We start from the raw sequence: 72,089 nt of genomic DNA, 5'->3' as shown, positions 1-72,089 counted from the left end.
ATGCCCTCATCATTGTTCATCTCGAACAGCTCGTACAGTCTCATCTGCTGGTTCACCTTGGACTCTTTTACTTTATTGGTTCCTTCGTAGGTGACCTCCAGCTTCTTCCAGATCTCTTGCACCGACTCACAACCTGAAATTTTATTATATTATGCAGCATCGAGCGCACAGTGAAGCATATTAATAGCCGAAGCGTGATTTTGAAGCTTCTTGAGATCATCCTCTGTCCATTTGGCCTCAGCTTTTACAACTGTTTGGCCAGCCACAACTTCGACAGGTACAAATGGGCCTTGCACTATAGATAGCCAGGCACTCATATTTGTAGCCTGAATGAAATTTTTCATCCTATTCTTCCAGAAGGTATAGTTAGACCCGAAGAATAGGGGAGGCCGAATGATGGACAGCCCCTCAGGCACTATCTGAGTTGTTTGGTTTCCTGGGAGAAACCGAGTACTGTTTTCGCCCATAGTGGGGATCAGCTCAAGGTTGTTAAACCTTTTACAGTGAGCTTTTAGGCTCTGATACCACTTGTTGATCCCTTATAACGTTACAAGTATAGTTCCAAGGGGGGGGGGGGGGTTAGGAACTATTTAAACTTTTTCAATTTAGGGCAGACTTCTTTTCTTAAGAGAAAAGGTTTTTAACAGCGGCGCTGAGTAAATAGCAAGATACTGGCTTAGTCAACTGGTGACTAGGTCAGTTTCTTAACTTGAGTCAGGATATAGCACTTAGAGTCTATTCCTGAGCTCAGATGTTCGATGCGCACAACTCAGCTTGACCTCTTTACTTGGTCAATTTTTGGTTATTTAAGCAAGCAATATATATAAGGAGTTTAAGGTAAGAAATACGTTACTCAGCAGATTTATCCAGGTTCGGCTTCTAAGCCTACGTCCTGTCCCCGGAACACGTTCCGAGCTTTCGAATCCTCTATTGAGCTCTTTAAAGGTAGAGCCTCAAACCTTTTACAATCTTAGCAACTGAGTATAACAAGAGTACCTTCCTCTATACCTCTACTCAATCCTAATCTCTCACTGAGTACTATAACCGAGTACTCAGCCTCTCCTTTCTAATCTCTAGAAATGATAAGTGTTTGTCCTAAACAATGATTGCTAAGACACCTTAGATGATTGAATAATCACTCTAGACTTTTACACAAAAGATATGAAATTTAGTGTAAGATTGCTTTGCTTTTTGCTTGCAGAACTTGCGTAGAAATTTGGTCAGCGTACTGGTTGATCAAGTTCTGTGTTGAATGAAGCTTCTGATGACACTATTTATAGAGACGTCTTGAGGCATCGGTCATTTCGAATTTCGAAATAACCGTTGGAGGGAAACGGCTTCCTGTCGTTGTCATCCTGACTTGCTCAGAACTCTCGGCCAATCAGATTTGAGTATCTTCTGTCCTCGGTCAGCTTTTGGCCAGCTCGGCAGAATGTCTCTCCTTTTATGGTAAAGTCAACTGGACAGCATACTGTGTCGTCTGAACTTTACCCAAAGTGGAAACACTTTGTCTGGAAGTTTTCCTTAGCCAGCTGCTGTCTTGTACGCTTTGTCGAATCAACTCAGCAGCTTCGTTCCGAAGATGTTCCCTGAAGGTCTTCTAGATCCTTCTTCCGCTGAGTTGCGTTTTGTCCATAACGACAACGTTTTGACATACGCGGGCCGAGTTGTCTTGAACCGTTTGACTTGAGCTTTGACTCTTGTTTTGGGCTTGGGCCTTTTAATCCTTATGTCTTATAAGCAATTTAACTCAACATTGAACAAACACATTAGTAGAATAAATCAAAGCATTTAAACTTAGTGTGTTTAGAATATGTTTTTAATTATACTTAAACAATTTTGTGGAAAGGTGTTTCAACAGTATGCAATCCAAACTCGACGGAAAAATTAAATAAAGATCTGATCCATCATAAAGTCAATTATTAATAGCTCAATATGAAAAAATAATTAATAAGAAATTTGATCCTTAAACCCAGTAAAGTTCAGGAGCTTAGACTTTTGGCCTAAAATAAACTTCAATTATAGTCTATGGCATATGCATTTTACCTTAGCACGTGTATATGATATTTATTTCAATAGAAGAAAAAAAATTAATGAAAACTAATTAAGTGATAGTATCCAATATGTTCCGGAAAGTTAACTTTGGAATTGTCTTTTTTTTTTAATCATCTTTATAATTGTCTAATTTAGTAAGAGGTGTTGTAATATGTCTAAATATGCAAACGAATCTCTCAATTCGGTTAGTTTTGTAATTTATCCATTAAAATATAAGCTGACTATCCAATATTATCCTGATAACTAAAAATAAATATTTTTTATTTATACAATTCATCCCTGTATTATTTTTCAATCTTATTTTTACTTAATTCATCATTTCGAGTTCGAGTTTTTGTCGCCTCCTTCTTCATCTTCTTTCACTCTCCAATCCATAATCCACACAAAAACAATGAACACGCATTTCTCTCTCCGTCATTAATTCTTCAACTCACTATTGACATGTCGTCCCATTCACAAAAAAAAAAATAAATAGAATTTTTTATTATATTTATTTTTAATTACTAATGGTTAGAAACCGAATAAATGGTTAACCGATTAGTGGCTAATCGAATTTAGTGGACTAATATGGTTAGTGTTTTAGAAAAAACTGATAAAATGGTTAATCAACTGAATTAACCTTAATGGATTGGTTAACCAATCACGTACACCCCTAATTTAAAATTGTTAACACACTCAAATTAACCCTAATCCTAATTGGCAATTTTAATATCCTTTATGAAATAAAGGCAAAAAGCATAACTGAGCTCCTAAACTTTACATGTTTTAAGGATAAAAAAAACATAATTGACCCATTGAATTTTACCTATTTTAAGGATCAAGCCCCCTAATCAATTATTTTTTCACATTGAGTCCTTGATAATTGATTTTGTTATGGATTCAACCCTAATTTAACTTTTCCATTGAGTTTGAACGACAAACATCGTTAAGGGATTCAACATGTTGATGTGTACATTTTTACTTCCATGAGAATAAATAAAAAAAAAAAGTTTCTTGACTAGGGAAAAGAGGGTAAAAAAGTAAAAAGAAATTACAAAAATCGATTTCCAATAGGTTTTCTAAGTTGGAAATCGAGCTTGGAAGAACCTGCTGAAAATGGATTTTGGTGTTACGGGAGAAGATCGATTTGGCGATTCTGATACTGGAAATCGCAGAATGGAAGAGTAGAAGATCGAGATTAGAAGAATCTACTAGAAATTAATTTCTATAATTTCTTTTTACTTTTTACTTTTTTTATCTCTTGAGAAACTCTTATTTTTATTTGTCCATGTCAATATGTCGAATAGCTCTAACGATGTATGCAATTCAATCTCGACAGAAAAATTAAATAAAGATCTGATCCATCATAAATTCAATTATAAATAGTTTAATATGAAAAAATAATTAATAAGAAATTTGATCCTTAAACTCAGTAAAGTTCAGGAGCTTAGACTTTTGGCCTAAAATAAACTTCAATTATAGTGTATGAGGGTGTTTGTTTCAGCTTTTCGGATGAGCGTTTAGCGTTTCACTCCAAACTGTAGGAAATATAGCGTTTGGTTAGGTTTATATAACCGCAGCGTTTAGTATTTTCTCTGGAAACTGCAACATTCTGAAGCGTTTCACGAAAAGCTCATATTTGGAGCTTTTCATAAACAATTGTTTGTAGTTATATGTTATTGACAAAATTATCCTTTTTATTTCCACAAAATATGTTTATTTTTTAACATTATTTATATTTCTACAACATAATTACCGGGGAAACAAGGTTTTATTGCGTCCAATAATTTTTTTTTATTTTTTATATATATTATTTTTATTAATTTGTGTAACACATTTTTTATTTTATAATAGGATAAGGTATAAAAATACTTCCAACATTTGTAGCTAGGAGCAATCTTATCCTTAACGTCTAAAATTGTGCAATTATACCCCTATTATACCCCTTAATATTGGACAAATTTTTTATTTTAATGAAATTCGATCCTTAAACCCATTAAAATTCAGGAAGCTTAGACTTTTGGCCTAAAATAAACTTCAATTATAGTCTCTGGCATATGCATTTTACTTAGCACATGTATAAGATATTTATTTCAATAGAAGAAAAAAAATTAATGAAAAAAAATTATTAGATAAATGAATTTATTACTATATTTTTAATTAGTTACTCCAATTTATAATTTTTAAATAAAAAAAACTGATTGTATAACTAAAAGCAGAACATTTAATTAATAATTAAAGAAAAAGAACGGACGACTCAGTTTTCAACATCCTCATAAACCCAAGGATACTCCCGGCGATTCTCGGCCTCCTCCTCCGGCGAGATATCATTATCGATTCCGAAGAAAGATCTTAGTCTCTCCAGTTCTTAATTCTGTCTTCCACCGCATCACACAGCATATCAAAAAAGCTTCTGATTTCCAGAAAATGAACCGCCTGTAAAATCTCTATCAGTTCTTCGTCGCCGAAAACTTCCACAAATTTCGCGTCGTATTTCAACTTCTCTTCCTGCCGTGCTGAATCTGCTCGGAACTTCAGCTGCTCTTCGATGTACTGGATGATCAGATACATATGTTTAGCAGAAACGTTGGGCACCGGAAAAGCAGTTCTGGATTCGGCACCATCGTCCGAAAGAAATGTTCTCACCGTCACCATTTCCATTGCGATCGATTCCTCCACGAGGAAGTAGGTGCCATCGCCAGTCTTGAGAGTGATCTTCTTGGCCCGAGGAACCGAGACGGTTGATGACATTATCAATTGGAAGAGATTTTGCTGTGAAATTGAAGGGGAAGGGTTTTGATTTTTTTTTTGAAGAATAGTAGCTATTTATATATGTCATATTAAAACCTTATCAATTTGAAATAAAACTGTTCAAAATAAAAATAAAAACCTCGAAAAAAATTCTATTTCAGTTTGGAAAACGCTAAAGGTGTTATGGAGGTTTTAAAAAGGTTATTAATTTATCGAGTATTAATTTATGAAGTTTTTTCTTGTCAAAAAAATTACGAAGGTTTTACTGTATCAAAAAAAATTCATTTAGCTCCTGATCTATTATTCAGTCACATTTGGTCCTTGAACTATCTGAATTTATGAAATTTCATCCAATTTATATGGAGACTTGACAAAACCGTTATCACCCTTTATGTAGTGATATTTTGACACATCACATGTCTTGAAGTTTATTTCACACATAAAAATAAAACCAAATCCCTGAACAAATTTATCAAATTTAAATGTCAAAATATTGTCACGTGTCAATAGAATAACAATTATATTAAGTCTCCATTTAAATTGGGTGAAATTGCACCAATTGAGATAAGTCATGGGCCAAATGTGACCAAATAATAGGTTAGGGGCCAAATAACAAAATTTTGGATATGTCGAGGGCCAAATAATGATTTAAGCCTTTGAAAAATCATGGTATTTTTATGGGATAATGTGCTAAAATATCACTAACATTTACAGTTAATTTTATTCCTAACGTTTAAATCGTAATTGTAATTGTAACTACTTAGTCTAAAAAAAACGTTTAAAATTAATATTTGAAATTAATTCTATTAATTAGAGTCATTAAACTCAACATTTTCAAAAATTGAAGAGATTCAAATAATTAGACTCATTTAATGGGATTGCTCACCGTGAGTTCTTTGTGTGATTTCAATGGCAAAAGTCAAAAAGAAAGTAAGTTCCTAATATTATTTATGAATTATGTGTGGATTTTTGTTTAGGGTTTAGGGTGTTTGAGTCTTGTGCGTGAGTTTAGGGTTATTTACGATCTATTTGCGATTTCTGTGCATATAATGTTGCAATTTTGTTATAGGGTTTAGGATCTTGTTTTGTTTGCATTTAGTTTTTTCTTTTTGCGATTTTGATTTAGGGTGTTTGTTGCGTTTTTTGGTATCATTTTTTGCTGGAATGTTATTTCTGATGTATATTTACGTATTGAAACTGAAAAATGACCTTATTTCACTAGAATGACACCTTCATAGTCATGAATTTGTTCCGCATTGGATGTAAACTGCGAAGCAAAATCATAGCAGTTGCGTCTAATGTGGAACAAATTCAAAACTGTGAAGGTAATTTATGCTTTCGCAATTGCACAAACTGCGAAAATATTGGATGCGGGGTCATACTTTTAACTCTTGTGTCGCAGTTACGCTCAACTACGAACTATAATACATAGATTTTAGTTCGTAGTGTGAAGTATTTGTTTGATACTCTGAAGTAGTTTTCTTTAATTGAAGTAGTAATTGTTTGATACTGCGAAGTAATTCTAAGAAGGATTCCAAGAAGAGGAAGAGAGTAGTTCTTGATGATAGCGTTAAGGTATCAAATTCAAGTATCCATTCAGCTTGAATACAAAGACATCAATTACAGCGGAGTCTGACATCGAGCAAATTGTCAAAAGACCAAATGTTGATGTTTAGGAATTCTTCTTTCGAACATTTGGCGAATATAGAGGTGTGCACTTTATCCACTCCTTTATGCCATGACATAATTATTAGAGAGATTATTCCATAGAAACCAAAACATAAAGAAATATGGTTCAACTTTAAAGGAGTTGAACTCGAATTCAATGACCGAGAGTTCGGACTGATCATTGGGTTGAGATTTGGTGATACGGCACCAATTTTGCTGAAGGTGGGTAAGTTAAAGAAGACGAACAGATTAAGAGATACGTATTTTGGAGGAAGTCAGAGCTTAACACACAAGCAAATATACGAAGCTTTCGAGAACACAAATTGGTACGAAGAAGAAGACAGAGATGCAGTCTTTATGGCGATGTTATATGTTACACATAGGCTGTTCTTCACTATGTATACATAACCTCTTCTTCACTACGCATTCATATCATTCGGTGGATAATAACATCATCAACCTCACTAACTTTCTGAAACTTTTTATTAAGTTTCCATGGGGCGTAATTGAGTGGGAGCAGACTTATAAGACCATGCAAAGGGCTATAGCTGGTTCGATCAGAAAGGAAAATTTTGAGAAATTTAGTAAAAGCAAATCCCTAACGTTATTTATAAAATTGAGTAAATATATCCTGAGACCACAAAGTATAATCACTAACTGAAACAATAAAAAAAATATCTGAAATTGAGTGAACCTAATTGTTAGCGATATTTTGCGAATATGCTAATTTCAACCTTGTCACGTGTGGTTAGGGTGCGGGCGTGCCAGAGAAATTATTTCTCAAAATATTAAAGACGGTTAAGTTTATGGAATTGCGTGCCAAAACTTGAAATCTTAAACGAAGCGATTGGCGAGAGACGCAAGGATTGAAAAAGTCCATCTTGGGTCTCTAGCGCCGTTATAGAAACTTTGCTAGATAAATTGTTTTATTTAAGCTAATGCGGGTAAATTGAAGACGAGAAAATAAAGGAATTTAAAGTGCGAAATTGACACAAGATTTAGTGAAAAATTGGTATTTTATTGATTGAATAAGCGTTTGAAACATGAAATTGGAAATGAATTACAATTGAAGAACTTCTATACTAAACATATAGCTAATTCAATTGAATTGGAAAAACAAATCAAATACGAGGAATTGAAATGCAATTAAAATAAAAATTGGAATTCAACAACAAACTCGGAGCCACAATAGCTATCTCGGATTGATGTTGAATTTTGGCATCGGCGTGAGGTCCTTGGAGAGCTGTAATCGGTCGGGCCCGTACGGTATGTGCTTGGTGCAATGGCAAAACGTTGGTAGGCAAATGGGGCAGATTTAGACCTTAATTTCGGGAGGTTCGTTTGGATGCTTAAGAATGTGGAATTGGGCTTGTAAGTAGTGTAAATTGAACTTCAGAATGTCAGGAACAGCTTTGTATAAGGGATCAAAGGCTAAAACGGACTTTAAATAGACGTAATTGAGGATTGAAAATGACTGGACGAATCTGGAAAAATCTGGACAGAATAGCTAAAAGAATTTGGTGTGCAAAGATTAATTTGTAAATAGAGTTTCTGGACTCGGAATTGGGAAAATAAATATACTAGATCGAACTTCAGGACGTCAGGAACAACTTTGTTGAAGAGATTGAAAGCAAAAAATGATTTAAAATGGACGGAATTTGGCTTTGAAAAAGGTTGGACGAATCTGGAAAATTGATTTGGAAATGAAATTCTAATTGAAAATTGAGCAGAGTAACAGCTTAGGAATGCTAAATTGAATTGAGAAACTTGAAAGAAAGACTATTGGAACTTGAATTGGAGCTAAAAAGGGCTTAAAAAGGGATCAAAGCTAAAAAAAAGCGAAGAACGAAAAGGAAAAACTTGAAGAACTTGAAGAACTTGAAGAACTAGAAGCTAAGAACTTAAAACTTAGAACTAGAAAAGAGAGAGCATTGAAAGGGACCTTTAGAGAGGGGTTTGTGTTTGTGTTGAGTGTGAAAAATAAGGAAGGGGAGGGGTCTATTTATAGTTTTTTAGAGTGGCATTTTGGTAAATAATCAGTGGTATTTTGGTAAATAGTCAGTGGTATTTTGGTAAATAGTCACCAACTAACTTAACCAAACCCAACTAACTCTAATTAACTAACTTAACCTCCTCAAACTGCCGTTAACTGCTTCTGGACGAGACGACACGCCCCGTGTATGCTCTATTACGCCCTGCGTGTTGGCGGACATTAGGCCTAGTGCGTTTCATTGATGGTTTTCACGCGTGGCGTCTCTGGTGTCGCGTCCTGCGTGAAGGATTACGCCCCGCGTCTTGTAGATACGCCCCGCGTATTCAAGCCTCTGATCTTGGAATGCTCTGCGAATGCGTCTTACGCACGGCGTATTGACAGATACATCCCGCGTGAAAAATTACGCCCCGCGTAAGGTGAAGGACGCGCTGCGTGTTTGCGTTTTGACGTTGATTTCTCCGGACGCCTTGTTTACGCGCTGCGTATTGAGGACACGCCCCGCGTGGTGCCGGACTCTCTCATGGGTTGAAGGTTAGCTTACACGTGTATTTTTCATTATTTTCTAGACAAAAATAGAAACTATACCCTAAACTAAACATAAGCTTTCTATATACATAAAAATAAAATTTATTTTATTTTGGGCCAACACTAATAAAAAGAAAGGGAAGGAGTTTCTACACCCTTAATGGTATATAAAATATCAAAATTTCCTTTTTTCATTGAATCAATATCTAAAAGTAATACTATTAAAAAAATAAAAGATTAACTCACTATAATTGGAATTATTTTTCTTTACACATGCATACTATTATTTTTGAAATAACCATTTGCTTCAACTATTATATATCTATAATGTTTTTTTAAATATTTTGGCTATCATATCTAAATATAGAGTTTACTATGGAAAAAAACGAAAAGGATGGGAAGATGAACAGATTTTGAGGTTCAAATTAAGGCCATTAATAGATGAAATTCTACGGAAGAAGCGAAAAAAGTAGGAAGATGAAGGGATTATGAGGTTTAAAGAATATTAATAGACGAAATTTAAATTGGAAGAAAAAAAATGTAACATGACACCTCATTAAACTGATGATGATGTGAAAGTTTGAGAAAATAACTAGAGATTATAAAAAATTAAAAAGAAACATAGAAGTTAGAGAAAGGGTCTAGAATGTTCAACTTATATGGATATGTAGATATATTTTATCTGACCTTTTGGTTTGAGATTCAAATTAAAATCTCTAAATTAAGCAATTATAAAATCTTATCGAAAAAGAATTTTGCGTTTCTCCAAACTAGACACTTTTAAAGTTAACTTTCCAAAAATACCATTAGTATATATATTATCACTTAATATATGTTGTGCATAACATAATCTGTGTAGATTGTGGAGCAATTTTGTGCGACTTTGGTGCGATTTTAAGGGGTTTCTAGTGATTTAAGACCTTATTAGGGTTAGAGTTATGTTAGAAACTTATTTGGGGATGTATTTGCGTGTTTGAATGTTAGAAATCCTCTTAGCAGTCATGAAAACCTTCCGCAGTGGAAACAACTGTGAAATAAATTTATATAAGTCATTTGAATTTTCCATGCAGTTGCTTCGATGGCAAAGGGATTGCAGTAACTGCGAAGACAATTGTCTCCATAGTTTTATCACATGTTTCGCAGTTGTTTCAACCATGAAGTATTTTAAGCTTTATTTTGTTTCGTAGTGCAAAGGAGTTTATAACTGCAAAGTAGTTTTGTTTTCATGTTTCTCTTATACATTCTTTGCGACGTTTGTCATTGAATCGCACCAAAATCGCAGAAAAAATGCAGTAACAATCACACTAGAATTGCTCCGTAGTTGTCTCCGAACAAAATATCTTCCACATATACAATATGTTAACTGATAGTATATATATATATATATATATATATATATATATATATATATAGTAAGGTATTTTTGGAAAGTTAACTTTGAAAATGTCTAATTTAAAAAGAGATATTGTAATACGTCTAAATATGTAACGAGTCTCTCAATTGGACCAATTTTATAATTTATCCATTAAAATATAAGTTGAGTATCCAATATTATGCTAAAAAATAAAAATAAATATTTTTTTATTTTTACAATCCATAATTATTTTTTAATTTCTTGAATCTTATTTTTACTTAGTTCATCATTTACAGTTTTTGCCGTTCCATTCTTCATCTCCTCTCACTCTCCAATCCATAATCCACACAAACACATCGGACACATATTTCCCTTTCCGCTGTTAATTTCTTCAACTCACTGTTGACTCCTCATCCCACTCAAAATAAAAATTAGAATTCATTTATTAATTTTACTTTATTTTTTCAATGGTTAGAAACCGAAATAAAAGACTAACCACTTAGTGGTTAATGGAATTTAGTGCACTAGTGTATAGTTAGTATTTTTAAAAAAATTGATCAAATGGTTAACTTCTATAAAGAGTTATTCAATGAACTGATTAACCAACCACATGCACTCCTAATTTATAGTTTGTACAATTTAATAATATCCATATATGCAGCACATACAACAATTGCAACATCAATTCAATTATAGAGACTCTGCAAGTTTAAACTTCTTGAATTGAATATAAAAATATAGGTAGAAAATATAGAGTTATAGAGACTCTTAAACTTCTTGAATATAAAAATAAGTCTTTTATCATATTAATAATCGTTGTGGTTTTGAATTTGAAGAGGTAACTGAACAGCTGTCCATTCAAAAATTAAAAGTTTAAACCTAATTAAATAATTAATACAGTAGATAATTGTTAACTAATATTTAATAAATTTAATTAATACCTATTTCGGTTCGGTTATTTCGGTTATTTTGTTAAAAAAACCGAACCAACCGATATTACCGATATGTTTCAATATTACAAACCGAAACCGAACCTATTAGACTAAAAACCGAGCTAAAAAACCGAAATTCATCGGTTCGGTCGGTTATTTCGGTTCGATTCGGTTTTTGAACACCCCTAAAAAAATCACGTTTCAATTTTAAATATGGATGGCAACGGATAGAGTATTCGTAGATAATGTTAATTCCAAACTCTTACCCATTTATTTTTTAATTACAATACCTGTCACATTATTCTAATGGATATATTTTTTACATCTCATCCGTCCCATTTAATTTATCCATAGATATCCTGTCCGTTAAAAATCAATAAATAAAATAAAAAAATTACATTTTTAACAAATTACAAATTTAATAAATTATTCATCTAAAATTAAACAAATTAAATTTTAATCAATAAAAATAAAGTAGTTTAAGATATCACTCGAATAAAAGATTGAGTTTCTTTTTTTCTGAGAAAAATGCTTGTAATTTCATTAGATAAAAAATGAAGGAGTACAACAAGCAAAATGTAAGGAATAAAACCTCACATAAAGCAAATACAATATCCACGAATGGATGAAAATGACTACAAAGAGCAAAAAGAATTCATAAAAGGTACAAAAAAACACAAAACAACAATATATTCTTCATTAATCCAAATCTGCAGAAAGACATCTGCAATCCAAACTTCATCTTTTAGACCATTCCGAATATTCGGATCTGAGTCCTTTTTTTTGTTGCAACCACGTAGATTTATTGATCTATGGATAAGATAAATCATTTCCGCTCTTGCTAAATCCGAAAAAACATAAATGACAGAATAATAGAGAGCAGATACAATCAGACGGATAAGAAGTTTCGCAGAAATATATGAACATAGACTTAAAAAAGCAATAAAAAGTTACAGAAATTTAACCCGGTGTAAGGAGGAAGAAGGAAGATCCTTCGTCCTCCTCGAAGTAGATCAACAAAATAGAAAGATTGATAGAAAAATGGGAATGAGAAAGGAAGAAGAAAGGAGTTTTTTTTTTTTTGGTTTTTGGAGAGGATTTGATCAGTTCATTATAATAAAAGATTGAGTTTCAAATATCAATTCTTACATCTAACAAACAACAATAATTTTTAATATATAAAAAGTTATGACAGACAATGAACACCAAAACAGTTTGAGAAATCCTCATATCTGTCCCACAAAAAGATACGAAATAATTCCAGTAGAATCGGATAGTGTCATGTAGGGTATAGTAAATGTTGCTATCCCTAATTTTCCAACATCTAGTGAAGCTTGGCCTCCTCCTCCTCCGGCGTGAACTCGTTATCCATTCCCAAGAAATCTCTTAATCTCTCCACAGTCCAGTTCTTAATTCTGTCAGCCACCGCCTGATGCAGCATATCCAGAAAGCTTTCGATTTCTAGATTATGAACCGCCAGTAAAATCTTTCTCAGTTCTTCGTCGCTCAAACCTTCAACAAATTTCGCATCGTATTTTTTCTTCTCCTCCTGCCGTGCTGAATCTGCGCGGAATTTCAGCTGCTCTTCGATGTACTGGATGATCAGAGACATATATTTAGCAGAGACGTTCGGCACCGGAAAAGCAGTTCCGGATTCGGCACCATCGTCTGAAATAAAGGTTCTCACTATCGCGATTTCCATTGCGATTGATTCCTCCACGTGGAAGTAGGTTCCATCGCCAGTCCTGAGAGTGATCTTCTTGGCCGGGGGAACCGAGACGGCGCCGTTGGTAGTATTTCCGGTTGATGACATTGTCAATTGGAAGAGATTTTGTTGTGAAATTGAAGCGTAAGGGTTTTGATTTTTTTTTTTTTTTTGAAGAAGAAGATTGAACTTAAAAGGGTTTTGATGAATTGGGGGAGATTAGTAGGCATATATATATATATATATACATTTTACGTTGACGGTTGAAAACAATTTTACCTCTAATTTTAGTGGTTTCGGGATAGAGTTATAATGGAAGTAAACGAAAGTAATGGAAAATTAAATATCATATTAAACCTTGTTTGTGAGTTGACTGTTGGGAACAATTTTACCTCTAATTTTGGTGGTTTCGGGAGGAAGTTAATAGAAGTAAACAAGAGTAATGGAAAATTAAATAGGCTTAAAGCATTATTTGGCCCCTAATCTATCCAAAATTTTATCATTTGGCCTCTAACATATTATTTGGTCATATTTGGCATCTGATCTATCCCAATTGGTGACATTTCACCTAATTTGTATTCAAACTTAACCGAATTGTTATCTCATTGATTAATCTAATTAATTATTTCCACATAATGTGGTAAAAAAAACTTTAAGAAATATCACGTTTCAAGTTCAAGTGTCAAAATATCATTACTTGTCAATTAGATAACGATTCCATTAAGCATTCATACAAATTGGATGCAATTTTACCAGATGAGATAGATCAGAGGCTAAATGTGAACAAATAATACATCAGAGATCAAATGACAAATTTTTGGATAGGCCAGGGACCAAATAATGCTTTTAGTTAATTAAATATCACATTAACATTGTTTGTGAGTTGTTTATGGAGGGCTTAATACATCATTTGCCCATTGAACTTGTCCAAAAAGTTTGATTGGCCATCTGAACTTTCAAGGTGTCCTAATAGCCCCTCGCATAAAATGCTCAGTTAATCCATGAACTTCTATAAAATGTAATCAATTGATCATTCGGTTGCAAAAAAACTAAGTTAAATGCGGAAGATGTATTCTGCACATCTTAGAATATTATTAAATAATTCAAAAATTGATTAAAAATGAAGTTATTACTTGCTCAACTATTTGTTTTCCCTAATATTAGAACCGCATACTCCGATCTTGCTCGTTTTACTTTTTTTTAAGATACGTGCAATAATTCTTTCACATTTAACCTATTTTTTTTGCAACTAAGTGGTCAATTGATTACATTTTATATTGGTTAACGGCTCGACAATCAACACACATTCTCCAACTTCCGTCTTTTTTGGGAACAAGAAGCACATGTACGGCACATGGGCTCATCGACTCCCTCACGTACCCTTTAGCAAGTAACTCCTCCACTTGACGTTGTAACTCCTTCGTTTCCTTAGGATTACACCGATATGCTGGACGGTTAGGAATGACTGCCCCAGGTACTAGGTCGATCTGATGTTCAATGCCCCGAATAGGTGGTAATCCTTCAGGCAATTCCTCGGGCATGACATCTTGATATTCCTGCAAAAGAGAAATACAAGAACTAGGCAGGACATTATCAGCTTGACTTACATATGCTTCTCTATAAACAAGTAATAAGACAGGTTTATTTACAGAAAGAGCATACTTAACCTCGTTGGACCTCGCAAAGAAATTAGCCTTACCCCGCCCCACACTGTCATTCTCTCTTGACTCTCCTTTTGCATGTGGCCCCTCTCCTTTTGCAATTTCAGAATTACTTTTACCTCGGCTCTCTCGCTCTTTGGCCACATCATTATCGATTCTCTCATTTTTTTTTTTGAATTTTGCTTTTCTCTCACCAAATCCTTAATTTCATCATTCTTCTCACCATGCTTTTCTCTCAACTCTTGGTTATCATTAGATGATACATGAGTTTTATTAGAAATAGACCCACTATGATTTCTAAGCTTGATTTGGTCTTCATAGACCTCTGTAGGCGTTAAGGGAGCTAAAACAATTTTTTTACCAACATGTTCAAAACTGTAATGGTTCTTTCTCCCTAAATGTATAGCATCTCTATCAAACTGCCATGGTCTACCCAACAAAATATGACCAGCTTGCATGGGTACTACATCACACAGTATTTCATCTTTGTATTGCCCAATTTTGAGGGACACTAAGACTTGTCTATTTACTTTAATCTCCCCGCAATCATTTAACCATTGCAATTTATAAGGGCGCGGGTGCTTTGTGACTGGTAACCCTAGCTTCTCTACTAAGGTGGTACTAGCTACATTAGCACAACTACCACTATCAATAATCACACTACATACCTTGCCTTGCACGAGACATCGAGTGTGGAAGATGTTTTCCCGTTGTATTTTGTCCTCGGCAATCTTCATTTGAGAATTCAATAGACGTAGGACGACTAACGACTCCCCTCGTTGAGCTCTAGTGAAGCATTCCGCCTCCTCAGATTCTTCGTCTTCTTCTTCGGCCTCATCACAATCACTTTCAGTATCAGTGACTACTTCTCCGGCCCTCATGATCATGACTCGTCTATTTGTGCATTCGGATGCTATGTGACCAAATCCCAAACATTTGAAACACTGAAGTTTGCTTGGTCTCGGTTTCTCTTCTCCCTTCTGCTTATTTTTGTCAACTAAGTCTGACTTGTGTTTGGCATTGTCAAACTTTGAAGGAAATCTGCTTCCTCTCTCTTGGTTACCCACCGGTTCTTCCAATTAGAGTTAGAAGATGATGAACCTCCCACGTAGGATTTGTCATACTTTCTCTCCTTGAGTTGTCGTTCTACTATCTTTGCTGCATGTACCATGTCTTCCACGTCTACACAGTGTTGCAACTCGACAATATTAGCTATATCCCGATTAAGACCTGCTAAAAACCGAGACTTAGTAGCTCTTCGATCTTCAACGACATCGGCTCTCAACATCGCTATCTCCATCTCCTTGAAATATGCATCTACACTCTTTGAACCTTGTTGAAGGACTTGCAATTTTCTATATAAACCTTCATAGTAATCATTAGGGACAAACCGCTTTCTCATAACAGTCTTCATTTCATCCCACGTGTCAACTTGCGGCTCTCTACATCTGGTTCTTGTGGTGACAAGTTGATCCCACCAGACTAATGCATAATCCGTGAACTCAATTACTGCTGCTCTCACCTTCTTCTCCTCAGAATAATTGTGACAATCGAATATGAGTTCAATTTTTTTCTCCCATTCTAGGTAAGCTTCAGGATCGCTTTTACCATTGAACGAGGGAATTATCAGTTTTACATTTCCAAGACCCCTGTCGTCTCTAGCATTATCATCCCGTTGTCTATTCCGTCTTTCTTCATTATCACGCCGATTTTCTCCACCAACTCGATTTGCTTCTAGAGCAACTCGATAATTTTCCTCCATGACGTCCATACGTTCCATCAATCGGTTTAGCATCGTTAACACTTGATCGTCTGCCATATTATTGTGCAAAAGAAATTCAAATAGATCAAGTAAAATATAATAATAATAAAAAAACCTCACGATTCACTCTGTGTTTCACTCTTTTTTTTTCTTTTTTTTTTGGCTATTCTCTCTAATATACTCACCACTCTGTGCCTTTTACCGCTCGATTTCTCTTATAGTGTTCTTTAAAGAACTCAGTCGAACAAATTCAGTTTTATAACCCCAATAGTCAAAAACCAAAATCTAATCGTACAACCTAAGAAGCAAGACGCTAAATAATGAACGGAACACGGATAAGCAACTCGAAGACCAAAATATAGTGTTGACGTTATAAATAATAAATAGGAAAAAAATTTATCATTGAGTAAAAAAAAAAATTGAACTTAATTTTGTAATTCCTCAAATTACTATCTATATTAATTGTGTAAGACTTTTTTTTTTATTATTTATTTATGAGAAAGAGAACATAAAATAAGAAAGGAGTACTACACCTTCTTTTTCACACTTGCTGTGATTTGGGAAGTTGTATTTTTTTTTTCTTTTCTTGTTAGTGCATACTTTGTTTTTTTTGTTTTGTTTTTTTAATGCACTTCGATTTTTTTTTTGATATTTTTTTTTAAATTACAAATAAAACAAATTAAAATACTAAATTCAGAAATAGAACTTAAAAAAAACTGATTGAACCTTTTTTTTTTTTATTTAATGAATTTGAATTAGAACAAGAACTAAACCCAATGATTCAAAACTACAGATTAGAATATAAATTCAAATTGTAATGTTTGACGAAAAAAAATAAGAAAGGAAAAAAAAACACAGATAGATAAAACCTGAAAAGTTAGAGCTCGGCTCTGATACCAAACTGATGCGAACCCACGAGGAACAATGCCTCGAAAACTCGACAACTAGATTTGATCCCTAGGAAAGCTAACGAATCAGGGTCGGACAGAAAAGAACCCTTACAAAACTAGGTTGTAAAGACCCAATCCCAGTCTCCAACAATTAAGGATTTAATCCCGAATTGTTCAAAGTAGTGCCCCAAAGAACACAAGAGAACCCACTCACAACTCTTTAAGAGTAATATTTTTATTAAGATGAAACTTGTGTCTTACATATGAAAAAGCTCACCTTTAAATAGGTAAAGCAAATACAAACAATGACTTGAATTGCCCTTACATATCTTTGATGACAATAATAATACAAGGGCATTTAAGTACTTTATTTAGTCAAACCATTAAGACAAAGAAAATCAATACACATAATTTGACAATAATGCAAATGAGAAAACAAGACTCAATTCTCATGGAATTGATTAGGTTCACATTGTTTTGAAATTGTGATTTTGACCATTGAAATAATTAAATCAATTCATATTGAATTGATTTTATTTTCCCAATAAATCCAAATGGTTAAAATTCACATGGTGGTTTTTTTTGACTCAATTTCACCGCTTGTTTTGTCTAGTCCATGTTCGGTTTCTTTGATGTGTCCGCTTTCCGAATAACCCGAGAGGTATGAAAAAGTTATAGCTTCTTGAATTCCACCTGTGTCAATTTGGTCCGACATATCTAACATTTGCACCACATACGTTTGGAGCTCCTCTTCAAACTACTTAGCACGTGCTCGAGTAACAGGTCCATCTGGTAGACGTATTCGCTCCATATGAGAATCCGGATTTTCAACCCGGGTTATATCAATTACCATATTTTCCTCAATTCCTAGTAAACTCATATCACTCTCGATCACCCTCCTCCAAGTTTGCTTAGGTCTTCCCCTACCCCTCACCACTACATCCCTTTGCCACTCTTCGGTTCTCCTAACCGGCGCATCAAGCGCTCTACGTCTCACATGGCCAATCATTTTATTCTCAATAGATGTGACCCCTACTTTTGTCCTAATTATTTTATTAATCACCCGATCCTTTCTCGTATGACCACACATCCATCTCAACATACGCATCTCCGCCACCGACATCTTATGGATGTGGCAGTGTTTCACTGCCCAACACTCCGTACCATATAACAATGCTGGTCCAATTGTCGTACGGTAGAATTTTCCCTTCAATCTATTAGGCATGCCGGGGTCATAAAGGAAACCCGTATCACTCTTCCACTTCGACCAACCAGCTTTAATCCTATGAGCAACATCTCCATCCACTTCTCCATTCGTTTGGATAATAGATCCTAAATACCGGAAGCAATCCGAGGCCTGAACAACTCTCCCATCTAGGGTGATTGTCCCTGCCTCCCTACTCCTATGGCCGCTAAACTTACACTCCAAATATTCTGTCTTACTTTGGCTCAACTTAAAGCCTCTGGATTCTAGAGTTTGTCTCCATAGTTCCAACTTCCTCTCCACTCCTTCTTTCGTCTCATCAACCAACACAATATCATCTACAAACAGCATGCACCATGGTATACCATCTTGAAGTGAACTTGTTAGTTCATCCATAACGATGGCAAAAAGAAATGGGCTTAGTGCGGAACCTTGATGCACTCCAATCATAATAGGAAACTCTTCAGTCTTCCCAACACTAGTACGTACACTCGTGCATGCTCTCTCATGCATGTCCTTTATGATGTCAATATATTTCCGCGAAATGTCTTTCCTTATCAAGGCCCACCAAAGTACTTCCCTTGGTACCTTATCATATGCTTTCTCCAAGTCAATGAAAACCATATGCAAGTCTTTCTTCTTATTTCGATAGTGCTCCATTAATTGTCTCATTAGATGGATGGCTTCCATAGTTGATCTTCCCGACATAGAGCCAAACTGGTTTTCTGAGATCTTCACCGTCCTCCTTAGCCTTTGTTCGATCACTCGCTCCCAAAGTTTCATAGTGTGACTCATTAATTTGATTCCCCGATAGTTGGCACAATCTTGGACATCGCCTTTGTTCTTATACAAAGGGATTAAGATACTTTTCCTCCATTCTGATGGCATCTTATTGTTTCTCCAAATTTTGTTGAAGAACATCATCAACCATTCGATTCCTCTTTCTCCCAAACATCTCCAAATCTCTATAGGGATGCCATCATGTCCTATTGCTTTCTTCAACTTCATCTTTCTTAATGCCATTTTGACTTCACCCTTTTGAATTCTCCGCAGGCATTCATGATTTATCATATCATGATGGATACTTATATCTCCAACATCTTGTCTGCGATCTCCATTAAATAAGTCATCAAAATAGGACCTCCATCGTTCCTTGATATCCTTATCTCCAACTAGGACTTTCTGGTCCACATCTTTCACACATTTAACTTTTCCGAGATCTCGCGTCTTCCTATCTCTCATCCGAGCAATTCTATATATGTCTCTTTCCCCTTCTTTCGTATCCAATCTTGTATACAGATCCTGATTCACCTTTGCTCTAGCATCTCGTATGACCTTCTTTACTTCCCTTTTAGCCTCTTTCTATTTTTCGTAGTTCTCATCACTCCTACATTTCCCCAATATTTTATAGGATTCTCGCTTACTCTTTACTGCTTGTCGTACTTCTTCTGTCCACCAAGATGTGTCCTTACTCGGTGGCATGCTACATTTAGATTCCCCTAGAACTTCCTTCGCCACTTCCCTTATACTATGCTCCATCTTAGTCCATATCGAATCTATATCTAAATCTATATTACAAGTCCAAATATCTTTTTTGGTCATCTCATCCACAAGTTTTTGTTGGTTCTCCCCTTGCAATTTCCACCACTTAATCTTAGTCTCTACTTGTGGTGTTTGTTTTCTTATACATTTCCTACTTCGAAAATCAAGCACCACTACTCTATGTTGGGTGGTCGTACTCTCACTAGGGATCACCTTACAATCAATATAACTCTTTCTCCAAGCACTCCTTACTAAGAATAAGTCAATTTGGCTCGCATTACCACCACTCCGATAAGTCACTAAGTGGGATGTTCTCTTCATAAACCATGTGTTCATGATACTCAAGTCATAGGCTGATGCGAATTCCAAAATATCATTTCCTGCTTCATTCTTATCTCCAAAACCATACCCTCCATGAACACTCTCAAACCCTTAGTATATATACTATCACTTAATATATGTTGTGCATAGCATAATCTGTGAAGATTGTGGAGCAATTTTGTGCGACTTTGGTGCGATTTTAAGGGGTTTCTAGTGATTTAGGACCTTATTAGGGTTAGAGTTATGTTAGAAACTTATTTGGGATGTATTTGCGTGTTTGAATGTTAGAAATCCTCTTAGCAGTCATGAAAACCTTCTGCAGTGGAAGCAACTATGAAATAAATTTATATAAGTCATTTGAATTTCCCATGCGGTTGCTTCGATTGCAAAGGGATTGCAGTAATTGCGAAGACAATTGTCTTCATAGTTTTATCACATGTTTCACAGTTGTTTCAACCATGAAGTATTTTAAGCTTTATTTTGTTTCGTAGTGCAAAGGAGTTTATAACTGCGAAGTAGTTTTGTTTTCATGTTTCTCTTATACATTCTTTGCGACGTTTGTTATTGAATCGCACCAAATCGCAGAAAAAATACAGTAACGATCACACTAGAATTTCTCCGTAGTTGTCTCCGCACAAAATATCTTCCATATAAAATATGTTAACTGATAGTATATATATAGTAAGGTATTTTCGGAAAGTTAACTTTGAAAATGTCTAATTTAAAAAGAGATATTGTAATACGTCTAAATATGTAAACGAGTCTCTCAATTGGACCAATTTTATAATTTATCCATTAAAATATAAGTTGAGTATCCAATATTATGCTAAAAAATAAAAATAAATATTTTTTATTTTTACAATCCATAATTATTTTTTAATTTCTTGAATCTTATTTTTACTTAGTTCATCATTTACAGTTTCTGTCGTTCCATTCTTCATCTCCTCTCACTCTCCAATCCATAATCCACACAAACACATCAGACACGTATTTCCTTTTCCGCTGTTAATTTCATCAACTCACTATTGACTCATCATCCCACTCAAAATAAATATTAGAATTCATTTATTATTTTTACTTTATTTTTTCAATGGTTAGAAACCGAAATAAAAGACTAACCATTTAGTGGTTAATGGAATTTAGTGCACTAGTGTATAGTTAGTATTTTAAAAAAATTGATCAAATGGTTAACCAATCGAATTAATATTATAATGAACTGATTAACCAACCACATGCACTCCTAATTTAAAGTTGTTAACCGCTCAAATTAACCTTAATCCTAATGGTAATTTTAATAATCTTTATAAAATAAACTTCAATTAGGGATGTTTGGCTACACTTTTTCATTCTCATGTTTCACTTTAAAAGAAAAGTTTTAAATGTTCGGTTAGTGAACTTTTATTGTCTTTTACACCTGAAAAATAGCATTTTATCAAAATAGGAAATCTCTGCTTTTTGAAAAAAACAATTTTTTCTAACAAACTGCAAACTGTAAACAATAAGTAAAACAAATGGGTCTATATTCTATGGCATATGAATTTTACCTTAGCACATATATGAGATATTTATTTTAATAGAAAAAAATTTAATGAAAACTAATTATTAGATTAATGAATTTATTACTATCTTTTCAATTAGTCACTCCAATTTATAATTTTTTTTAAAAAAAAAAACTGATCATATAACTAAAAGCAGAACATTTAATTAATTAAAAAAACCACGTTTCAATTTTCAATATGGATGGCAACAGATAGATAGAGTATTCGTACATAATATTAATTCCAAACTCTTACCCATTTATTTTTTAATTACACATACCTGTCACATTATTTTAATGGATATATTTTTTACATCTCATATCTGTCCCATTTAATTTATTCATAGATATCCTTATCCGTTAAAAATCAATAAATAAAATAAAAAAAATTACATTTTTAACAAATTATAAATTTAATAAATTATTCATCTAAAATTAACCAAATTAAATTTTAATCAATAAAAATAAAGTAGTTTAAGATATCACTCGAATAAAAGATTGAGTTTTTTTTTTTTTTTTGAGAAAAATGCTTGTAATTTCATTAGATAAAAAATGAAGGAGTACAACAAGCAAAATGTAAGAAATAAAACCTCACATAATTACAGACTAAAGCAAATACAATATCCACGAATGGATGAAAATGACTACAAAGAGCAAAAAGAACCCATAAAAGGTACAAAAAACACAAAACAACAATATATTCTTCATTAATTCAAATCTGTAGAAAGACGTCTGCAATCCAAACTTCATCTTTTAGACCATTCCGAATATTCGGATCTGAGTCCTTTTTTTGTTGTAACCACATAGATTTATTGATCCACGGATAAGATAAACCATTTCCGCTCTTGTTAAATCCGAAAAAAGCATAAACGACTGAATAATAGAGAGCAGATACAATCAGACGAATAAAGAGTTTCAAAGAAATATATAAACACAGACTAAAAAAGCAATAAAAAATTACGTGTGAGGACGAAGAAGAAAGATCATTCGTCCTCCTCGAAGTAGATCAACAAAATAGGAAGATTGCTAAAAAAATGGGAATGAGAAAGGAAGAAGAAAGGAGTTTTTTTTTCGGTTTCTGGAGAGGATTTGATCAGTTCATTATAATAAAAGATTAAGTTTCAAATATCAATTCTTACATCTAAAAAAACAACAATATTTTTTAATATAAAAAGTTACGACGGACAATGAACACCAAAACAATTTGAGAAATCCTCATATCCGTCCCACAAAAGGATACGAATAATTCCATTAGAATCGGGTAGTGTCATGTAGGGTATAGTAAATGTTGCTATCTTAATTTTCCAACATCTAGTGAAGCTTGGCCTCCTCCTCCTCCGGCGTGAACTCGTTATCCATTCCGAAGAAATCTCTTAATCTCTCCACAGTCCAGTTCTTAATTCTATCAGCCACCGCCTGATGCAGCATATCCAGAAAGCTTTCGATTTCTAGATTATGAACCGCCAGTAAAATCTTTCTCAGTTCTTCGTCGCTCAAACCTTCAACAAATTTCGTGGAATTTCATCTTCTCCTCCTGCCGTGCTGAATCTGCGTGGAATTTCAGCTGCTCTTCGATGTACTGGATGATCAGAGACATATATTTAGCAGAGACGTTCGGCACCGGAAAAGCAGTTCCGGATTCGGCACCATCGTCTGAAATAAAGGTTCTCACTGTCGCGATTTCCATTGCGATTGATTCCTCCACGTGGAAGTAGGTTCCATCGCCAGTCCTGAGAGTGATCTTCTTGGCCGGGGGAACCGAGACGGCGCCGTTGGTAGTATTTCCGGTTGATGACATTGTCAATTGGAAGAGATTTTGTTGTGAAATTGAAGCGTAAGGGTTTTGATTTTTTTTTTTTTTTTTGAAGAAGAAGATTGAACTTAAAAGGGTTTTGATGAATTGGGGGAGATTAGTAGGCATATATATATACATATTTTACGTTGACGGTTGAAAACAATTTTACCTCTAATTTTGGTGGTTTCGTGATAGAGTTATAATGGAAGTAAACGAAAGTAATGGAAAATTAAATATCATATTAAACCTTGTTTGTGAGTTGACCGTTGGGAACAATTTTACCTCTAATTTTGGTAGTTTCGGGAGGGAGTTAATGGAAGTAAACAAGAGTAATGGAAAATTAAATAGGCTTAAAGCATTATTTGGCCCATAATCTATCTAAAATTTTATCATTTGACCTCTAACCTATTATTTGGTCATATTTGGCATCTGATCTATCCCAATTGGTGACATTTCACCTAATTTGTATTCAAACTTAACCGAATTGTTATCTCATTTTTTTTTTTGGTAAGAAGGGAAGAAAAAAAAAAAAAACAAACAAAAACCTAACCCGGGATCAGTCTAGGAAGACTGACCCCAATCCTATCCTCAAGAAGAGAAGGTAACAGAAAAGAAGGAGGAACGGAAAGGGTAGAAACACCTAACATCCCCCCATGCCCAGCAGCTGCCAAGCGATCCGCCACGCGGTTTTGCTCCCTATAAATATGGGAGAAGGTAAGAGAATCGAAGGCAGGACGAAGCCTCAAGATGGCTTTAATGAGATTCTGACTCTTAAGACAAACAGCCTGTCTATCCGAAATCCTGTTGATAGCCTCCAAATTGTCAGACTCCACCGAAAGTCTTTTAACACCCATGCGAATGGCGAGTTTAATGCCAGACAAGATCCCCCAGAGCTCTGCAGTAAAGGAGGAGCCCGTACCTAAGTTATGGGTAAACCCAGCCAGCCAGGCGCCACCAGCATCCCGAAGAACTCCACCAGCAGCAATTCTGCCATTACTAAGGCAGGAGCCATCCGTATTCAACTTGACAACCCCTTCCCTGGGCTTCCTCCAACCAACTAACTGGACCTCTTTAACCGGGGAGGGGTGAACCAGGGGCTCTCCTTCAAAACTCTTTGTAATAACAGAGAGTTTTTTCGAGAAGTAAAACTGGAGGTCAGGAATAAAGACAGTCTTCTCAGCAAATAACTCTTCATTCCTCCATTTCCACATTTGGTGACAAATAATAGCGAAGAGAATAGCCCCGTGCTCCATACTGGCCAACAAATTCCCATTAACGCCTTCAGAGAACCAGTCAATATCAGAGAACCCCATAAAGGAAGGAAGGATGTGGTGAGGAAGGACCCCTTCCCAAACCTTTCTACTATTCGGGCAATCCCTCAAAGCATGGCACAATGTTTCCACATGGTCGTTGCATCTGCTACAGGCACCAGATACAGCCAAGTGCCTTCTGTGTCTATCTGCATTCGTGAGGAGCCTGTCTTTGACTCCCAGCCATAGGAAACTCCTAATGCGGTAGGGGACTTTGAGGGCCCAAATGGAATTCCAAATTTCCAAAGGAGGATCAGCCCTATTAGGGGTAAAAGCTTCATAGGCCGATTTGCAAGAATAAGAACCATTATTAGTCAAGGCCCAGCAGTGTCTGTCCTTATCCTCCTCCTGATTACTAATCTTCACACTTCTAATATTAAGGAGGGTCTCCAGGCTAAGAAAGGAGTCGAACTTAGACCAGATCCAGTCTCCCTCCGAGTCCACCACATCAGCAATTCTCCAGGAGAGGAGATCATTCGGCGGAGGGGCGATGCACACCTCAATCAACGGTTTGTCACCAATCCAGGTGTCATACCAGAAACTAATGGATCTCCCATTACCCACCTCCAAGCCAATCCCCATACAGAACTCAGCAAAAACAGCACTAAGCCCTTTCCAGAGGAAGGAACAGCTGACAACCCTCTCCTTCGGGCCACCAAAGATTCTATCTTTCCTATACTTGCCGCACAGAAGACGAACCCAAAGGGAGGAGGGGGATTGCCACATTCTCCAAAGAAGCTTCATTAACAGGACTTTATTATTGTCCTTAGCTTGCCTTATACCAAGACCCCCCCTGCTCTTAGGCTGGCAGGCTTCCTTCCAAGGGACCAGGTGAATCTTCCTCCCATCCCCAGACTCTCCCCACAGAAAACGCCGATTAATTTTATCAAGGTCGTTGAGGACCGGCTCAGGGAGCTTACAGGCTTGCATGATGTGATTTGGAGCAGCGCAGTTGATAGACTGGATTAAAGTAAGGCGACCTGCAAGGGAAAGAGAATTAGCTTTCCAGCTAGCACACAAACCGTTAGATTTGTCCAAAATATCTTTAAAAGAGGCTTTGGACACCCTGTCACTATGAAGAGGGACCCCAAGGTATTTCCCAAACGATTGAGTCAGGGGAATGCCAGACATCTCACTCAGTCTTCTACACAAGCTATTATCCATATTCTTGGAACAAAGCATACGGGATTTATGGATGTTAATCTTCTGGCCAGAAGCCTCACAAAAGCAATCGAGGATATCCATCACAGCCTTAATTTGTTCCTCATTACCCTCCACAAAAAGCATGACATCATCAGCAAAGAGTAAATGGGTAACAGGGGGGCAATGTCTGTTGATGGAAACAGGGTGGAGAGTCCCTTTGCTCACCGCCTCTTGGATCAGGTGAGACAATCTTTCCATGGCAATAACAAAAAGGAAGGGGCTCATAGGATCCCCTTGACGAATACCCCTGGATGGAGAGAACTCATCCGACATATCCCCATTGATCATAACCTGGAAAACAGGAGAGGAGATACACTTTCCAATCAAATTCCTCCAGTTCAACCTATCATAGGCTTTCTCCAGATCCAGCTTGAGAAATATCACGTTTCAAGTTCAAGTGTCAAAATATCATTACTTGTCAATTAGATAACGATTTCATTAAGCATTCATACAAATTGGATGCAATTTTACCAGATGAGATAGATCAGAGGCTAAATGTGAACAAATAATACATCAGAGATCAAATGACAAATTTTTGGATAGGCCAGGGACCAAATAATGCTTTTAGCTAATTAAATATCACATTAACATTGTTTGTGAGTTGTTTGTGGAGGGCTTAATACATCGTTTGCCCCTTGAACTTGTCCAAAAAGTTTGATTGGCCATCTGAACTTTCAAGGTGTCCTAATAGCCCCTCGCATAAAATGCTCAGTTAATCTATGAACTTGTATAAAATGTAATCAATTGATCATTCGGTTGCAAAAAACTAAGTTAAATGCGGAAGATGTATTCTGTACATCTTAGAATATTATTAAATAATTCAAAAATTGATTAAAAATGAAGTTATTACTTGCTCAACTATTTGTTTTCTCTAATATTAGAACCGCATACCCCGATCTTGGTCGTTTTACTTTTTTTTAAGATACGTGCAATAATTATTTCACATTTAACCTTTTTTTTTTGCAACTAAGTGGTCAATTGATTACATTTTATGCAAGTTCATGGAGCTAACTGGACATTTTATGCAAGTTGAGGGGGCTATTGAGACTTTTTGAAAGTTCAGAGGGTCAATCAAGCTTTTGAGATAAGTCCAAAGGGCAAATGATGTATTAGACCTTTTTGTAGGGTAAATGAAGGTTAATGAAAGTTATTTTTACCTCTTTTAACTTCCAAACTCTAACCACCAAAATAACCATCAAATTGGCGGTTAATGAAAGTAACAGAAAGTTCATTAATTTTTTTTTATAGAGTATATTTAACTTTTCTTCCACTACATATTTAAACTCTCAAACAAAGTTCAACTTTTAACTTCATTTACATCCTACAAACTCTCAAACAATGTTAAAGTTTAACTTTCATTTCCATCACTACACTTTCCTTTTCATTATCTCATTTAGCTCTCACCACAATAACCTCCAAACTCTGACATTGGCAATTTGAACTAATTTCATATATTATCTAAACAACACAGATATTTTGTACCCGTATTCTGAATTAATTCATATTGTTGGTGCTAAAAAAAGATTTTACGATGGATAAGGTCTGATCTATCTTTCCACCTTACTAAGTCCGAAAAGGGTAAAAATGAAAAGATTATAAAGAACATGTACAGTTCAAATGGATTAAGAGATCCCGTAAAATATGTGAACTCCAACAAAAATAAAATTAACAAACAAATCAATAAAATAAGGAAACAAAATTGGAGAAAGGAGAAAAAAAGAAAGAAAGTAAATTTAATTTTTCCTTCTCAAATAGATAGTAGCAACCTGAAAATTGATGTTGACGTGGAAAAACAAGGAAGATGAAAAAATAAGGATTAACTTAAGACCAATGATGTAAACGAGGCGGGGATTGGAGTTCTCATCCCTATTCCCCGACTAAACGGGAAATACCCATACCCGCCCTGCAAAATAAACGGTGACAAAATTCATCCCAGTCCCCGTTCCTGCAGGTATCCCCGTTTACCAATTGAAAGTTTAAAAGAATATATAAAAAAAGAAATAAATGAAAAGAATAGAGGAAAAAAAAAGAAAAAAAGAGAATATGATGAACAAATAGATATAGAGTGGAGGTAAAACATTTGGATCGGATTAATAATAGGTTCAAGTTTTTCTATGCGTATTTTTTATTCTCTGTGATTAATAATATGTTATCGGGGATTAAACGGGTAATCAGTCAGGAATCCCTACGGGGCACAATACGGGACGGGTTCAGGGATCCCCACGGGACGGAGATACCCTTTCCATCCCCGCTAACGGGGTACATATTAGTCCCCATCCCTGCCCATAATAAAACGACAACAATGACTATTCCCTTTCGCAGATGGTTTGCATCTTTATGGGTGGGACTGCTGGCCACAGAAATTCTTTCCATTCCCAAAAGTGAGGATCGAACCCTAGACTTTTGGTTAAGCAAGAGGAGCCTTTTTCACTCCACCACAACCTCGTGGTTAAAATATAAAAATTTATTGAACGCAAAATTTTTTTGTCCCTTTCGATAATTATGTTGTAAAAATAGAAATAATGTTAAAGAAGAAACATATTTTATAGAAATAAGAATGATAATTTTGTCAATAACAAATAACTACAAATAACTTTTCAGGATAAATTACATATGTGTGTAAAATATTTACCCTATTTCACAATTTGGTGTACAATCTTCAATTTTGCACACTAAAATATAGGACCTTAGGGTGACCTCCTACTAAAGTGTACAATCGGTAGTTATGACCGGTCAACTCTGGTCAATGCAAGTCAAACTGTCAAATCATCAATTTTCAACTCATCTATTAAAAAAATGGGACCCACTAAATATATAATTACCCTCTTACCCTTAAATAATTATCCTCATATTCATGTCTCTTCTCCATTTTTGCACTTCTTTCTCTCTTTTTTATATATCACCCTCTCTCTCAAAATATAGAATTTAGTATGATAGGTTGTAAACTCTACAAATATAGAATTTACTATGAAAAATTCTGTAAAAATATAGAATTTTTCATAGCCATCACTTGATTCTGTAAAAAATTCACCATTTTTTATAGCCATATGTCTTCTTCCTTCCTTCGTGGTGATTAACTCTTACCTCTATTCCCCTACTATTAATTTGGACTTCAACTACTTCACCGTCTATTATCTCGATTTCTTCTTTAATTCTCACGTCGATTGCTTTCCTACAGGCTTGCATTAGTGCTTCAATTTTGGACATCTCCAGAGAGAAGATTTCGCTAACGGCGATCATGGCGAAAGGAGTTTCAAGTCTGAGATATTTCTCCAAATCGCCGCATAATCGAAAGTGTAGATCTTAACAAATATGCTTTTAAAAATTACAGATCTGTTCTTAACCTGTAAAACAATCCCAAAATCCCAAACTGTTGCATAATCGATGAACTGTACATGAATCTTCCTTCCAGTCCTTATTTAAAACTATAAATATTTGATTTTTATTGCCTGTAATTAAACCAGTTTTGTTCTTGAAGATCAATTAAAAATTAAGAGAGAATTACGTGAGAGAATAGATTACGGGGTGAGAGGATTAGGAGAGAGAGGGGTTACAGAGAGAAATAAATAAATTTGAACTATGGAGAGAAGAAGATGAAGAGAGTGAGTAATAGATATACATAAAAAGAGAAGGATAAAATTAATTTTTTTTTTTTATAATTTATGGATCCCACTCTTTTATAAAATCTTGGTAAAAAATGATGATGTGTCAGTTTGACAAAGTTTGACAGGTCATAATTACTGGTTGTACACTTTAGTGGGAGATCACTGTAAGATCGTATATTTTAGTGTTCAAAATGGAAAGTTGTACAGCAAAATGTGAAACAAGCTAAAAGTTGTACACCACATATGTAATTTACCCCAACTTTTCCTGAAAAGCTCTAAAATACTTCCGTTTCTAGAGAAAATGCTAAATGATGCAGTTATATAAATCTAACAAATCGCTATATTTCTTCCGGTTTGGAGTGAAACGCTAAACACCCTTCCGAAAAGCTGAAACAAACACTCCTTTATTGATCTTTCTCTTGATCTAGCCCATAAAAGAAGAGGAATTTTGAGTCTTCTTATTTTAGTTTATATCAACTATTTTAAATATCTTTAGAGTTGTAATTTGTAAATATAATTGGTTATATTTTTATTGGATATATAAATATGATTTTCCTTTTAATTTTTAGCTTAGCAATTTACAACCTTTTACTTTGGTATAATTTAAAGCAATAAAATATACTAATATTAAAAGATAATAAATTTTACTTTATTAATTCCCAATTCTGAATTTAAATTAAGTGGAGATTTTTGTTCGGTTACAAAAGGAAGGCTAAGAAATAGTCCAACAAAACGAGATTAAAACAAAAGGGAGAAGATTAGACAAGAATGAGCCTGTCAAAGCCAACTCCCTGAATATCATCAGAAGGAAAACCATGAATGTCTGCAGGAAGCATATTACACGCGGTGATGAACCAAATGGAAATTCTCTGCAAAGTTCACTATTCAATTCGCTACACACTTACCTTTTTTATATGTGTGAATAAACTTGATCTTCCAAGGGCTATCCCGCAGCCCATGACACTTCCTAATAAGACAGGAGAATAGGTGAGAGGCAGTGACCAATCCAGACTTAAACCTTAAGACCGATGTCGAGTCAAGCTCCACTACCACCCGCCGATGATCCTTATCCCATGCAAGTTCTAGACAAAAGAACATGTCCCATATTTCAGCAAGGAAGGCAGAACAAACACCCAAGTTCATTGCAAAACCATCTAATCGTCAGCCCTTCCAATTCAAAATCAAACCACCTGCAGAATCCAAACTCGACCCTCTTTTACTTGCACTATTAGAATTAACTTTTACCCATCCCCAGTCCGGTGGGTGCCATTTAATCTATGTAGTCACACGCTCATGGCCCTGGTCAAGAGAGTGAGACGAGAAAGCTCTAGATTAAGTGGAAATTTTAAATGTATTAATTTTAAATATTGATTAGACTATAACATTATAATCCGCGTATGGCACGGGAATACGTCTAGTACTAATTAGTAATTAGTTACCTACTTAGTTATATTTATCTAATTAAGTAGTTATCTAAATATATGCCGATTATCTTTTTCAAAGTAAAATATAGACAACACCCGTATATTTTTTGTTTTGTATATAAAACAAATTATAAAATCTTATTGAGAAAGAGTTTTGTTTTTCTTCTCACTATTGTCTCTCGGAAGATATAATATTCATTGACTAAATCGAAACAAGATTTAATTTGTGCTAAAATTTGTTTACACGAATTAAAATAGGGTAAATTATCAAAATGTCCCAATTGAGAGGTATGCTTACATATTTAGACTTATTACAACATTTCTTACTAAACTAGACAATTTGAAAGTTAACTTTCCCGAAATACCCTTGGTATATATACTATCACTTAGCATATTTTGTGCAGAAACAATTGCGGAGCGACTTTGTGCAATTTTGCTGCGATTTTTATTGCCTTTTTTGTGTGATTTTTGCTGCGATTTTGGGATTTAGTTTTTCTAGTGATTTAATATCTTATTGGGGTTAGAGTTACGTTAGAAACTTACTAAAAACTTATTTGGGACGTATTTGCGTGTTTAAATGTTAAAGATCCTCTTAGAAGTCATGAAAACCTTAGCAGTGGAAGCAACTGCGAAGTAAATTCGTATAAGTCATTTGAATTTCCTCAACAGTTGCTTCCACCGCGAGAATTGTCTTTACAGTTTTATCATATGTTTCGCAGTTGCTTCAACCATAAAGTATTTTAAGCTTATTTGTTTCGTAGTGAGAAATATTTTATAACTGAAAGAGTTTATGATTGTGAAGTAGTTTTGTTTTCATGTTTCTCTTATACCTTCTTTTTGACCTTTGTCATTGAATCACAGTAAAAATCGCACCAAAAACACAGAAGACACACAGTAAAAATCACACCAAAATCACTCCGTAGTTATCTACGCACAAATTATGTTCCACATTAAAGTGATCCTACATGTACTAAGGTATTTTCAGAAAGTTAACTTTGAAAGTGTTCAATTTAGTAGCTGTTGGTCTAAATATGTAAACGAGTCTCTCAATTAGATCAATTTTATAAGTTACTCATTAAAATATAAGTTGAATATCCAATATTGTCCTGTTAAATAAAAATAAATGTTTTTTATTTACACAATCCATCCATGAATTATTTTTTCATTTCTTGAATCCCTATTTTTACTTAATTCATCATTTCCATAGTCCCTTTTTATCTCCTTTCACTCTCCAATCCATAATCCACACAAACACAATGGACGCACATCTATCTCTCCGCTGTTAATTTCTTCAACTCACTATTGACCCATTGTCCCTCTCACAATAAAAAAAATTAGAATTCTTATTTATTTTTATTTTTATTTACTAATGGTTAGAAACTGAAACAAAAGGTTAACCGATTAGTGGTTAATTGAATTTAGTAGACTGGCATATGATTAGTGTTTTTAAAAAATCGATCGAATTAACCTTAAATTCAGACATTATTTATAGAATAAATAATTTATTAGACCCCACCTTTTTGCGTAACACATTTTTTTGTCCCTCTAGTTTGAAAAACACATTATAAGGTCTCTAACTTTTATCAATATTAACACTTTCGTTCTTTGTGTCTATTTTTTTAGATTTTTGACCGAACTTATTTTAGCTTTCAAGACAGCTATAGTATAATACAAAATGACCATGTTACTCTGTTATTTTTCGTCTATCTGTTTATGCCAAATATAACGGTTAAAATTCTAAAAAAATAGACAGAAGGACCAAAGGGTTAACAGTGACAAAAGATAAGGACCTTATAATGTGTTTTTCAAAATAGGGGACTTAACATTGTGTTACGTAAAAAGTAAGAGACTAATAAATTATTTACCCTTATTTATAAAACACATATTTTGTTCCTTATTTTTCAATAATTGCATATTACAGTTGGTTCTAAAAAATATATATTTCATATTTTATGTTATTTAATAATAGAATTGGAGATTAATATTTACAAATTTAGCTAAATATTTAATTTTTTCTTGTCCAACTTGACAAAAAATAGTATATTTTTTATTTTATTTAAAAAAAATTATGTTTGTGATATATTATTAATGAGTGATAAAATGGTGCACATGTGAATCTTAAATTACAAAATTCCGACTGAGAACATATTTTGTTGAATAATTTTCCAAATTTACCAAACTTATCAATATTATGTGTAAAATTGCTCTTAACTACCAACGTTAAGAGTAAAATTACATTATTTTAGACATTAGAGGTAAAATTACTTTTCACAGTAAACGAGACATTTTTGCACCTTATCCCTAAAATAAACTTTGATTATAGTCTATGGGTAGCATTTTACCTTAGCACATACAGTAAAACCTCTATAAATTAATACTCGATAAATTAATAAACTCTTTAAAATAATAATTTCTTCTGGTCCCGACTTGGACCAGTTCAAAAATGATCAATTTTAATAAATTAATAAGATAATAATTTTCTAGAAACCCTTTATAAATACATTGTATTATTACTTCTATAAATTAATAATTTCTCAAATACATATACGAAATATATATAGATATACATACTCAGGATAATTTAGCAAAAATATGAATCTATAATATCTTGTTTTTTCTTGAAATTTAAATCTAGTTGAATTTCATCTCTAACTATTCTCAGTGCATTCAAAAGTTCCGGCGTATCATTGTCAAATTGTAACAAAAAATTGTAAAGAGTTGATGATGATATAATTGCTTCATTTCTTGTGACTGGTTTCAAAGGTACCGAATCATCCTCAGCTTCATCCTCAATTGAATTTTGCTTAACGATCGACACAATTTCTTCTAAACTTAAGCATTTATTGTTTTCACCTTGATAATCCAATATTTGATTGACATCCATTGGATTGCGGTAACCAAATTGACCAATCATTCCTTCAAGTTCATGAATGTCTTCAGTGGTTGCTTCCTCTAAATTCATTGTGACAGATTCATAAGGAGTCTATTTTTGGTATGATTTGAACAACATTCCATATAAATTTGTATAGCAATTCATTAACTATAATACATTGAATATTTTTAACATAAATACAATGAACTTCCAAATTCAATTAACTTATATAATGCACATTTAATCTTATTTGTTTATTGATTTTAGATAAAAAAAACTTATTTAAATTAGTAATTTAAACTTTATTTTTTTAAAAAAATTAAAATCATTCTATAAATTAATAATTATTAATTTATCGATTAATTAATAACTCTCTGAATTAATAAAATTTTATGGTCCCAACGTTATTAATTTATAGAGGTTTTACTGTATATAAGATATTTATTTCAATGGAAGAAAAAAGTTAATGAAAATTAATTCCTCCAATTAGATAAATGAATAATTTATTACTATATTTTTTTTGGTAGGGATTTATTACTATATTTATAATTAGTGACTCCAATTTATAATTTTTAAACAAAAAAAAAACTGATCATTTTGAAGTTAAAAGGCAAACATGTTTCATGAGCAACCAAACACCCCTAAACACTTAAAAATTTGCCTTTTTTAAGTGTTTAGTTAGAAATCTCTTGTTTGCATTTTATAGCTGAAAATTAGTTTTTTTTATAAAAGTACAGAATATTTGCCTTTTTCACTTTTGGAAAAACTGTTTTTCCAACAATAAATAGCGGATACCCAAACAGATTCTTAATAAACTTTATAAAATAAACTTCGATTATTTGTAAAACGCTCAGCGAATAGGACTGCCCATGCACTTGCTAAAACAGTCGTATCTGTGTCTGTGCTGGGAGAGTGGCAAACGTCGCCTCCGTTCTTTACTGATGTTATTGTTTCTGATATTGATTAATAAAGTTGTTTCCTTCAAAAAAAAAAAAAAAAAAAAAAACTTCAATTATAGTCTATGGTATAGCATTTTACCTTGGCACACATAAGATATTTATTTCAATGGAAGAAAAAAATTAATGAAAACTAATTACTCCAATTAGATAAATGAATAATTTATTACTATATTTATAATTAATCACTTCAATTTATAATTTTTAAACAAAAAAAACTGATCATATAAACTAAATGCAGAACATTTAATTAATTAATATGAAAAAGAACGCCGATTCAGTTTTCAACATCCTCATGAGCCCAAGCATACTCCCGGCGATTCTCGGCCTCCTCCTCCGGCGAGACATCATTATCGATTCCGAAGAAAGCTCTTACTCTCTCCACACTCCAGTTCTTAATTCTGTCAGCCACCGCCTGACACAGCATATTCAGAAAGCTTTTAATATCCAGAAAATTAACCGCCAGTAAAATCTCTTTCAGTTCTTCATCGCCCAAACCTTCCACAAATTTGGCGTCGTATTTCAACTTCTCCTCCTGCCGTGCTGAATCTGCTCGGAACTTCAGCTGCTCCTCGATGTACTGGATGATCAGGGACATATATTTACCGGAGACATTCAGCAGCGGAAAAGCAGTTCCGGATTCGGCATCATCGTCGGAAAGAAATGTTCTCACCGTCGCCATTTCCATTGCGATCGATTCCTCCACTTGGAAGTAGGTGTTATCGCTAGTCTTGAGAGTGATCTTCTTGGCCGGAGGAACCGAGACGGCGCGGTTGGTAGTATTTCCGGTTGATGACATTATCACTCGGAAGAGATTTTGCTGTGAAATTGAAGAGGAAGGGTTTTGAATTTTTGAAGAAGATTGAACTTGAAAGGGTTTTGAAGAATTGGGGGAGATTAGTAGCTATTTATATAAATCATATTAAAACCTTATCAATGTTGGAAATAAAAACTGTTCAAAATAATAAAAAAAAAAAACCCACGAAAAAAAATTCAATTTCAGTTTGGAAAAGGCATTGAGCAAAACCTATGTAAATTAATAATGGTTTAAATTAATAATGTTTGAACCATCAAATTTTATTAATATATAGAGACGTTAATTTATGAAGTATTAATTTATTAAAATGTTCCAAGTCGAAACTAGAATAAATTATTATTTTAAAAAAGGTTATTAATTTATTGAGTATTAATTTATGAAGGTTTTACTGTATTAAAATGAATTCATTTGGCGCCTGACCTATTATTCGGTCACATTTGATCCTTGAACTATCTCAATTTGTATGATTTCATGTAATTTAAATGGAAACTTGACAAAACCGTTATCCCCTTTATATGTAGTGATATTTTGACACATGAATTTGACATGTCATATGTCTTTAAGTTTATTTGACACATAAAATAAAACCAAATCCCTAAACAAATTTATCAAATTTAAATGTCAAAATATTGTCACGTGTCAATAGAATAACAATTATGTTAAGTCTCTATTCAAATTGGGTGAAACTGTACCAATTAAGATAGGTAATGGGCCAAATGTGATCAAATAATAAGTTATGGGCCAAATAACAAAATTTTAAATAGATCGAGGGCCAAATAATGGTTTAAGGCTTTGGAAAATCATGGTATTTTTATGGGATAATGTGGTAAAATATCACTAACATTTACAATTAATTTTATTTTTAACGTTTAAATCTCAATTGTAATTGTAACTACTTAGTGTAAAAAAAATGTTTAAAATTAATATTTAAAATTAATTCTACTAATTAGAGTCATTAAACTCACAATTTTCAGAAATTGAAGAGATTCAAATAATTAGAGTCATTTGATGGGATTGCTCACTGTGAGTTCTTTGTGTGATTTCAATGACCAAAGTTAAAAAGAAAGTAAGTCCATAATGTTATTTATGAATTATGTGTGATTTTTGTTTAGGGTTTAGGGTGTTTGGGTCTTGTGTGTAGGTTTAAGGTTATTTGCGATGTGTATATAATGTTGTGATTTTGTTCTAAGGTTTAGGGTTTTGTTTTGTTTGCATTTATCTTTTTCTTTTTGCGATTTTGGTATAGGGTGTTTGTTGCGTTTTTTGGTATCATTTTTTTGCTGGAATGTTATTTCTGAGGTATATTTGCACATTGAAACTTAAAAATGACCTTATTTAACCAGAATGACACTTTCGCAATCATGAATTTGTTCCGCATTAGACGCAAACTGCGAAGCAAAATCATAGCAGTTGCATCCAATGTGGAACAAATTCAAAATTGTGAAGGTGATTTATTCTTTCGTAGTTGCACAAACTGCGAAGATATTAAATGCGGAGTCGCAATTTGATTCTTGTTTCGCAGTTACGCTCAACTACGAACTATCATACATAGACTTTAGTTCGCAGTGCAAAGTATTTGTTTGATACTACGAAGTAATTCTCAGAAGGATTCCAATAGAGGAAGAGAGTAACTCTTAATGATAGTGTTAAGGCATCAAATTCTAGTATCCATTCATCTTGAATACAAAGACATCAATTACAGTGAGGCCCGACACCGACGTGATGAAAAAGGTAAAGACCAAATTGTCAAAAGACCAAATGTTGATGTTTAGGAATTATTTTTTCGAACATTTGGCGGATATGGAGGTGTGCACGTTATCCTCTCCTTTGTGTCATTGCATAAGTATTACAGAGATTACTCCACAGAAACCAAAACATAAAGAAATCTGGTTCAACATCAAAGGAGTTGAACTCGAATTCAATGACTGAGAGTTCAGACTAATTATGAGGTTGAGATTTGATGATCCAGCACCAATTTCGCCGAGGGTGGATAAGTTAAAGAACACGAACATATTAAGAGATACGTACTTTGGAGGAAGTCGGAGGTTAACACACAAGCAAATATACGAAGCTTTCGAGAACACAAATTGGTACGACGAAGAAGACAGTGATGCAGTCTTTATGACGATGTTATATGTTATACATAAGCTCTTCTTCACTACGTATGCATAAGCTCTTTTTCACTACGCATTCATATCATTTGGTGCATAATAACATCATCGATCTCACTAACTTTCCGAAACTTTTTAATAAGTTTCCATGGAGTGTACTTGAGTGGGAGCAGACTTATAAGACCATGCAAAGGGATATCAGTGGTTCGGTCGGAAAGGAAAATTTTGAGAAATTCAGTAAAGGTAAATCCCTAACTTATTTATAAAATCGGGTAAATATATCCTGAGACCACAAAGTATAATCACTAACTGAAACAATAAAAAAAATATCTGAAATTGAGTGAATCTAATGAAAAGAAAGGGAAGGAGTTTCTACGTCCTTAATGGTGGTGGTGATCATTGAACTTGCATTGAGTAAAAAAGATATAAAATCTCAAAATTTCCTTTTTTTCATTTAACCAACCTCTAAAAGTAATACTATTAAAAAAAATAAGGGATTAACTCACTATAATTGAAACGGATAATCTAACATGTGCCATAAGGTACAAATTTATCTTGTGTGCTTTAATGCATTAATTACTTTTTTGTCAGTAAGTAATTAATATTACTTCCTTTTTGGCTGTAAATATGTATGGTAACCTTTGGACTTCTAGTCCATTTTCCTTCTAGTCCTTCGTCAATTTTCAAATTACTCTAATTTCCACCTTGCAATTAGTATTAGATGGATGGAGACTGTAAATATTTTATCTGAACCATTTTTTTGAGTAAATTTCAAAAGAAATCCCTGTGGTTTCACTTTTTTTTTTGCAAAAAAAGGACTGTGGTTTTTTTCTTTTTAAATACAGGACTTTGGTTTTCTCCGTTACACTATTTACGAATTTGGTGAATATTCCGTTTATTTGCTGCCGTGGCTGAAGGGAAAATATGGGTTTTTTCAAAAAAAAAACTGGGGTAAATTTAAAAAAAACCATGTGGTTTCACTTTTTTTTTTGCAGAAAAAAGATTATGTGTCATATTTGCCCTTCAGCTACGTCATCAAATAAACGACATCTTCACCAAATCCGTAAATAGTGTAACGGAATAAACCATAGTCCTGTATTTGAAAAGCAAAAAACCACAATCATTTTTCTGCAAAAAAAAAAAAAAAGATGAAACCACATGGTTTTTTTAAAAAAAATTTACCCTAGTTTTTTCAAAAATCCATATTTGCCATTCAGCCACGTCAGCAAATAAACGGTATATTCACCGAATCCGTAAATAGTGTAACAGAATAAGCCTAACACGTAATGAGATATATTTAATTTTTTTATTAGTTCAATGCTAATTTCTAAAAAAAAAATTATAATATTTTTTTATTTTTAGTTTTAAAATTTTAAAATTTAATTTAGAAATTTAGTTTTTTAAGTCTAAAAAATATGAAATATAATTTTTCTAATGAAAAAGACATATATTTTTTTAAATGTTGTGCGCAATGCACTTACATTAAACAAATAAAGATTACATTAAAGAGAAAGAAAAACCTCCCACCCTACCTCACCCATGTGATTCAAACACATGACCTCTAAAGTCACAGATAATCTCTCAACCAACAAGCTAAGGGGCTGTTTGGTTAGATAATTTTATAGTAGGGAATGGAAATGAGAATGATTCATTCCGTTTCTTAACGTTTGGTTTTACAATTTTAATCTCGGAATGGGAATCATATTCCATCATCTATGGGAATCATTCATTCCCTCCTCCCTCCCTATCAATCAATTTTCATTCTCATTTCCTTCCAATTTACCGCACAAAGAAAATGATCCACACGTTTATTTTCTTTTGGTGCTAGACCCACGTTTATTTTGTTTAGATACACTACTAAGCAACTACAAATTGCTTTTAATAACTACCCACATATACATAATAATCGTGTGTGTATATATATATATATATATATATATATTTTTTTTTTGAATGAATACTGTATATATTTTTTCATACATATGTTATATAAAATATGATTTATTAAATTATATATTAATATAATATCTTATTATATTATCTAATAAAAATTATATATTAGTTTCAAAAAAAAAAAAGTTTGTTCCGTTTTAATTCTGATTCTAATTCCGAAATTTGAACCAAACAATCTCTTAATAATTGGATTCCAATTCCAAAATTTGAACCAAACAAAAGAATTAAATAGTCATTCCGATTCTGATTCCGTAGCATTCCGATTCCGAAGTTTGAACCAAACGCTCCCTAAGAGCTTCAGTACAATGAAAAAGACATAACAAAAATGAATTTAAAATTGTTATGAAAATCAATTAATTAATTAATAATGGTAACATAGTTTTATAAATATTGAAAAATAAAATTTAAATAAATAAACACTTTCTAAAATAAATTGAGATCAGAGGGAATTGAACTTAAACCTTTTAAAAAGAAAACAAGTGTTTTTAACCATCTCATATAGACTAATATTAGGGGGGCTCCGTGTCTCCGCCCCTGTAAATGTCTAAATATGAATTGGAGGTACTCCGAGTGAGATAGAAGACCGGGTCATTAATATAAGAACTCTAATTTTACAAGGAAATCAACCAAATTAATTAATATTTGATTACTGACTCTTCTGAGGAAAGGGAAAATCAAGCATCTATAGTTTACTATAGTAGAAAATTATCCCAGGAGTCAAATGCACAAAAGGTTATAATTGTAATTTCATCCCTCCTTGATTTTCCTTCGGTCTTCTTTCTGAGCTTGGAACCATGGATTTCACTCTCGGATCAGCAAGAAAGGACTCCATCAAACTGCACAAAACCCATAGAACTAAAATAATTTTGTTTTGTGTTGTTTATGGGGTAATTAGTATCGGCGGTCACTTAAGTTTGGACAATATTTTTAAAAGGTTCTAAAAATTCAATTTTATTAGGATTGATGGTTGAGAGAGATAATTATGGAAACACTCTGAGATAAATTAGGAAATTGATGTCCAATATTTCTATTAGAAAATTTGTAAAGAATTTGAGGTAAATTAGAAAATTTGATAACCGATGCTCATATTTTTAATTAAGTATAATTTTTTTGAATTTAATTTAATGCCAACGTTTTAAATTTGGAAAGAATTTGATTTTTAATCAAAGTACATTTTTCTAAATTTAAGTATAGTTTAAAAACCTTCGTATTATACATTACTATAATTAGACCCCCTCTCATCCCGGGTAGACGTCCCTCATGTCCAATCTGAGGGACGAACCTAACTCTTGGACTAGCAAGAAAGGACTCCATCAAACTGCACAAAACCCATAGAATTAAAATAATTTTATTTTGTGTTGTTTATGTAACTCAAATTCTCATTCTCAGTAAAATTTGTCTTTGTGTTCTCCTAAAAAATAATGTTAGATAGAAATGATGAGAGAGTTAATTGTTGATTTCTTAACAGGTGTGGTGATTTTAGCAGTTTGTGGATCTAATTGATTTTGATTCGTATAGTTTAAGAGCTTGATCTTTATGCCTATTGATACGGGAATACCTTTAAAGTACTTGAACACTGCCTTCAATGATCTGTAATACCGAAAACAGTTAGACAGGGGCCGGAGACCGGTGAACCTTCTCTAATGCCTAAGTTAGTATTTGAATACAAAGCTTAGGGAGAATGTAATAGAATTTTAGTATATAGAATTGTGTACTTTCCTATTTGAACTTGGCTCCTATTTATAGACATTTGAGCTTAGATTTGGATACACATGTCATTACCATATTGGTCCGGAATCTAAATTCCCGTTCCAAATGGCTTTAGCGTGTGATTGAGATCTGAAGCCATCACTCTTACCACTTCTTTTAAATACCTTTGGGGACCCTAGATGGGTCGGTCCAAAAGTATGGGTTAGTGGGCCCTTAAGAACCATTTGAGGTCCAATCTTCGTTATACACCATATCACCTATATTATTTTACTTTCTGAGAAAATCTAGTGTCTCCCTTTCCCTCTCTTCTCCTCACCAATTTTGCCTTCTTTGATTTTTCATCTCTTTACTAATTTAGTCCATTTTCACTTATTTCTTAACTTAATTCTCATTTTTTCATCTTTCTCGATTTTCCTTCCACGTCAACCTCAAATTTCACGTTGCTACTATCTACTTTGAGATGGAAGAATGAAATTTGTTTTTATTTTTTCTTCTTTCCCCAATTTTGTTTCCTTATTTTTTTATTTGTTTGTTAATTTTATTTTTATTGGAGTTCATGTATTTTTATTGGAGTTCATATAAAAAATATATACAGTATTCATTCAAAATATATATATATATATATATATATATATATATATATATATATATATATATATATATATATACACACACGATTATTATGTATATGTGGGTAGTTATTAAAAGCAATTTGTAGTTGCTTAGTAGTGTATCTAAACAAAATAAACGTGGGTCTAGCACCAAAAGAAAATAAACGTGGGATCATTTTCTTTGTGCGGTAAATTGGAAGGAAATGGGAATGAAAATTGATTGATAGGGAGGGAGGAGGGAATGAATGATTCCCATAGATGATGGAATATGATTCCCATTCCGAGATTAAAATTGTAAAACCAAACGTTAAGAAACGGAATGAATCATTCTCATTTCCATTCCCTACTATAAAATTATCTAACCAAACAGCCCCTTAGCTTGTTGGTTGAGAGATTATCTGTGACTGTAGAGGTCATGTGTTTGAATCACATGGGTGAGGTAGGGTGGGGGGTTTTTCTTTCTCTTTAATGTAATCTTTCTTTGTTTAATGTAAGTGCATTGCGCACAACATTTAAAAAAATATATGTCTTTTTCATTAGAAAAATTATATTTCATATTTTTTAGATTTAAAAAACTAAATTTCTAAATTAAATTTTAAAATTTTAAAACTAAAAATAAAAAAATATTATAATTTTTTTTTAGAAATTAGCATTGAACTAATAAAAAAATTAAATATATCTCATTACGTGTTAGGCTTATCCAAAATTCAAAATTTTAATATTTTGGACCTATTAGGTACTCCCTAAATCCAAATTTCTAATTTTTTTTTAGCCTGTTAGGACGTTTCTAAATCCAAATTTCTAATTTTTTTGGCCTGTTAGGTCTCCATAAATTTAAATTTCTAATTTTTTGGCTTCTTAGACCTCCTTAAATCCAAATTATTAATTTTTTTTGGCCTGGTAGGCTATCTGAAATCAAAATTTTTTAATTTTTTTACATGTTCAACCATCCTTAAATCTAAATTTTTTTTACATGTTAGGACTATTAAACGAAATCTAGCTTAATTTTGAGAAATTGTACATTAATACTTAAAATTGGTTCTTGACCATTCAAATTATAACATACATATATACAAAAAAAAAAAAAAGTTAAGCAAGTTCAATTTAGCAAAAAAAAAAAAAAAAATTCCCGAACGCACGTGTAAAATCGCCCCTCCCCCCCCCAACCGAGTAATCATGTATTCGCCACTAGACATTTATAGTGTGATCCACGTAATAATTAAAATAATAAAGTCTTTTATAATATATGTGAATCCATATTACACGTGTCAAAATATGTATGAGAGATTCTCCATTTGACATAGAGAACCAAGTGCTTCTAATAATTTACCATAAAATTAGGCTTGTTATGTCTTTGGCAATACAAGATGGATTTCACGTGGAAGTTCACTTTAATCTATTTTTAACCTAATTAGATCAGAAATGGTGAGAGGGAGTCCGTTGTTGATTTTTTTTTTTTAATAAATTGAGGGCTTAATTAATAATTTTAGTAGTTTAGGAATATAATTGATTTTTGGTCTATAGTTTAGGGATTTGAATGAGATTTATGCCTAAAATATAAGAGGCTCTTAGTGGGCTCTCTAAAAATAATATAAATAATTGACTCTTAGTGATTTAAGAGTGGCTAAGATATATCATCTCCAACAATGGTCCTTATATTCACTCCTTATTTATTATTTTATTATTAAGATTATTCATTATTGTTACATTACCAATAGTGTGAGGAGAGAGACACATCAATAATAAATTATTAATAAAAAATAAAGTTAGGAGACACTAAGAGGTGGAGAGAAGCTCTCTATTAATAGAGAGGATGAACATGCTCTTAGTGATTTGAGGAGCCACTAAGAGGCTATTGGAGATGAATTTTCATTCTCTCTCCTCAAATTTTAACTTAAGAGCCAACTTAAGAGTCTGTTGGAGATGCTCTAAGAACCGTTAAATTTTTAGAATCTCATTCTCCTATTTGAAAAGGATGACATTGTTAGTTTGTATTTAATTAATGGGTTTGACAAAAGTTTAGAGATCCAATTGCTAATTTGAGAAGAATGATGGACTAATTAATTTTTGGGTAAATTACAATCATGATCATTAAACTTTACCATTTTAACATTGTGGTAATTGAACTTCAATTCTTAACAGTATAGCCACCGAACTTTACACTTTTTAATACCGGTGACCACTCAACACCTCAAAACAATCGTTGATGGTCTCAAAATAAAAAAATTCAAAAATTTAATGATATTCTAAAAAACTTTAATTTTTGGAAATATGAAATAATGGTTAAACCAATTAAAATTTATCTTGTTTGAAAACATTTAAGTAAATTTGCAACATTTCATACGTGAGGGTTAAATTGACACTTATTTAGAAACATTAAGATCAGATTGGATCCTCATACCTTTTCCAAAAAAAACACATAGAAGTGAATCTAATCGGATTAAACCACTCAATTGAAATTGGGTCAACCGTTTCAAGATTAACTCAACCGGTTCAAACAGTTTTGACCAGTTTATAAAGGCAAAAAAAACTAAACATCCTCCAACCCAAAAATATGACACTCAATCAGTCCGATCCGAATCTGACAACTATGAGTAAAAGACAAATTGATAATCATGGCAACTAAATTATCCTTATAAATCGTGTTACATCTTTGTAAATCATGTTATTATGCCGGAATTTAACAAATCCACTCACTCGCAGTTGTATAACAAATTAGGGGATCTAGTTCATCAAATTTGGGGGTGCACGTAGCACTCCCAATCGATAGACCGAACTATTGTCTAATAGATTTCGACGGCCAAAGAAGCATCAGACCCGTGCACCCCTCCCTCTCTGCATGTCGGAAAACGAATTCCGACTTCGATTAAGAATAATTAACACCGACATTAGACAAGAACCGATTGCACCTACCAAACCTAATTAGATTTGAGAAAGAAAAACTCGATAAAAGAAATAAAAGACATTATTTTACTAATATAATGCAAATGTTGAAATAAATTCATGAGGTTCAGAAGCGATATATTCGTCGAACACCACACACAATGAACACGAAATTCCATCTCTCGACTTGAATTTTCATCGAAATATACCATTTAAAGATCAAAATCGCCACACTTAAATCCATTGCAATTGTTAAATTAAATTGAAATATACCCTTTTAAAGATCAAAATCGTCACGCTTGAATCCGTTGTCATTGATAAATTAAACCTGAAGCATATTATACAGTTCTTCCGACGCTTATATTCAACCGGTATATCATCATTTCTCATATCTACATTATCAGAAGAAAAATTCTTGCCTAAGACAGTTTACTCCTTAGCTTCACATCACAGAGCCGATGGAGAAAAGGCGGCTTAGGGTGTGGGAATGCAGGATTGAAGTATAGATCACACGAGCAGTTTACAAGCACTCCCCTTGTTGAGATAGCTATTTATGCCATTGTTATGATTTATTTGTTTATGTTAATTCTCGTTTCTTGTATGAGTTTTTTAAAAGGAAATTATATTAATGAGCCACCAAAGGGCAAGCATTTAACAAAATAGAAGGAATAAAACTCATTACATCTTCATTAAACATGGGACAAGTGTTAGAACGAGCAGACAACGCAAATGCGTGGAGTAGGTCATTGGCGTCTCGTATCGTTGAACGAAGCTCGCTAAGAAGGTGGCTTGAAGTGACATGATTAATCTGTCTTAAGTCTGAGTCTACGTGACAGAGCAAGAGAAGATGTAGACAAATTTATATATATATATATATATATATATATATATATATATATATATATATATATATAGAGGTGAGATCCAGTGTGACAATGGGTTATGGTGTGACAAGGAGCTTATTGTGTGACATAAAAAAACTACGTAGTTTTGATGATAATTGAAAAGGGTAAGATGGCAAATTTGTAAATAAAAGGAAAAAAAATGATAGAGAAAATTGTTTTATTTCTTTTCTTTAAAATACATTTTCCCGATATTTCTAACCTCGTTTTTTAAAAAAATTTATACTATTAGACTCGTCTAAATTAGATGGTCATTTTAAGATCCATGAAGCTCAAGTAAAAAAAATTCCGGTGAACGGAATCCGGGTGAGCATTTTCTGGCGAATAAAACTTGCCCAGAAAATTTTCAAAAAATTCCAGAAAATGTAAAACATTATTCTGAGAAACTTTAATTCTTGGGATGAAGCAAGATTTCTTACGGTTTAGTCCCAATAAAATTTGTTCCTTAATTTTATCCATTTTACATGATTCAACAATTTGTTGGGTCAAAACCGTAAGTAATCTCGTTTTGAGCCAAGAATTAAAGTTTTTTAAAATAATTTTTTACATGTTTTGAAATTTTTTGATAATTTTCTGGGTACGTTTTTGTCCTACTTACATTGTTCCGACAGTGTACGAAATTGTTCCAAATCGGTGTACCATTTGTTCCAACATAATACTTATATTGTTCCAACAGAATAAATCAGCGTACCAATTTTTCCAATAAAATAGTTCTATTATTCAAGCATAATACTCTCCGAGCTAGTTTCATTCGGGTGAGGGTCCTCGTGTTCCTCGAGGATCTTCTCTGTGCGGGGATCGGTCCCTGGGAACTCTCCGACGATCAAGATAGTTAGTCGTTCGAGAGTATTAATAATCTATCCAAAGTGAGTTAGAGAGTGTGTTACCCGATCCCTTTGCCTTGGTTGCTTCCTCCTTATTTATAGTCAATCCTCTTGGGCCTTTGAGGCCTCTTCCCCTTTAGCCCGTCGGGCCCATGGGCCTAAAGGGCTCTTTAGATATTCCGAATTAGGTAGTCCCCCCCAACCAGGCCTCTCGAGTATTGCATGCGAGGCATGGTTGGTAGACTGGGATCCTTGTGTTCGCCTGTTGATCGAGGGATAAGCTTTGGGAAACGCTGCTCGCTTCTAGCGAAACAAAAGACCCTTTCAACTTCCGCATGCGCTTCTAGTTTTTAACGCAATATTAATTGCTCGTGCATTAATGCTTCTGCACGCGCTGTAAAGCGTTGTTGGGTACAGTGCTCCGCCGGCGTCCCCTTTTGAGGTATAAATATAGGAGAGAAGGCATTATTTCCTTTTTTAAATCTTCATTCATTGTGCCCCCGTAGCCCATTTGGCTTTTTTGGACTTCCTGCTCTCTTACCGGCGTTGTGGGCTGTTGTTAGTCAAGGTGCCGGATGGCCTCGCCCGGGCGGACCGGGGGGTGGACACCTCATGTCGACGTAAGCGGTGATTGGCGCTGAAAGCAACCAATCGTGGAATCAAGCTGCTCGGCGGGACCGGAGCTCGGAGTATGGAAGAGTCGCCACCCACGAATGGAAAAATGAACACCGATCCCTTGCGGGAGACCGGTGAGGGTTTGGGAAACTTAGGTACGAGCCGAGAAGGCTAGCTCCTTTCCGGAGAAAGGCTACTAGGCACCCCGACATCGTCCAGTTATGAACCACCGGCCTCCTACTCAGCGTGTTAGGTGATAACGGACTAATCACATATTTCTTTAAGTTTAAAATTCATTTGAAACCTTTTCTTTCTCGCTTTGAAAACCGTTTTGAGCATGTTGTTTAAAAGCCACGTTAGTAAAGAATCACCCATTTTGCATAAATTTAAAATACATAGGAGAGAGAGGGGGAGAAGGAAGAATTGGTTTATTCACAGTGTGATTTAGGCTTTTATGTCGTATATTACATCTACGCTAATCTTACTCCAAAAAATGAGTTTATTTACATGGTTCGTACCTTAATCGCCGTTGGAACGATTTAGGCACGTTTCAAAACCCCATTAATGACGTTCACTCGAATCGCCGTTGGAACGACTCGAGCATTTGAAAACGTTGCGCAAACATTTTTAATCTAAAAGCGAGATTAAGCATACAAGTCAATTTATTTTGTACAAAAACCATTTAGTTAGGAAAACAATTCAAAACTTCATTATTCACAAAAGCAATTTTAATTACAAGGTTCGCTTAATCCGTCGTTGGAACGAATTAAGGTTTTAACACGTAATGTTTTAGGAAACGGTTTAAAAACAACAAGAAAACATTATTTACACTTTGGGAATATCTAGAAAAGCTTTAATTTAAATAAGCAACTTGAGCTCTCTTTTTGTGTTTTATTTTCCCTTTTTCACTCAATTAACCTTTGTTTGAATATAACTACAACAATTAATGAATTAAACCCAAATTCACCCAACCCAAATACTTTTAAAACATATATATATATATATATATATATATATATATATATATATATATAGGAAATTGAAAATCGTGACACTTTTAGAAACCGTTTGAAATAGAAAATGAAATTAAAACACTTTATTTATCTTTTTGAAAACATTAAAAACCTTGAGTTAAGAAATCAAATTAAACCATCTCTTTTACAATCTAACCCCCTCCTTAAAGTTTATTAACTAAAAACATGGCTACTTCTTCCAATATACAACACCCCAAAAGGACCCCTCCTAATATAGTTAGGTATATATACATATATTCAAATAATTAGAAAACATAACTATTATACTATACATAATAAGTGGATTATTATTAAAAAATAGTTAGAAAGACAAAAGGTATAAAGACTATATTTAATGTCCAAATATACTCCTATATACATATATGACCTCTAATTTAACCCAAATATATCTATAAACACAAATAATATACTAATGACCCAAAAACTCCCCAAAATAGACCATAAAGTCACCAAATATCAAAACAGTCCCTCCTCTTACCGAAACTCAAAAAAGAATCCCAAAATAAATAGCCAAAAATAATACTCTATATAATACCCTAAAATAATTACCTAGGTTATCTAAATAAACCAAAATGATACCATATTATATACCCTCAAACAATTAGCCCAAAATAGTACCCTATAAATACATATATATATATATATATAAATTAAAATTATTTAGAGCACATAAATATAAATATGCCTATAAATTAAATACTATATATAATGAATAATTTACTAGTGACGTATATGGACACAATCCCTAAATTAGAATAAAATACCCCATAATATAATATCCCAACATACCCATATATAGATATCCACATCCCCTAATACACCTATATATATAATAAATTAATTTTAAAACTATTAAAATAACTAAATAAATATATATATATCTATACCCATGGCCCCAAATGTGAAACCAAAAGCAAAAGTTCAAAAATGGTATTTTAAAAAAGTTCCAGCAGATTTTGTGACGGAAAATCCGTCACTGATCTGCTTTTAGTGACAGAAAAATGGAAAATCTCAGAAACAGTCCCTTTAAAATTCCAGATTTATCAAAACTTATTAGATCTACTCTTTTTCATCATTTTAGCCCCCAAACTACCCCAAATCGGGTCATGGTTTGTAACGGAGGATTCTAAAACAACATTTTATTGAAAATAACGGTTCAAAACACTTGTAAACACACGGATCTACGACGTTTGGATCCTGAACTACCCTTAAATCGGGTCACGATTCGTATTGGGATCCAAACGAAGTTTTTATTTCAAAACCAAAACCAAATACTTGTTCAAATGCAAAACAAAAAATTAACTTAACAAATCTAAACCATAAAAGTGTAAAAAAAAACAAATAAATAAATAGATCTAAACAATAAAATTGCAATAAAGATTAAACGGGTCTAGTTCCTCAGATTATTACCTCTCAATCGGTAATGGGGATGCCAAATCAAGTCGATTGATAGTGTTTTGAGTCGGATTTCTTTATGTTTTTGCTTTGTTCAGGTCTCGTGAAATTTTCCCAGAGGTTCGGGTCTTTTTTTTTTTTCTTAATGCCTTGGGCTCCATCCTATTTATAGGCAAATGAAGCCCTAAACTTAGTTTATTTTTGGCTCCAAGACAACTTGGAACTAAAGATAAGCCAAATTAGCCTAGGAAATTTCATGGAAATATCCATGGCTAATTGCTATCATTACTATTGTTACTATTATTATTATTATTATTATTATTTGATTTTAATTAATTTTTTTTTTAAAATAAATCCTAAACTAAAATTGCACTTGTCATTTGGCCAAGTGCAGCAAAATGCACTTGGCCGAATGCCAAGTGCAGGGGGCTGGGCCGCGGGCCGTCCAACGGCCCGTGAGATAAATACCGGCCCCCAACAGGACCGCGTTTATATATAGTAAAAAAAATAAAAACGTTTAACTAAACAAAATACATTTAAAAATAACCAAAATCAATAACGATTTTCATCGAAAATGATTTTCGTCAAAACTGATTTTATAAAATTAACTTTTATAAAATCGATCTTTTTACAAAACCATATATATTTTTTGGATTGCTCGAATACCAAAATAAAACCCTCTATCATCCCGAGACTTTATTAAAAATAAAATAAATAAGAAAAGGGCGTGAAAATACCCCGAACTCGGCGAGATGATTTAAGATTTCACTCGCAGAACCGATTCGCCCGTCATCTCGATTCGATTTCCGAATTCGATCAAACCGGTCTCCACGGTTCCTTCGAACAACGTTTTTTTTATTTATTATTTTTTTATTGACTCATCATTTATTTTAATTTACTGATTTGGATCCCTTTTTATAATTTTTCTTCATCGGTCCTCCGACCCCGGTGTCTACAGTTGCCCCTACTTTTCTATTTTTGACAGTGACGTGTGTGCTTTTTGAAAAAAACTTTTCTAGAATTCAACACATGCAATGTGAAATATATTAAAGTAAAAGACACCTATAGAGTGGGAGGAGAAATACTTGATCTCCATGTCGCAAGTTCCTATCTTGTCTTCAATCTTCACTTTGGCTGTCCCGTCCTTGCCTCTGAATCGGCTGCCGGCGAACGCTCCTTCTGGGGCCCCTAGTCTCTAAATCGACCGCAAGTAAATCGACCGCATGTAAATGGCTTTTTCTAGCGACCCTAGTCTAAATCGACCGCAGGTAAATATCTTTTTCTAGCGACCCTAGTCTAAATCGACCGCAGGTAAATGGCTTTTTCTAGCGACCCTAGTCTTCACATCGACCGCAGGTAAAGTTGCTTTTTCTAGCGACCCTAGTCTTTATCTCGACCGCAGGTAAAGTTACTTTTTCTAGCGACCCTAGTCTTTATCTCGACCGCAGGTAAAGTTGCTTTTTCTAGCGACCCTAGTCTTTATCTCGACCGCAGGTACAATTGCTTTTTCTAGCGACCCTAGTCTTTATCTCGACCGCAGGTAAAGTTGCTTTTTCTAGCGACCCTAGTCTTTATCTTGACCGCAGGTAAAGTTGCTTTTTCTAGCGACCCTAGTCTTTATCTCGACCGCATGTAAAGTTGCTTTTTCTAGCGACCATAGTCTTTATCTCGACCGCAGGTAAAGTTGCTTTTTCTAGCGACCCTAGTCTTTATCTCGACCGCAGGTACTCTTTCGTTTTGAAATTAATCATTCAACCCTAATCTCCATATCGATCGCAGGCGTCCTTTCGTTTGCGTATCTCCACATCCATCGTTCGACCCTAATCTCTACATCGATCGCAGGCGTTTTCATGTATTACAGACATCCAAATCGAACATCCGACCCTAATCTATACATCGATCACAAACGTCCTTTCGTTTGCATATCTCCAAATCCATCGTTCGACCCTAATCTCTACATCGATCGCAGGTGTTTCCTTGTATTGCAGATCTCCAAATCGAACATCTGACCCTAATCTATACATCGATCGCAGGCGTTTGCTTGTTTCGATTATCTCCAAATTAACTGTTCGACCTTAATCTCTACATCGATCGCAGGTGCTCTTCGTTGATGATAGCTGGGCTTTATCACTCGTCCGAGAGTTGGAATTGAGACCTCGTCCAAGAGGTTTTGACCGCAGTCGCTTTGATATTTAGGCTTTATCACTCGTCCGAGAGTTTGTGACTACAGTCGCTTCATGCCGTAGACTGGAGTCCGTAGCGGGGCCTGTGCCCATTGATAATGCCGTAGACCGCAGTCCGTAGCGGGGCCTGTGCCCATTGATAATGCCATAGACCGCAGTCCGTAGCGGGACCTGTGCCCATTGACGATGCCATAGACCGCAGTCCGTAGCGGGGCCGGTGCCCATAGACCGAATTCTAATTTGCCTATCGAAGCCTGCCTAGACTTGCACAAATTTTGTGGAGCTATCCAAGTATTTCTGCGTGCGGCTTGACTTAAGTCACGCCCATCATCTGGTGAGTATTGTATAACCTAGTGTAGTGATATGTATGCACATGATTATGAATGAATGTATGTATATTTTCTCTTTTTTTTCTTTCTCCTTTTTTACATTGCTTCCCTCCTATTTTTCTTTACAGGGAGGCCTCCATTCTATGGACCGAAGAGTACAGGAGGGCGTGGCGACCGGGCGAGGAGAGTCACTACGGAATGATGACGCTCAGATCGTACATCGTTATCGAGAGATGGAGGATGAGTGCTCCAGCTGGGAGGCCGGGCAACCGAGGAGATGAGCCGTGTGGATATAGAGGTCCAGCGAGCTGCTGAGGAGAGTTTGCGGATTGCGGTAAAGGGTCATCGGGTTGCCGAGGAGGCCTTAGCCGAGGAGTGGGCACCTTAATTCAGAGGCTTTGATTCGCTTGGGGGCTTTTGGGACTTTGGGGTTCCTCCTCCTTGATAGTCCCATCATTGTTTTGGTTTACGACTTTATTAGTACTACCGTGATGTATAGTGGGTATATGTGAAAAAGATGTTTGTATAGGCTTTTTATTTGGTGGTGGGGAAAAGAAATGTATAACTCATGACTTGTAATACCATACATTCAGTCGATCATAATCATTTCAAACATTCTCTTCGAATATATTCATGCCTTAATTTATTTACAAGCAACAGAAATACTTAGGCACTTACACACTATTTCCATAATTGCTCAAGATATAACTACTGTTACCAAGACCCGCCTTTTTTCGGTTTTCAGGTCCCATCGATTTTTCAACTCTCCTTTTATTATCCCAGAATGTTCAAATGAGCCCCTCTTGGGTTTTCACTCATTGGGATGTCCCTTATTGTTGCATAGATCGCCCTTTGCGGGTTTTCAACCTATCGGGAATTTTTATTTCTTTTATTTCTTTTTTTTTTACGAAAAGTATTTCTTAAGCCTATCCAGATTGGTAGGTTCGGAGAACTCAATGCCATCCATCGTGGTTAGTTTCATCGCCCCTTTGCTTAGGATCTTCTTCACGAGAAATGGTCCTTCCCAGTTTGGCCTAAACTTGCCCCTAGGGTCGGTGCGCGTCATTCGGATCTGTTTCAGCACCATGTCTCCTTCTTTGATAGGACTGACCTTAACCCTTTCGTTGAAAGCCCGGGCCATCCTCCTTTGATATAGCTATATGTGGTAAAGGGCCTCCATCCTCTTCTCGTCTACTAATGCCAGCTGTTCATAACGCATCTTCACCCATTCCGCTTTAGGAATCTCTACTTCTACTGCGATTCTCAGCGATCGCTTCTCAACCTCAATAGGCAGAACCGCTTCTGCCCCATATACTAAGGAGAACGGCGTTGCCCCAGTTGACACTCTAACCGTCGTGCGATAAGCCCATAAAGCGAGCAAAACTGCTCGTGCCAATTCCGATGCGATGCTACTGTCTTTACGAGAATCCTCTTAAGGTTCTTATTGGCCGCTTCTACTGCCCCGTTAGCTTGTGGGCGATATGGAGACGATCTATGATGCTCAATACCGTACTCTTGGAAGAGACTTTTCACTTCCCCTTGACACTGGATCCCATTATCCGTGATCATGTGGTGAGGCACCCCAAACCTGGTGATTAGATGCTTTTCAATAAACTTTCTCATCTGCTTCGATCCCAGCTTACTAAACAATTCTGCCTCCACCCACTTGGTGAAGTAATCAATGGCAACTACGATGAACTTGTGTCCATTTGATGCATTAGGCCTCACCTCACCGGTGATATCAATGCCCCAAGCTTCAAACGGCCAAACGGGTGCCAACACGTGCAGTTCCATAGCTGGCAGGTGATTATAATCGCCATGGATTTGACAATCGTGGCATTTCTTCGCATATTCATTGCAATCTCTTTCCATAGTGAGCCAATAAAAGCCTTGCATTATGATTTTCTTTGCTAGCACTGCTCCTCCCTTGTGGGCTCCACAAATTCCCAAGTGCACTAACTCCATTGCTTCACGGCCTTCTCCCTCGTCTAAACATCTCAATTGTAAACCATCGGTGTGCCTTTTGTAAAGCAAATCGTTGTGGATGACGAACTGCTGGGCTAACCTTCTGATCACGGCTTGATCCTTAAGCTCTAATTCTGTCAGACAAGTTCCACTTTTCATGAAGTTCACGATGTCGAAATACCAAGGCTTTCCATCCACTCCTAACAACATTACATCTTCGGAGCACGGTTTGTGAGACCTCCTCAATACCAGAGGCTTTGAGGCAATATTCTGTGGATTATCCCATACCGACACCAACGTGGCCAAAGCATCTGCCGCTTAGTTCTGCGCTCGAGGAATATGATAAAAGCGGCACTCACTGAACCTCTATGCCAACCCCCCTAGCTGGTCTAGGTACGGGTGTAACCTTTCTTCCCTTACTTCCCAAATTCCCTGTGCTTGCTCGATAATCAACTTTGAGTCCCCCAGATTTCAACATACGACGCTCCTAGCGCTGCTAGCGACTCTAACCCGTAGATGCATGCTTCATACTCGACCATATTATTAATGAGAGGGAACGACAACTTCTTTATCATTGGGATCTTTTCCCTTTCCGGTGAGATAAGTAACATTCCTACCCCGGCTCCATTCGAGTTAACCGCTCCGTCAAATAACATTTTCCACGATATAACTTCTATTGCGTTCTGGTGCTCATCGGGAAAACCATAGTTTATCTCCTCTTCTTCCACCCTTAGGGGCTGATTGGCCAGAAATTCCACTACGGCTCTCCCCTTAATAACCTTCTTCGTCACATATTCGATGTCGAATTCTGACAAGAGCAACAACCATCGGGCCAGCTTCCCGGTTAAGGATGGAGTTCGGTACAGATACTTCACGGGATCCATCCGGGAAATAATGATCACTTTGTAAGACTGAAAATAGTGCCGCAACTTCTTCGTTAGTCATACTACTGCCATGCACATCTTTTCGATCATATTATACTTAAGCTCGTATTCTAGGAACTTCTTACTCAGATAATACACTGCATGCTCTACACTAGTGTCCCCTTCCTGGGCCAACATTGCTCCAATGGATCGCTCCTCGATCGCTACATATAGGAGAAGTGGTTTTCTGAGTTTGGGTGGTCTCAAAACTGGCGGATTAATCAAATAGGTCCAGATACTTTCCAACGCTTGCTGGCACTTATCGTTCCAAACCGTGAGTTGATCTTTCCGTAGCAGCTTAAAGATTGGTTCGCAGATTGTGGAGAGTCGTGCTATGAATCGACTGATATACTGAACCTGCCCCAGGAATCCTCTCACTTCTTTCTCATTCTTCGATGCCGGCATTTCCTGTATGGCTTTCACTTTATCGGGATCCACCTCACTCCCCTTGTTGCTGATTACATAGCCTAGGATTTCCCCCGAGGAAACGCCAAAGAAGCACTTCTTCGGGTTCAACCTTAGCTTGAATTCTGCGATTCGGGCCAAAGACTTCTCAAGTGCTACGAAGTGCCCTTCTCTTGTATCCGAATTGACCATCATGTCATCCACATAGACCTCCACCTCTTTGTGTATCATGTCGTGGAACAGTGCCGTAGCCATTTGCTGATAAGTTGCCCCGGCATTTTTTTTTAACCAAATGGCACTACTCTATAGCAACATGTCCCCCACTCAGTAGTGAACGAGGTCTTTGCTTTGTGCTTCTCGGCCATCTGAACCTACATGTAGCCCATGAAGCCATCCACATTCGTGTGCAAGACGCTTGATGCTGCACTGTCGATCAATACATCGATGTGAGGCAATGCGAATTCATCTTCAAGCCTTGTTGAGATCTCTATAGTCGACGCACATTCGCACCTTACCGTCCTTCTTTGCGATTGGCACTACATTTGCCACCCACGGCGGATATTCAATTACTTCGATGAAACCTGCCTCTAACTGTTTCTTCACTTCTTCCCTGATCTTATCTACCCATTCTGGCCTCATGCGTCGGAGCTTTTGCTTTACGGGTTTAGCATCGGGGTATTTTGGAATACGGTGAGCTACGATGGATTTATCGGTTTCAGGCATGTCTTCGTACGTCTAAGCAAACACTATTTCGTATTTTTTTTTAATTATTCTCTCAAATTCTTTCCTCTCTTCAATAGTTAATTCTTGAGCAATTTGTATAAGTTTAGGATTTCATCCGTGCCAAGATTGAAAGTTGACATTTCTATTGTATTGATTTCAAATATAGGCATGTTATATGAATGAGAATGCATGGAATGATCAGAATCAACATCAAGCAAGTAAGCAAAATCAGAATTCATTTCATTGATAGTATTGGTGAGTACATCATCAGATTCAAACAAAGCGGTAATCTAGTTGTCATCAACAGGGTTCTCGAGTTTCTCATAAGTCTTATAGGTACTGGGCTCATCCACCGCTCCCACAGTGGCCTCAATAGTGATCACCTGCTCCTCAGCATTCAGGTCAAGCATCATGATCCCCTCTATGAAGCAGCTTGCCTTTCCTTTGCCCCAGTCAGTAACATCGTTGAAGATCTTAAATCCAGGCAGATTCTTTCCCTCGGTGCCTCGGCCCGACTCTACCATTACGGCAATTTCCGGCTCGTCATCAGACTCATCCCAGATATGGATTGGAGCTTTTTTATTGATACCTTCCTCTTCCGAGGAACTTCCCCAGATATCCACAACAATCAGATCCATCACGTGAGGGACGTTCGGATTTACGTAGGAAGGGTCCGACGATCCATACCGAGCCCATCCTATAACCTCATCATAATCCTTCAAGAACACCCTACTCAACCTCTTTGCCATAAGTGGAATAGCACCCTTTCGGATGCACATGAGTTGCTCCTGATCGCTCAAGGTGACCTGACATGAAGCATACTTGAACATCCACCTTCTTGCGTAATACACAAATGTTTCTTCGGGAAATTGCTTGATCCTTTCTAAATCTTCCAACGACCCCGTCCACGGAATGTACATCTCATACCTTTTCACAAAGGCCTCCATAAGGGACCCCCAGTCCCCTTTTGTCTTTACCGAGAGCATTCGGTGCCACATCAAAGCTTTTCCTATGAGTGTCTTTGGAAAATGCTGAACCAACTCACTTCGATAGAGTCCCGCGTCAAACATGTAAGCACGGAAACGGTTTACATGATCGATGGGGTTCTCATCTCCCTTGTACTTAGCCATGGTTAATACTGCCTCAGGTGTCTCCTCATCGAGTGACTCAGGCATTTCCTCTGGATGTCCCCATGTGGTGCATTTCTTGATGAATCTCTTAGTCATTTCAGCCCAGTTCACCTTAACATTCATCGGAAGAGACATATACCACACCATCGATTCTCCTGCCAACGAGTTGCAAAACAAACTCGTGATTTCCTCCCATTTGAAGCCCAACGGCCCCATCACTGACAAGTAGAAGTGCAAATGCTCCATAGGGTCTTTATTGCCGTTATACTTACTAACTGCTGGCAACGGGCGCTTGATGGGCCCAACCTGCATTACGCTAATTTCTGCCGCTCTCTCTTTAGCCTTCTTATACTTTTCCAAGAATAAACTTGCCAATTGTGACCAATCACCCTTGATGGAATCAGGCAAGGATCGGAACCATTCCAAAGGCTCGCCTATCAACGAAGGGTGGAACCACTGAGCGATCTCATTAATCCCAAACTGTTCAACAAACATAGCACACATATACTCATACAAGTGGACCTCAGGGTCCTCCACCCCACTGAATATCTTTAACTCAAGAATAATTCTCCGAGATGACCCATGCCCGGTCTCTTCGGTGTCATCTTCGTCATATGGCGCTCCATCGCCCAATTCCTCATCTATCATCTCGCCCGCTGTTTCCTCTCCCAGAAAAGACACATACAATCCGCTTCCTATCGTCATTTTCTCATCGGAGTCCAATAGCTCCTCTTCATCCTCCTCAAAGGATTCTACCACCGTACTCTCCTCGAGCCCGGATTCGATCATACTTACCCTATGATTAGGAATGGATTGCGCCTAGTGGAAGGGTTTGCTGATGATGGATCAGCTATCTTTTTCTCCTCAATCAAATTTTGAATCTCATGCTTCAACCTCTCAGAGTTCTCAATAGTGTGCCCGTAGTTGCTATGGAACTCACAGTACCCCCTAGCTTGCATCTGAGGAGTAGATGGTGCTTTGCCATTAGGAGTGAGGGCTTTCAATAATCCCCTTTTCTGCAATCGTTCGAAAACTTTTGCGTAGCTTTGATCAAACTTGGCGAAATGCCTCTTCTCGATAGCGTTAAGTTCAAGCACTTTCACTGCGGCTGATTCTGTACTCGCACTTGGCCCTCCGGCACTATATCCAGACTTCGTCCACTTAGTGTAAGCTTTCTTCGGCTCTCCATCCCCCTCAACTGTCAAGGCACAACTATACATCTGATTGAAATCGGTAAAAGGCATATACCGCAACTCATTCTTAATATACGGCAACGTGTTACCAACTACCATTCGGATCTGATCCTGCTCAAGCGGCTTCTGCTTCATGATTGCCGCCTTGGCTCTCCACCTCCTCACAAAATCGGAAAAAGACTCACCAGTTTGTTTCTTAGTACTCTCCAGCTCCTTCAGAGTAACCTCAAGCATAGTGTTGAAACTATATTGGGCGATGAATGACTTTGCCAACTCCTTCCAATCTCTCTTCGTCACCAGCGGCAACGCATGAAACCATACGAGGGCCGCTCCCTCCAGATAGGTATTGAATAGTCCCAGGACTTGATCCTCAGTTAGGATCGTGTGCTTCATTACTGCGACATACTAATTCATGTGAGCCGTGGGATCCCCGGTTCCATCGAACTTCTTCATGTCCGGGAGCCGGAATTTCAAGGGCAAAGCCGTTGCCGATAAGCAGTTCTTCAAATTATAAAAGTCTTGACTCCCGGAACTTCCCCCACGCAGATCCTGCACTTCCTGAGTGATGTGCTGCTTCCACTCCTCTTCCTTAGCCTTCTCTTTCTCAAGCTGTTTCTGGATATAATCCTGATAGTCATCCTCGTTCCCGAAGCGGGGACCGGTGTTCACTTCATTCTCAGCACGTTTGCTACCACTCTTGTTATGCTTCAATGCTAGCTCAGCGAGCTGGGCCAAAATTGCGGCCAACTAATCATTAATGTTGTTCACAGAGTTTTCCAATTCGGCCACCTTTTCGTCGATCGCAGACATACTGGCAGAAGACTGAGTATACTCGGACGAAGATGATTCAGAAGCCACAACTGTCGATTCGGAATTGTCAATTTGTAGCTGATCAAACTGCCTGACTAGCCGGTTACTCTCACGAAACCACAACCGCTTAATGATGAAGTCTGCGCGAACGGTATCCATTAGTATGTATGCATGATTTTATATGCATGATTCGTGGTGTGTGCGTTTATTATTTATGAATATATAAGATAAGAAGAACAAACGTTAGTCTAATTACACGCATCACAACATCTCTCTTCCACCCTTATTCCTCCACACACTCGATGGTCCAAGTCTCTTTCCTAGGATTTTGGTTTGGGGCTCACATTGCGATCCAAGGGACATGTGATGCCGTCGATTATTGCGGAAAAAGTAAATCATCCATCAGACAATACAGTTCGTTTTAACGTATCAGCGCTCAGTGACTAAGATATCGACCAAATTGGATTGTCCTTTCGGAATAACTCGTCTTTTGTTATTTCACGAGACACATTAGTTCGGGTTTTGACTCCATTTCGAGCGTATCTCGGATTTAGACGCGGTACGAGTTATTTCTTTGAGTTCAATCGTTCGTTACCGATAATGATTCGTTCCCTTTTATTCGCGTGGGTTCGTGTCTCAATTTTTGGATTACGACGGGATCTTTTGGATCTATCGAGAGACGTAACCACGTGTTTATTTAGTGAGAGTATCACTTTTGGATTTTATTCTTAGGGAACGGAATTATCGCATAACGTGTTTGTTCCTAGCGTTAAGATTCGCTTGCTCGTTTTAGCTACGTGAAAAGACGGCGAGTCTTATTCGAGCGTACGATAATCTCTCGGCTAGCAACAAATTTTTATTTCTTCCTATTTACGGGATATACCATCCTAGCGTGGTTATAGAAAATCAACGTTTCATTGAATCGCATGCTTATTCGAAGCAGGGATATTACCGTTCTTTTTCATTCAGGCACGAGTTAAGCAAGAACGCATGTCGGGCCATATTTCTTGCAGTTTTGGTAACGGTCGAAATGATCGAGCCATTAGTCAAACCCACAGTCTCGTCCATATGGTGCAATCACGCGGTTTAGCTTAATTCGGCTTCGTGATTTTAAACGTCGTATATACCAGTTCGAGGCACGTATTTAACGACATTGGTTCATTTTCTTTAACTACTTTCGGGATTGACATATATCGTAGATACAGAATGATTTTGGTCGTTTGTTTATTTTTGCTTTTCTTTTATTTTCTTAGTCACTTTCGCGAATACGTCCATTTCTCCTTAGAACAATGCAAGGTATAACGTAAGAGCTCATTTTTTTATTCAGAAGGGACGGGCCAAGTTCATGAAACCCTTTACGTTACAACGGAGTTGTTCAAAATAGAAATGTTCTTCGTTTTCATTTTGTCATAATCTCGTTTTATCCCAACGTATTTAAAGAATGTGAATAACGGCTATCGTTAATATAGTCTTTTGAATCGAGATACGACTATCCTTAATATCAAATCGATTTGTACTAATACGTGCTTACGTCACAACGTGTTTCCTGAACATGTGCCTTCTTCGGGACACGGAAAGGGACCAGGCGGGTCGCACAATTTCACTCACACGAGATGACTAAGTCGTCTTTAGTTCGAATCATTTCGATGCTTTGGGGTAGTTTATATATCGGTTTAAGAGTATATATTAACGTATCGTTTCATTTCCTTTACATACTTTAGGATTAGACACGTATCATGGCAATTTGAAAACACGAACTGATTCATTCATCACATCAAAAATGGTAACGGGTAATCCTATGGCAACTTCTAAGGCTACTATATGCTGACACGGCTGACCGCGGGACCTCACAGGACCGCATAAATTCGCCCCTAACGAATGGATGGGGACCCTTTGGCGCCTTACTGTAAGGGGGAACTTACACTAGCCTCTTTCGAGCGACGAATGGACTCTCGCTAGAGGTTTCACGGAAATTACCCAAAAGGTTTGCAATAATGCGTATGAATGCATACGAAAAGAAATAATACGATCCGTCCCCGTTAAGGGATTAATACACGCATTCCGGAATCAAATTTCTCACTTCCCCAACAGAGTCGCCATTTGTTAGACAAGGTGCCGGACGGCCTCGCCCGGGCAGACCGGGGGGTGGACACCTCATGGCGACGTAAGCGGTGATTGGCGCCGAAAGCAACCAATCATGGAATAAAGCTGCTCGGCGGGACCGGAGCTCGGAGTATGGAAGAGTCGCCACCCACGAATGGGAAAATGAACACCGATCCCTTGCGGGAGACTGGTGAGGGTTCGGGAAACTTAGGTACGAGCCGAGAAGGCTAGCTCCTTTTCGGAGAAAGGCTACTAGGCACCCCGACATCGCCCGGTTATGAACCACCGGCCTCCTACTCAGCGTGTTAGGCGATAACGGACTAATCGCATATTTCTTTAAGTTTAAAATTCATTTGAAACCTTTTCTTTCTCGCTTTGAAAACCGTTTTGAGCATGTTGTTTAAAAGCCACGTTAGTAAAGAATCACCCATTTTGCATAAATTTAAAATACATAGGAGAGAGAGGGGGAGAAGGAAGAATTGGTTTATTCACAGTGTGATTTAGGCTTTTATGTCGTATATTACATCTACGCTAATCTTACTCCAAAAAATGAGTTTATTTACATGGTTCGTACCTTAATCGCTGATGGAACGATTTAGGCACGTTTCAAAACCCTATTAATGACGTTCACTCGAATCGCCGTTGGAACGACTCGAGCGTTTGAAAACGTTGAGCAAACATTTTTAATCTAAAAGCGTGATTAAGCATACAAGTCAATTTATTTTGTACAAAAACCATTTAGTTAGGAAAACAATTCAAAACTTTATTATTCACAAAAGCGATTTTAATTACAAGGTTCGCTTAATCCGTCGTTGGAACGAATTAAGGTTTTAACACGTGATGTTTTAGGAAACGGTTTAAAAACAACAAGAAAACATTATTTACACTTTGGGAATATCTAGAAAAGCTTTAATTTAAATAAGCAACTTGAACTCTCTTTTTGTGTTTTATTTTCCCTTTTTCACTCAATTAACCTTTGTTTGAATATAACTACAACAATTAATGAATTAAACCCAAATTCACCCAACCCAAATACTTTTAAAACATATATATATATATATATATAGGAAATTCAAAATCGTGACACTTTTGGAAACCCTTTGAAATAGAAAATGAAATTAAAACACTTTATTTATCTTTTTAAAAACATTAAAAACCTTGAGTTAAGAAATCAAATTAAACCATCTCTTTTACAATCTAACCCCCTCCTTAAAGTTTATTAACTAAAAACATGGTTACTTCTTCCAATATACAACACCCCAAAAGGACCCCTCCTAATATAGTTAGGTATATATATATATATATTCAGATAATTAGAAAACATAACTATTATACTATACATAATAAGTGGATTATTATTAAAAAATAGTTAGAAAAACAAAAGGTATAAAGACTATATTTAATGTCCAAATATACTCCTATATACATATATGACCTCTAATTTAACCCAAATATATCTATAAACACAAATAATATACTAATGACCCAAAAACTCTCCAAAATAGCCCATAAAGTCACCAAATATCAAAACAGTCCCTCCTCTTACCGAAACTCAAAAAAGAATCCCAAAAATAAATAGCCAAAAATAATACTCTATATAATACCCTAAAATAATTACCTAGGTTATCTAAATAAACCAAAATGATACCATATTATATACCCTCAAACAATTAGCCCAAAATAGTACCCTATAAATACATGTATATATATATATATATATATATATATATATATATATATATATATATAAATTAAAATTATTTAGAGCACATAAATATAAATATGCCTATAAATTAAATACTATATATAATGAATAATTTACTAGTGACGTATATGGACACAATCCCTAAATTAGAATAAAATACCCCATAATATAATATCCCAACATACCCATATATAGATATCCACATCCCCTAATACACCTATATATATAATAAATTAATTTTAAAACTATTAAAATAACTAAATAAATATATATATATCTATACTCATGGCCCCAAATGTAAAACCAAAAGCAAAAGTTCAAAAATGGTATTTTAAAAAAGTTCCAGCAGATTTTGTGACGGAAAATCCGTCACTGATCTCTTTTAGTGACAGAAAAATGGAAAATCTCAGAAACAGTCCCTTTAAAATTCCAGATTTATCAAAACTTATTAGATCTACTCTATTTCATCATTTTAGCCCCCAAACTACCCCAAATCGGGTCATGGTTTGTAACGGAGGATTCTAAAACAACATTTTATTGAAAATAACGGTTCAAAACACTTGTAAACACACGGATCTACGACGTTTGGATCCTGAACTACCCTTAAATCGGGTCACGATTCGTATTGGGATCCAAACGAAGTTTTTATTTCAAAACCAAAACCAAATACTTTTTCAAATGCAAAACAAAAAATTAACTTAACAAATCTAAACCATAAAAGTGTAAAAAAAAACAAATAAATAAATAGATCTAAACAATAAAATTGCAATAAAGATTAAACGGGTCTAGTTCCTCAGATTATTACCTCTCAATCGGTAATGGGGATGCCAAATCAAGTCGATTGATAGTGTTTTGAGTCGGATTTCTTTATGTTTTTGCTTTGTTCGGGTCTCGTGAAATTTTCCCAGAGGTTCGGGTCTTCTTTTTTTTTTCTTAATGCCTTGGGCTCCATCCTATTTATAGGCAAATGAAGCCCTAAACTTAGTTTATTTTTGGCTCCAAGACAACTTGGAGCTAAAGATAAGCCAAATTAGCCTAGGAAATTTCATGGAAATATCCATGGCTAATTGCTATCATTACTATTGTTATTATTATTATTATTATTATTATTTGATTTTAATTAAATTTTTTTTTTTTTGAAATAAATCCTAAACTAAAATTGCACTTGGCATTTGGCCAAGTGCAGCAAAATGCACTTGGCCGAATGCCAAGTGCAGGGGGCTGGGCCGCGGGCCGTCCAACGGCCCGTGACGTAAATACCGGCCCCCAACAGGGCCGCGTTTATATATAGTAAAAAAAATAAAAACGTTTAACTAAACAAAATACATTTAAAAATAACCAAAATCAATAACGATTTTCATCGAAAATGATTTTCGTCAAAACTGATTTTATAAAATTAACTTTTATAAAATCGATCTTTTTACAAAACCATATATATTTTTTGGATTGTTCGAATACCAAAATAAAACCCTCTATCATCCCGAGACTTTATTAAAAATAAAATAAATAAGAAAAGGGCGTGAAAATACCCCGAACTCGGCGAGATGATTTAAGATTTCACTCGCAGAACCGATTCGCCCGTCATCTCGATTCGATTTCCGAATTCGATCAAACCGGTCTCCACGGTTCCTTCGAACAACGTTTTTTTTATTTATTATTTTTTTATTGACTCATCATTTATTTCAATTTACTGATTTGGATCCCTTTTTATAATTTTTCTTCATCGGTCCTCCGACCCCGGTGTCTACAGTTGCCCCTACTTTTCTATTTTTGACAGTGACGTGTGTGCTTTTTGAAAAAAACTTTTCTAGAATTCAACACATGCAATGTGAAATATATTAAAGTAAAAGACACCTATAGAGTGGGAGGAGAAATACTTGATCTCCATGTCGCAAGTTCCTATCTTGTCTTCAATCTTCACTTTGGCTGTCCCGTCTTTGCCTCTGAATCGGCTGCCGGCGAACGCTCCTTCTGGAGCCCCTAGTCTCTAAATCGACCGCAAGTAAATCGACCGCATGTAAATGGCTTTTTCTAGCGACCCTAGTCTAAATCGACCGCAGGTAAATAGCTTTTTCTAGCGACCCTAGTCTAAATCGACCGCAGGTAAATGGCTTTTTCTAGCGACCCTAGTCTTCACATCGACCGCAGGTAAAGTTGCTTTTTCTAGCGACCCTAGTCTTTATCTCGACCGCAGGTAAAGTTACTTTTTCTAGCGACCCTAGTCTTTATCTCGATCGCAGGTAAAGTTGCTTTTTCTAGCGACCCTAGTCTTTATCTCGACCGCAGATACAATTGCTTTTTCTAGCGACCCTAGTCTTTATCTCGACCGCAGGTAAAGTTGCTTTTTCTAGCGACCCTAGTCTTTATCTCAACCGCAGGTAAAGTTGCTTTTTCTAGCGACCCTAGTCTTTATCTCGACCGCATGTAAAGTTGCTTTTTCTAGCGACCATAGTCTTTATCTCGACCGCAGGTAAAGTTGCTTTTTCTAGCGACCCTAGTCTTTATCTCGACCGCAGGTAAAGTTGTTTTTTCTAGCGACCCTAGTCTTTATCTCGACCGCAGGTACTCTTTCGTTTTGAAATTAATCATTCAACCCTAATCTCCACATCGATCGCAGGCATCCTTTCGTTTGCGTATCTCCACATCCATCGTTCGACCCTAATCTCTACATCGATCGCAGGCGTTTTCATGTATTACAGACATCCAAATCGAACATCCGACCCTAATCTATACATCGATCACAGGCATCCTTTCGTTTGCATATCTCCAAATCCATCGTTCGACCCTAATCTCTACATCGATCGCAGGTGTTTCCTTGTATTGCAGATCTCCAAATCGAACATCTGACCCTAATCTATACATCGATCGTAGGCGTTTGCTTGTTTCGATTATCTCCAAATTAACTGTTCGACCTTAATCTCTACATCGATCGCAGGTGCTCTTCGTTGATGATAGCTGGGCTTTATCACTCGTCCGAGAGTTGGAATTGAGACCTCGTCCAAGAGGTTTTGACCGCAGTCGCTTTGATATTTAGGCTTTATCACTCGTCCGAGAGTTTGTGACTACAGTCGCTTCATGCCGTAGACTGGAGTCCGTAGCGGGGCCTGTGCCCATTGATAATGCCGTAGACCGCAGTCCGTAGCGGGGCCTGTGCCCATTGATAATGCCATAGACCGCAGTCCGTAGCGGGACCTGTGCCCATTGACGATGCCATAGACCGCAGTCCGTAGCGGGGCCGGTGCCCATAGACCGAATTCTAATTTGCCTATCGAAGCCTGCCTAGACTTGCACAAATTTTGTGGAGCTATCCAAGTATTTCTGCGTGCGGCTTGACTTAAGTCACGCCCATCATCTGGTGAGTATTGTATAACCTAGTGTAGTGATATGTATGCACATGATTATGAATGAATGTATGTATATTTTCTCTTTTTTTTCTTTCTCCTTTTTTACATTGCTTCCCTCCTATTTTTCTTTACAGGGAGGCCTCCATTCTATGGACCGAAGAGTACAGGAGGGCGTGGCGACCGGGCGAGGAGAGTCACTACGGAATGATGACGCTCAGATCGTACATCGTTATCGAGAGATGGAGGATGAGTGCTCCAGCTGGGAGGCCGGGCAACCGAGGAGATGAGCCGTGTGGATATAGAGGTCCAGCGAGCTGCTGAGGAGAGTTTGCGGATTGCGGTAAAGGGTCATCGGGTTGCCGAGGAGGCCTTAGCCGAGGAGTGGGCACCTTAATTCAGAGGCTTTGATTCGCTTGAGGGCTTTTGGGACTTTGGGGTTCCTCCTCCTTGATAGTCCCATCATTGTTTTGGTTTACGACTTTATTAGTACTACCGTGATGTATAGTGGGTATATGTGAAAAAGATGTTTGTGTAGGCTTTTTATTTGGTGGTGGGGAAAAGAAATGTATAACTCATGACTTGTAATACCATACATTCAGTCGATCATAATCATTTCAAACATTCTCTTCGAATATATTCATGCCTTAATTTATTTACAAGCAACAGAAATACTTAGGCACTTACACACTATTTCCATAATTGCTCAAGATATAACTACTGTTACCAAGACCCGCCTTTTTTCGGTTTTCAGGTCCCATCGATTTTTCAACTCTCCTTTTATTATCCCAGAATGTTCAAATGAGCCCCTCTTGGGTTTTCACTCATTGGGATGTCCCTTATCGTGGTTAGTTTCATCGCCCCTTTGCTTAGGATCTTCTTCACGAGAAACGGTCCTTCCCAGTTTGGCCTAAACTTGCCCCTAGGGTCGGTGCGCGTCATTCGGATCTGTTTCAGCACCATGTCTCCTTCTTTGATAGGACTGACCTTAACCCTTTCGTTGAAAGCCCGGGCCATCCTCCTTTGATATAGCTATATGTGGTAAAGGGCCTCCATCCTCTTCTCGTCTACTAATGCCAGCTGTTCATAACGCATCTTCACCCATTCCGCTTTAGGAATCTCTACTTCTACCGCGATTCTCAGCGATCGCTTCTCAACCTCAATAGGCAGAACCGCTTCTGCCCCATATACTAAGGAGAATGGCGTTGCCCCAGTTGACACTCTAACCGTCGTGCGATAAGCCCATAAAGCGAGCAAAACTGCTCGTGCCAATTCCGATGCGATGCTACTGTCTTTACGAGAATCCTCTTAAGGTTCTTATTGGCCGCTTCTACTGCCCCGTTAGCTTGTGGGCGATATGGAGACGATCTATGATGCTCAATACCGTACTCTTGGAAGAGACTTTTCACTTCCCCTTGACACTGGATCCCATTATCCGTGATCATGTGGTGAGGCACCCCAAACCTGGTGATTAGATGCTTTTCAATAAACTTTCTCATCTGCTTCGATCCCAGCTTACTAAACAATTCTGCCTCCACCCACTTGGTGAAGTAATCAATGGCAACTACGATGAACTTGTGTCCATTTGATGCATTAGGCCTCACCTCACCGGTGATATCAATGCCCCAAGCTTCAAACGGCCAAACGGGTGCCAACACGTGCAGTTCCATAGCTGGCAGGTGATTATAATCGCCATGGATTTGACAATCGTGGCATTTCTTCGCATATTCATTGCAATCTCTTTCCATAGTGAGCCAATAAAAGCCTTGCCTTATGATTTTCTTTGCTAGCACTGCTCCTCCCTTGTGGGCTCCACAAATTCCCAAGTGCACTAACTCCATTGCTTCACGGCCTTCTCCCTCGTCTAAACATCTCAATTGTAAACCATCGGTGTGCCTTTTGTAAAGCAAATCGTTGTGGATGACGAACTGCTGGGCTAACCTTCTGATCACGGCTTGATCCTTAAGCTCTAATTCTGTCAGACAAGTTCCACTTTTCATGAAGTTCACGATGTCGAAATACCAAGGCTTTCCATCCACTCCTAACAACATTACATCTTCGGAGCACGGTTTGTGAGACCTCCTCAATACCAGAGGCTTTGAGGCAATATTCTGTGGATTATCCCATACCGACACCAACGTGGCCAAAGCATCTGCCGCACTCACTGAACCTCTATGCCAACCCCCCTAGCTGGTCTAGGTACGGGTGTAACCTTTCTTCCCTTACTTCCCAAATTCCCTGTGCTTGCTCGATAATCAACTTTGAGTCGCCCTAGATTTCAACATACGACGCTCCTAGCGCTGCTAGCGACTCTAACCCGTAGATGCATGCTTCATACTCGGCCATATTATTAATGAGAGGGAACGACAACTTCTTTGTCATTGGGATCTTTTCCCTTTCCGGTGAGATAAGTAACATTCCTACCCCGGCTCCATTCGAGTTAACCGCTCCGTCAAATAACATTTTCCACGATATAACTTCTATTGCGTTCAGGTGCTCGTCGGGAAAACCATAGTTTATCTCCTCTTCTTCCACCCTTAGGGGCTGATTGGCCAGAAATTCCACTACGGCTCTCCCCTTAATAACCTTCTTCGTCACATATTCGATGTCGAATTCTGACAAGAGCAACAACCATCGGGCCAGCTTCCCGGTTAAGGATGGAGTTCGGTACAGATACTTCACGGGATCCATCCGGGAAATAATGATCACTTTGTAAGACTGAAAATAGTGCCGCAGCTTCTTCGTTAGTCATACTACTGTCATGCACATCTTTTCGATCATATTATACTTAAGCTCGTATTCCAGGAACTTCTTACTCAGATAATACACTGCATGCTCTACACTAGTGTCCCCTTCCTGGGCCAACATTGCTCCAATGGATCGCTCCTCGATCGCTACATATAGGAGAAGTGGTTTTCTGAGTTTGGGTGGTCTCAAAACTAGCGGATTAATCAAATAGGTCCAGATACTTTCCAACGCTTGCTGGCACTTATCGTTCCAAACCGTGAGTTGATCTTTCCGTAGCAGCTTAAAGATTGGTTCGCAGATTGTGGAGAGTCGTGCTATGAATCGACTGATATACTGAACCTGCCCCAGGAATCCTCTCACTTCTTTCTCATTCTTCGATGCCGGCATTTCCTGTATGGATTTCACTTTATCGGGATCCACCTCACTCCCCTTGTTGCTGATTACATAGCCTAGGATTTCCCCCGAGGAAACGCTAAAGAAGCACTTCTTCGGGTTCAACCTTAGCTTGAATTCTGCGATTCGGGCCAAAGACTTCTCAAGTGCTACGAAGTGCCCTTCTCTTGTATCCGAATTGACCATCATGTCATCCACATAGACCTCCACCTCTTTGTGTATCATGTCGTGGAACAGTGCCGTAGCCATTTGCTGATAAGTTGCCCCGGCATTTTTTTTTAACCAAATGGCACTACTCTATAGCAACATGTCCCCCACTCAGTAGTGAACGAGGTCTTTGCTTTGTGCTTCTCGGCCATCTGAACCTGCATGTAGCCCATGAAGCCATCCACATTCGTGTGCAAGACGCTTGATGCTGCACTGTCGATCAATACATCGATGTGAGGCAATGCGAATTCATCTTCAAGCCTTGTTGAGATCTCTATAGTCGACGCACATTCGCACCTTACCGTCCTTCTTTGCGATTGGCACTACATTTGCCACCCACGGCGGATATTCAATTACTTCGATGAAACCTGCCTCTAACTGTTTCTTCACTTCTTCCCTGATCTTATCTACCCATTCTGGCCTCATGCGTCGGAGCTTTTGCTTTACGGGTTTAGCATCGGGGTATTTTGGAATACGGTGAGCTACGATGGATTTATCGGTTTCAGGCATGTCTTCGTACGTCCAAGCAAACACTATTTCGTATTTTTTTTTAATTATTCTCTCAAATTCTTTCCTCTCTTCAATAGTTAATTCTTGAGCAATTTGTATAAGTTTAGGATTTTCATCCGTGCCAAGATTGAAAGTTGACATTTCTATTGTATTGATTTCAAATGTAGGCATGTTATATGAATGAGAAAGCGGTAATCTAGTTGTCATCAACAGGGTTCTCGAGTTTCTCATAAGTCTTAGAGGTACTGGGCTCATCCACCGCTCCCACAGTGGCCTCAATAGTGATCACCTGCTCCTCAGCATTCAGGTCAAGCATCATGATCCCCTCTATGAAGCAGCTTGCCTTTCCTTTGCCCCAGTCAGTAACATCGTTGAAGATCTTAAATCCAGGCAGATTCTTTCCCTCGGTGCCTCGGCCCGACTCTACCATTACGGCAATTTCCGGCTCGTCATCAGACTCATCCCAGATATGGATTGGAGCTTTTTGATTGATGCCTTCCTCTTTCGAGGAACTTCCCCAGATATCCACAACAATCAGATCCATCACGTGAGGGACGTTTGGATTTACGTAGGAAGGGTCCGACGATCCATACCGAGCCCATCCTATAACCTCATCATAATCCTTCAAGAACACCCTACTCAACCTCTTTGCCACAAGTGGAATAGCACCCTTTCGGATGCACATGAGTTGCTCCTGATCGCTCAAGGTGACCTGACGTGAAGCATACTTGAACATCCACCTTCTTGCGTAATCCACAAATGTTTCTTCGGGAAATTGCTTGATCCTTTCTAAATCTTCCAACGACCCCGTCCACGGAATGTACATCTCATACCTTTTCACAAAGGCCTCCATAAGGGACCCCCAGTCCCCTTTTGTCTTTGCCGAGAGCATTCGGTGCCACATGTAAGCACGGAAACAGTTTACATGATCGATGGGGTTCTCATCTCCCTTGTACTTAGCCATGGTTAATACTGCCTCAGGTGTCTCCTCATCGAGTGACTCAGGCATTTCCTCTGGATGTCCCCATGCGGTGCATTTCTTGATGAATCTCTTAGTCATTTCAGCCCAGTTCACCTTAACATTCATCGGAAGAGACATATACCACACCATCGATTCTCCTGCCAACGAGTTGCAAAACAAACTCGTGATTTCCTCCCATTTGAAGCCCAACGGCCCCATCACTGACAAGTAGAAGTGCAAATGCTCCATAGGGTCTTTATTATCGTTATACTTACTAACTGCTGGCAACGGGCGCTTGATGGGCCCAACCTGCATTACGCTAATTTCTGCCGCTCTCTCTTTAGCCTTCTTATACTTTTCCAAGAATAAACTTGCCAATTGTGACCAATCACCCTTGATGGAATCAGGCAAGGATCGGAACCATTCCAAAGGCTCGCCTATCAAAAAAGGCTGGAACCACTGAGCGATCTCATTAATCCCAAACTGTTCAACAAACATAGCACACATATACTCATACAAGTGGACCTCAGGGTCCTCCACCCCACTGAATATCTTTAACTC

This window comes from Euphorbia lathyris, chromosome 1 (genome assembly GCF_963576675.1).
Source record: "Euphorbia lathyris chromosome 1, ddEupLath1.1, whole genome shotgun sequence".
Classification (NCBI taxonomy): Eukaryota; Viridiplantae; Streptophyta; class Magnoliopsida; order Malpighiales; family Euphorbiaceae; genus Euphorbia; species Euphorbia lathyris.
This window is presented reverse-complemented; position numbering follows the sequence as displayed.